Raw genomic sequence first — 72,089 nt, forward strand, 5'->3', positions numbered from 1 at the left:
AATGCCCAAATTAATGGTGTAGTATACCAGACCAGAGTAGCCCAAATGACCCTGTTTGAGTAGCCCAAATGACCCTGTTTGAGTAGCCCAAATGGCCCTGTTTGAGTAGCCCAGAGTAGCCCAAATGGCCCTGTTTGAGTAGCCCAAATGGCCCTGTTTGAGTAGCCCAAATGGCCCTGTTTGAGTAGCCCAAATGGCCCTGTTTGAGTAGCCAAGAGTAGCCCAAATGGCCCTGTTTGAGTATCCCAAATGGCCATGTTTGAGTAGCCCAGAGTAGCCCAAATGGCCATGTTTGAGTAGCCCAGAGTAGCCCAAATGGCCCTGTTTGAGTAGCCCAGAGTAGCCCAAATGGCCCTGTTTGAGTAGCCCAAATGGCCCTGTTTGAGTAGCCCAAATGGCCCTGTTTGAGTAGCCCAAATGGCCCTGTTTGAGTAGCAAGAGTAGCCAAATGGCCCTGTTTGAGTAGCCCAGAGTAGCCCAAATGGCCCTGTTTGAGTAGCCCAGAGTAGCCCAAATGACCCTGTTTGAGTAGCCCAGAGTAGCCAAAATGGCCCTGTTTGAGTAGCCAAGAGTAGCCCAAATGACCCTGTTGGAATCATCTTACAATGCAATACGATCCTTCTTCCCTTCCTTGAAGTAATCCCTGATTTGACATGACTGATGTAAGCAACCATGCATGTCAGATCAGTGATGACTTGGAGGATGTATTTAAAGAGTAGTCTAGCAGGGCCAATGTCTGGTCCCGCTACAGATTATACAGATAATTTGAATTAAATATAACAAAGACAGGAAAACATCAGTTGTCCACTATGTCGGATCATTCAGTAGTATCACAGTACTAGATAGTTGTAAGATATCAACATGAGGGAAAAGCAAGAGATCAACATTGTTTGCGTAGGGAGCGTACTACAAGGGCCATTTGAAATGTTCTAATCCCGTCAAATTCAATTCTGGACCTCGAAGCCAGTTCCACTGCATTTTCTTCATTCTTCACCTCTTATCAGGGACTGATTTAGACCTGGGACACCAGGTTTGTGCAATGAATTATCAGGTGGAACAGAAAAGCATCAGGACCTCGTCGGGTCAGAGTTGACTACACCTGTTCTAACCCTCTGACTCTATGTATTGGTGACTGTATGGGCTGTACTCTATCATGTCAGTCTACAAGTCTGCAGTCACAAGACGATAAAACCAGCGAGGAAAAACTGTGTTTCAGGGAATCCGTTTGACCAGGGCAAAGCACAGAATCATAATTATTTAGGATGCTATTTAGATCAGTGATTCTGGCAGACTGACTGCAATGTTGTGAAACTCAAGCACGCACAACATTATCAAGTGCTGCTCTGATTTCCTGCCTTGGGACTTTAAAAAAAATCTTCCACGGTGCACCCATTGAGTTGCAAAGAGGGCCCACCCACATTTGCTGTTTTACCAACTGGGACAGCAGGGATAGCGCCATTGAGGGCTAACTCCATTTTAAAGTGGTACATTTCTGTCAATTACCACAAACTGGCTTTGTGGCACCAGCCCTCGAGTGTGCCCTCTCCCATCCTATACCCTCTCCTTGAGCCTCTGTCCTGCAATCAACTCGCCCGAAAGACTTCCAATTCTACCATGGAGGTACCACATCTGCAACAGTTTAGTCTGAACCAATTAAGACCAAAGGTTCTGTGACGTGTGAGTTTGTGATCAAGTGTCTCCAAAGCATACAGCCCTATCAGCTGAAGAGGAGCCGCGGACCCAGCTTTAAACACTACAACAAGGATGTAATGTCAGTCAAATAGATTTAGATTTTTGTCTATAAAAGTGTTGACGATAATAAAATAAACAATGCCCATACATGTTGTTTGTTTAGCTGCTTCATGTCAACTAATTGTTCAACTCCAGTCTAGTGACTGACAGACCACATGATGTTGTCAACGTAACCAACAGTCATCTTCTTAGTGTTGTCGGACCATAGTGTCTATTGAACTATGACTCTCAAATCCAGTCTATCAGTTAGTGTGGATCACCTGAAGAGTGATGCAGCACAACTTATCCACACACTAGCAGCACAGTTCACCCAGTATGTAGTAGTAGTAGTGTCACAGTCCATCCTAGTAACACAGTCCATCCAGTAGGTAGTAGTAGTGTCACACTTTAGCAGCACAGTCCATCCAGTAGGTAGTAGTAGTGTCACACTCTAGCAGTCCATCCAGTAGGTAGTAGTAGTGTCACACTCAGTCCATCCAGTAGGTAGTAGTAGTGTCACACTCTAGCAGCACAGTCCATCCAGTAGGTAGTAGTAGTGTCACACTAGCAGCACAGTCCATCCAGTAGGTAGTAGTGCAATGCATTGATTTAGTGCTGATATTGTGGTGTAGAAATGGCTCTTAGGACTCTTCTACAGGTGTTTGTCTCCCCATATCTCTATCCCACTCTGGAGGTATCCTGAAGAGAGTCCTATAGGGTTTATTGTAAGTGCTTGTGCTCGTCTGTCCTGGTGTGTGTTTACCCCTCTGTTCCCCATCATGTCCTGGTGGGTGATTGTTTATTGTAAGTGTTTGTGCTCGTCTGTCCTGGTGTGTGTTTACCCCTCTGTTCCCCCTCATGTCCTTGTGGGTGATTGTTTATTGTAAGTGTTTGTGCTCATCTGTCCTGGTGTGTGTTTACCCCTCTGTTCCCCCTCATGTCCTGGTGGGTGATTGTTTATTGTAAGTGCTTGTGCTCGTCTTACCTGGTGTGTGTTTACCCCTCTGTTCCCCCTCATGTCCTTGTTGGTGATTGTTTATTGTAAGTGTTTGTTGCTCGTCTGTCCTGGTGTGTGTTTACCCCTCTGTTCCCCCTCATGTCCTTGTGGGTGATTGTTTATTGTAGTGTTTGTGACGTCTGTCATGGTGTGTATTTATCCCTCTGTTCCCCCTCATGTCCTTGTGGGTGATTGTTTATTGTAAGTGTTTGTTGCTCGTCTGTCCTGGTGTGTGTTTACCCCTCTGTTCCCCCTCATGTCCTTGTGGGTGATTGTTTATTGTAAGTGTTTGTTGCTCGTCTGTCCTGGTGTGTGTTTACCCCTCTGTTCCCCCTCATGTCCTTGTGGGTGATTGTTTATTGTAAGTGTTTGTGCTCGTCTGTCCTGGTGTGTGTTTACCCCTCTGTTCCCCCTCATGTCCTTGTGGGTGATTGTTTATTGTAAGTGTTTGTGCTCGTCTGTCCTGGTGTGTGTTTACCCCTCTGTTCCCCCTCATGTCCTGGTGGGTGATTGTTTATTGTAAGTGCTTGTGCTCATCTGTCCTGGTGTGTATTTACCCCTCTGTTACAAACGAAGCGTGTGTTTAGTGAGTCCTCCAGATCAGAGGCAGTAGAGATGACCAGGGATGTTGTCTTGATAGGTGTGTGAGTTGGACCATTTTCATGACCTGCTAAGCATTCAAAATGTAACGAGTACTTTTCAGTGTCAGGGAAAATGTCAAAAGTACATTATTTTATTTAGGAATGTAGTGAAGTAAAAGTGAACGTTGTCAAAAATGTAAATAGTAAAGAACAAATAACCCCAAAAATCCCTTAAGTAGTACTTTAAAGTATTTTTACTGAAGTACTTTACACCACTGATCTGCAAGCTCGGTTTAAAGTGTCACCGGAGGCACATCTGTCCCACACGTTCTAGAAGCTCACACTAATGAGTCCAGTTGATTGTGTTTTTAAGGACAGTGGATTTCCAATATATTTTGACAGATTTAACAACTCAGAGGCTTTGTGGTTAGTGTCCGCCCTGAGATTGGAAGGTTGGGGGTTTGATTTTATACTCAGCATTAAGGTGATGAATTGCGGATAAGGCCCTGAGACAGACGAGCATCCTGGGGGTTGTACATCAAGCTGCATCAACCTACAGAAACAGTTAACAGGCTGCTGCACTAGGGCCATTCTGGCTCAGAGAAGGCTTACAACCTACAGAAACAGGCAACAGGCTGCTGCACTAGGGCCATTCTGGCTCAGAGAAGGCTTACAACCTACAGAAACAGGCAACAGGCTGCTGCACTAGGGCCATTCTGGCTCAGAGAAGGTTTACAACCTACAGAAACAGGCAACAGGCTGCTGCACTAGGGCCATTCTCTCAGAGAAGGTTTACAACCTACAGAAACAGAAGGCTTACAGGGCCATTCCTCAGAGAAGGCTTACAACCTACAGAAACAGGCAACAGGCTGCTGCACTAGGGCCATTCTGGCTCAGAGAAGGCTTACAACCTACAGAAACAGTTAACAGGCTGCTGCACTAGGGCCATTCTGGCTCAGAGAAGGCTTACAACCTACAGAAACAGTTAACAGGCTGCTGCACTAGGGACATTCTGTCTCAGAGAAGGTTTACAACCTACAGAAACAGGCAACAGGCTGCTGCACTAGGGACATTCTGGCTCAGAGAAGGTTTACAACCTACAGAAACAGGCAACAGGCTGCTGCACTAGGGACATTCTGGCTCAGAGAAGGCTTACAACCTACAGAAACAGTTAACAGGCTGCTGCACTAGGGACATTCTGTCTCAGAGAAGGCTTACTTCTTTCTCCTTAGACAGATTTGATTTACATGGGGATATAGATGAGAATGGAAGACACAGTAGAAAAAGGTAGACAGGGATTGAACCCCGGTTCATTTTGTGTCAAGAGTGTTATAATTTGACATGACACTGCACCAGTTGATTGTTAATGTAGGTTGAATTGGCTGTACTCTCTTAGAGAAAAAGGTGGAACCTAAAAGGGTTATTTGGCTGTCCCCATAGGACACTCAAACTCAACTCTGGACCTCAAAGCCAGTTCCACTGCATTTTCCTTATTGTTGCCCTCTAATCAGGGACTGATTTACACCTGGGACAACAGGTGGGTGCAATTAATTACCAGGTAGAACAGAAAACCTGCAGGCTCTGGACCTCAAATACCCCTGCCATAGGATAGGAGAACCCTTTGAAGAACCCTTTTTGGTTCCAAGTAGAACCCTTTGAGTTCCACGTAGAACCCTTTACATAGAGTGGTCTACATGGAACCCAAAATAGTTTTATCTGGAACCAAAGGGGGTTCTACCTAGAACCAAAAAGGGTTGTCCTATGGGGACAGCCGAAGAACCTCTTTGGAATCCTTTATTCTAAGAGTGTACTAGTTCATCAAACAAGGCTGTACTGGTACATCTACACTGCTGCAACACAACTGACCACTGTAGGAGCTACTGAAGTTTCTTCATCCATGACGTGTTGACCAATTGAAATCAACAGGGACTTGTAGTAACACTTGATGTTAAAGCCTAAAGGGTATAATGCATTGTAAGACTTGATGTTAAAGCCTAAAGGGTATAATGCATTGTAAGACTTGATGTTAAGGGGTATAATGCATTGTAAGTGTCAGGCATATGTGTATAGGTGGCAGGGAAGTCAGCCGCAGGAGAGTCAAACGGAGTGTAAAATGGAGTCTTTTAATAAAGTCCAAGTAACATGCTCCATAACACTAAATAGACAAATTAATAATAAAATAAATATGGGTACGAAGACCCGTCGCGCACCTATACAAAAACACTACACTGACGATAAACAATCTCTGACAAAGACATGAGGGGAAACAGAGGGTTAGATACACAACAGGTAATGAATGGGATTGAAAACAGGTGTGTGGGAAGACAAGACAAAACCAATGGAAAATGAAAAATGGATCAATGATAGCTAGAAGACCGTGACGCGAACGCCGAGCACCGCCCGAACAAGGAGAGGCAACGACTTCGGCAGAAGTCGTGACAGTAAGACTTGATGTTAAAGGCTATAATGCATTGTAAGACTTGCCATGGGCACATATGATCCCCTTACAATCATCTCATAATAAATCCTGACTGAATACCTTCCATTTTGAGTCGATTGACACATAGGAAGACAAAGGGTAATTATAAGCCTTGTCATAATGCTCATTCATCTTTATATCACGTCATAAAGCACTATATCTGCAGGCTATATTTATATTGTTACCAGACTTGCTACTCTTATTTAGTTATTTGGTTGAGGTTTGTCTTTGAGAGTCACACACCATGTAATTCCTTTTTGATCATGGCCCTGAGCTCTACAATCTCCATGAAACAGAATGTTTCTGCAGATTAGGGTTTGGACCACGCTTCTGTGAACATCAAATGGAACACATTTTGACGCTGAACGTTAATTAAAAAGTGTAAGTGAAACATCCTATTGACCTTCTTATTCTTTATGTAGTTCTTTAGTATCTATCAATCAAATGTACAGTTGAAGTCGGCAGTTTACATACACCTTAGCCAAATACATTTAAACTCAATTCCTGCCATTTAATCCTAGTAAAGATCTCTGTTTTAGGTCAGTTAGAATCACCACTTCATTTTAAGAATGTGAAATGTCAGAATAATACTTTTCACACCAAAGTACGTTCATCTCTAGGAGACAGAACGCGTCTCCTTCCTGAGCGGTATGACGGCTGCGTGGTCCCATGGTGTTTATACTTGCGTACTATTGTTTGTACAGATGAATGTGGTACCTTCAGGCGTTTGGAAATGGCTCCCAAGGATAAACCAGACTTGTGGAGGTCTACAATTTTATTTCTGATTTCTTTTGATTTTCCCATGACGTCAAGCAAAGAGGCACTGAGTTTGAATGTAGGCCTTGAAATACATCCACAGGTACACCTCCAATTGACTCAAATGATGTCAATTAGCCCATCAGAAGTTTCTGAAGCCATGACATAATTTTCTGGAATTTTTCAAGCTGTTTAAAGGCACAGTCAACTTAGTGTATGTAAACTTCTGACCACTGGAATTGTGATACAGTGAATTATAAGTGAAATAATCAGTCTGTAAACAATTGTTGGTAAAATTACTTGTGTCATGCACAAAGTAGATGTCCTAACCCACTTGCCAAAACTATAGTTTGATAATAACAAGTAATTTGTGGAGTGGTTGAAAACCAATATTAATGACTCCAACCTAAGTGTTTGTAAACTTCCGACTTCAACTGTATTTATAAAGCCCTTTTTACATCATCAGATGTCACAAAGTGCTTATACAGAAACCCAGCCTAAAACCCCACATCTGGGTGGTAGCCTGACTAGGAAACAGGTTGTCGGCTCCCTAATCTAGTGCATAGGCTTTTGCTCAGTGGGCTACAGCCTTGATATGCACAAGAGCCTCATGCAACCCAGGGATCACTCCATGTCAATTGGGGACAAGAGGACATGAGAGGGTGATGCATACAATTGAATCCAATACAATAATTGTGTACCCAGCTAGTTATAGAAGTAGCCTACTACTAATACCACATTCCCCATTCCAGGTAACCTGATTGATTTATTGACTGGCCATTCTAAGAAATGGTCACCATATCATTAAGAGGTCCCGAAATATAGCTCGTCATCCATTGAGTGTTTGGTGTAACGGATCAGCTGTTCCAAAACAGGTCCGCTACTGAAATGCAACATTTATTAGCAGTGCCACTGCGCATGAAAAACGTTCTAAGAGAATTGAGTAGGACTGGGCTGCAGCGTGGTAGCCAGTGCAACAAGTACCCTCTCGGTTAGGTGTAACCCATTGCTTCAATTGAGTACATATTAAGCTAATAGTTTACTATATTAATTTGAGCAAGTAGTACTGCACCTTCCATTATTCTATTGGGTTTCCCATTGACAGTCCCGCCCTCTGATTGACAGCTCTCAGATGAGAACCTTATGTTCAACCTGCTTGAGATAGAGAAAATAAGTGCGTTTTGAGTCCTTATCAGCATCTGGAAATAAAGTTTCCATTTTGAGTTTGAAGCTAGAAAAGTTTCTCAAAATAAAGTGTTTATCTATGGTGATTTATCTTCATATTACTACTAAAGCCGGCTTTTTTCTATAAAATGTATTCCTGGTGTCCTGCTCATTTACCTTATAGGACCTAATGTTTACTCTCACTACTCCTACGAACTAGCGTTGGTGTACTTACCCAGGAGTGAGGAGTGGGTTACATAAGGACCCTCTCAGTAGTGTCTAATTATACATCGGTCGGCTACTCTCTCTCCCGTTATTTACTATTTCAAAGCGCAGTTGTCTTTTATTATTCGTTCCATTATATTAGACAATATCAAAACAGACCCTCTTGACCAGATGTTGCCAAGAATAATTTGACAAGTCAGCACTGGACGGCGGGGAGAAGAATAAAGACCATGTTGGAGAGCTTTGCGCATTTCTCCATCTCGGGTGCCCGGTCCAGAACGTTATGTGATACGGATTTCTTTGTGACCATGACGTTGATTTGAATCGCTCACGGTTTTGTTTTTAACGAAGTTTAATTGACAATGAAGTACGGAATGGTTGTTATCACGGCTGGCTTTTCAGGTTTACTCAGCTTCAGCTTTCTTGCTGTGGCAATTGGCAGCGACTATTGGTACATCATCGATGTGAACAAGGCAAACCAGTCGGACTTGGAGGACCTGAGTTCGCATTCCGGTCTCTGGAGGATCCGTGAAGGTATGTCCACGTATTTATTTAAGCACCCCAAATTAAATGCCATAGCCTAGCACACTTTGATATTGCGGTTCAATATTGCGCTGTGTTTTCTGGTAGCTTGTCATATAACTTGAAATACACATGCCAAATTTAAACAACGGAGTCTACCTGTTCCACCACCCATGTCAGCCTGCTTACACGACCCACTGGCCACAGACGTCCGTTCAACGTCTAATTTTAATGTATATTTGGTTGAGTTGTCAACTAACGTGAATTAAACGTGACATCAACCAAAAATGTCCTTTAGGTTAAAAGTTGGATGGAAAAAAATAAGAAATTCCGTAAATTAATGCCTTTTTGCAAATCCAATCACTTTTCAATGTTTATTCAACCTCATCACATTTTTGTTTTCCTCACTTTATTTTAGATTACATTTATTTAAATTCAACATCAAAAACTGAATCGAGTTTCACTTTCAAAATGCTACCCCATTCAGAATGGACCCAATGCTGGTCCATAGCCATCTCTGTTGTATGCCAGCTAATCTCTTCCCCACCCGAGACGCATTTGCATGCACAGGACATTGCAATAAACAGGTGCACTTTCGAAGCATTTTTTTCCACATATGTTTTATTGTACTCCTGCTCATTTACAATTTGCATATACATTATTGTTAATCATATTATTATGATTGCTATTAATATTATCATTATTATTGTTGTTATTTTTCGTTTTATTATTATTACTGTTATTATTATTAATCTGATTGTTATTGATTATTATTATTATTAATAATATTCATTGTATTATTATTATTCACATAGCTCACCTGTATCTTTCCGGCTGTTTTTTCAACTGCATCTCAGTCAGGCTAGAGGATATTTCATGTTCCAGACAGTGTGTGCGTCCCAAATCACACCCTATTCTCATAGAGCTCTGGTCAAAAGTAGTGCACTACATAGGAAATAAGGTGCTATTTGGGATGCAAACATAGGGGAGTGACACATTACGTAGGGAGCGCCTGCAGTGTCTGTTAGTGTATCAAGTCAAGTGTTACACCACACTACTGCAGTACAGTGTGTCAACAGTATAAATCCTTGCTATAGATTTGTTGATTCATGGCCTGTAAAGAGTTCTGTCAGAGCTCAGCGGTGAAGCAGCTGTCGATGTTAGGCACACACTTAGTAATCGGATATTAGCAACCATATGGGTGTGACACAGCCATAGGTGTGTTGTGTCATAGGCCTACCTTTTGACTGGTACTTTAACATTGTCATGTATGTCTACCAGTCTGAGCGGTCCAACATATTATGCAATATCTGCCATTTAGCAGAAGCTTTTATCCGAAGCGACGTACAGTCATGCATGCCATTTTACTTATCGTCTACCGGTCTGAAAGGTCAGCACATATCTTCTGTTTGCTCTTTTTACAGGGAGAAATGCCACCTCTTGGCCAATTCAGTCCTTCTTTGTGGATACCTCCAACAAAACTGACATAGAGAAGCACCTTATCAGTGAGTATGTGGCCTCTGCTATGTGGCCTCCGACGCCTTTGACATGAAGACTATATTTGGGTCCCAAATGGCACCCTATTCCCTACATAGTGCATAACATTTAACCCATGAGCCCTGGTAAAAAGTAGCAGTGGTGGAAAAAGTAACCAATTGTCATACTTGAGTAAAAGTAAAGATACCTTAATAGAAAATAATATGATAGTATAATATAATAGTATGAATTATAAAAAATTCCTTGTTTTAAGCAAACCAGACGGCACCATGTTCTTGTTATTTTTTTAATTTACAGATAGCCAGGGGCACACACCAACACTCAGACATCATTTACAGATAGCCAGGGGCACACACCAACACTCAGACATCATTTACAGATAGCCAGGGGCACACACCAACACTCAGACATCATTTACAGATAGCCAGGGGCACATACCAACACTCAGACATCATTTACAGATAGCCAGGGGCACACACCAACACTCAGACATCATTTACAGATAGCCAGGGGCACACACCAACACTCAGACATCATTTACAGATAGCCAGGGGCACACACCAACACTCAGACATCATTTACAGATAGCCAGGGGCACACACCAACACTCAGACATCATTTACAGATAGCCAGGGGCACACACCAACACTCAGACATCATTTACAGACAGCCAGGGGCACACACCAACACTCAGACATCATTTACAGATAGCCAGGGGCACACACCAACACTCAGACATCATTTACAGATAGCCAGGGGCACACACCAACACTCAGACATCATTTACAGATAGCCAGGGGCACACACCAACACTCAGACATCATTTACAGATAGCCAGGGGCACACACCAACACTCAGACATCATTTACAGATAGCCAGGGGCACACACCAACACTCAGACATCATTTACAGATAGCCAGGGGCACACACCAACACTCAGACATCATTTACAGATAAAGCATGCGTGTTTAGTAAGTCTTTCAGATCAGAGGCAGTAGAGATGACTCTTGATAAGTGTGGGAATTTGACCATTTTGCTGTCCTGCTAAGTATTCAAAATGTAACGAGTACTTTTGGTTGTCTGGGAAAAAGCATGGAGTAAAAAGTACATTATTTTCTTTAGGAATGTAGTGGAGTAAAAGTAAAAGTAGTCAAAAATATAAATAGTAAAGTACAGATACCCCAAAAAACGACTTAAGTAGTAATTCAAGTATTTTTACTTCAGTTCTTTACACCATTTAGGGCACAGCTGTTAGTTCTATCTCTGTCACATCCACACAAAACAGCACAGATTGTTGAGTCTGTACGATGGGCTCAATGTTTGCAAAGTGAATCAACATTATTGCACTCCACTTTAACAATACAATATAGACCCCATAAAATTATAAAGTTCATTACTAAGCACATACAGTTGAAGTTGGAAGTTTACATTAGCCAAATACATTTAAACTCAGTTTTTCACAATTCCTGACATTTAATCCTAGTACAAATTTTACATACACTCAATTTGTATTTGATAGCATTGACTTTAAATTGTTTAACTTGGGTCAAAAGTTTTGGGTTGCCTTCCACAAGCTTCCCACAATAAGTTGGGTGAATTTCGGCCCATTCTTTCTGACAAAGCTGGTGTAACTGAGTCAGGTTTGTAGGCCTCCTTGTTCGCACATGCTTTTTCAATTCTGCCCGCAAATGTTCTATGGGATTGAGGTCAGGGCTTTGTGATGGCCACTCCAACACCTTGACTTTGTTGTCCTTAAGCCATTTTGCCACAACTTTGGAAGTATGCTTGGGGTCATTGTCCATTTGGAAGACCCATTTGCGACCAAGCTTGAACTTCCTGACTGATGTCTCGAGATGTTGCTTCAATATATCCACATAATTTTTCCTCCAAACATAACGATGGACATTATGGCCAAACAGTTCTATTATTGTTTCATCAGACCAGAGGACATTTATCCAAAAAGTACGATCTTTGTCCCCATGAGCAATTGCAAACTGTAGTCTGGCTTTTTCATGGAGGTTTTGGAGCAGTGGTGCCTTCTTTGCTGAGCGGCCTTTCAGGTTACGTCGATATAGAACTAGTTTTTACTGTGGATATAGATACTTTTGTACCTGTTTCCTCCAGCATCTTCACAAGGTCCTTTGCTGTTGTTCTGTGATTGATTTGCACTTTTCGCACCAAAGTACGTTAATCTCTAGGAGACGGAACGCGCCTCCTTCCTGAGCGGTATCACGGCTGTGTGGTTCCATGATGTTTATACTTGTGTACTATTGTTTGTACAGATTAACGTGGTACCTTCAGGTGTTTGGAAATTGCTCCTAAGGATGAACCAGACTTGTGAAGGTCTACAAAAGCATTTCTGGATCTTGGCTGATTTCTTTTGATTTTCTCATGATGTCAAGTAAAGAGGCACTGAGTTTGAAGGTAGGCCTTGAAATACATCCACAGGTACACCTCCATTTGGCTCAAATGATGTCAATTAGCCAATCAGAAGCTTCTAAAGCCATGGCATCATTTTCTGGAATTTTTCAAGCTGTTTAAAAGCACAGTTATCTTAGTGTATGTAAACTTCTGACCCACTGGAATTGTGATACAGTGAATTATAAGTGAAATAATCTGTCTGTAAACTATTTTTGGAAAAATTATTTGTGTCATGCACAAAGTAGATATCCTAACCGACTTGCCAAAACTATAGTTTGTTAACAAGAAATTTGTGGTGTGGTTGAAAAACAAGTTTTAATGACTCCAACCTAAGTGTATGTAAACTTTAGACTTCAAATGTAGTTGGGCTTTTGTTGGCCTATAGTGGATACTTGTCTTGAGGACAAATAGTATTTCAGGACGACGGTGGTAAAACAGACCAAGCTGACAAACAAAGGGTTTCTTTTTTGTTGTTGATCTTTTGGATATACAGTGTATTCGGAAAGTACTCAGGACTTTGTTGAAGCACCTTTGGCAGCAATTACAGCCTCGAGTCTTCTTGGGTATGACACTACAAGCTTGTCACACCTGTATTTGGGGAGTTTCTCCCATTATTCTCTGCAGATCCTCAAGCTCTGTCAGGATGGATGGGGAGCGTTGCTGCACGGCTATTTTCTGGTCTCTCTAAAGATGTTCGGTAGGGTTCAAGTCTGGGTTCTGGCTGGGCCACTCAATGACATTCCGAGACTTGTCCCGAAGCCACTCCTGTGTTGTCTTAGCTGTGTGCTTAGGGTCGTTGTCCTGTTGGAAGGTGAACCTTCATCCCAGTTTGAGGTCCTGAGCGCTCTGGAGCATTTTTTCATCAAGGATCTCTCTGTACTTTGTGTCGTTCATCTTTCCCTCGATCCTGACTACTCTCCCAGTCACTGCAGCTGAAAAACGTAATGGTGCTACCACCACCATGCTTCACCATACGGATGGTGCCAGGTTTCTTCCAGATATCACTATTGGTATTCAGGCCAATGGGTTCAATCTTGGTTTCATCATACCAGAGCATCTTGTTTCTCATGGTCTGAGAGTCCTTAAGGTTCCTTTTGGCAAACTCCAAGCATGCTGTCATGAGCCTTTTACTGAGGAGTGGCCTCTGTCTGGCCACTCTACCATAAAGGCCTGATTGGTGGAGTGCTGCAGAGATGGTTGTCCTTCTGGGAGGTTCTCCCATCTCCACAGAGGAACTCTGGAGTTCTGTCAGAGTGACCATCGGGTTCTTGGCCACCTCCTTGACCAAGGCCCCTCTCCCCGATTGCTCAGTTTGGCCAGGTTGCAGGCTCTAGGAAGAGTCTTGGTGGTTCCAAACGTCTTTCATTTAAGAATGATGGAGGCCACTGTGTTCTTGTGGACCTTCAATGCCGCAGAAATGTTTAGGTACCCTTCTCCAGATCTGTGCCTCGACACAATCCTGTCTCAAAGCTCTACAGACAATTCCTTGACCGCATGGCTTGGTTTTTGCTCTGACATGCACTGTCAACTGTGGGACCTTATATAGACTTGTGTGTGCCTTTCCAAATCCTGTCCAATCAATTTAATTTAACACAGGTGGACTCCAATCAAGTTGTAGAAACATCTCTAAGATGATTCATGGAAACAGAGTGCACCTGAGCTCAATTTTGAGTCTCATAGCAAAGGGTCTGAATACTTATGTAAATAAGGTAAATTTGCAAACATTTCTGAAAACCTGTTTTCTCTTGTCATTATGGGGTATTGTGTGTAGATTGATGATGGGAAACAAATAATTTAATCTATTTTAAAATAAGACTGTAACGTAACAAAATGTGGAAAAAGTCAAGGGGTCTGAATGCCCCCCCACACACACCCTCAAGCACACAGTGATGTTTCTAGGCATAAGCAACATAAGTGGCAACTAGGGGGCCCACAACCCGATTTAGTAAGTCAGCCTGGGTCTCAACGTAATGTTGAGAGTTAGAATTGTAGAATACAATTTTGAAGTTTGTTAGTGCATCTGCAGTTTTCCTCTTGTTATGTCAATCATTGACAGTCACTTAATTAGCCCATGCGAAATAATATTTCTCTATGCAAAATGGGTAGAATTGCAAGACATTAACTTCAAAGCTGCAAATCATTCTCTCGGCCACCAAGAGGGGGGGCATTACCTTTTTTTTGCCCGTGAGGTGGGGGGGCATTACTGTGAGGTGGGGGGCATTACCTTGAGGTGGGGGGGCATTACCGTGAGGTGGGGAGGCATTACCGTGAGGTGGTGGGTCCCCCCCAACCAAATATCGCTTATGGTCCCCGAAACGCTAGAAACGGACCTGCTCACACACACACACCATGCAGAAATGTTTTTTGTGAGAGGACAATGTACAGTGTATTTCTCCAGCTCACAGTAACCCTGCTTTGCATTCTGGGTCTCTCTGCAGACTCCCACAAGGTTATAGTCACCCTGCTGCCTCTCAGTCTGTTGCTGGTGGTGTTGGGAGGGATCTGTGGTCTGGTCAGCTCTCTGGCCAGGAATCCCAGCCTGCTGGTCGGCTCCGCATCCTACTTCCTCTTCTGCAGTAAGTGACTTTCTGGAGCATCCCCTGGTGTTCAGGCCTGGGTTGTGTTCATTAGGCACTAATTGGAAGAGAACGGACTGAAACGGGGACTACATGGACTTGTCCAATGAGAAACACTCTTATTTTATTTTTTTTATAGATTTTTTCAAATTCTGTTGTGTGCCCTAATGAACACAACCCTGGTTTTCAGACAAGGGTTAAAATAGTATTTGTGTTTGCTTGAGCTTTCCCAGCACAATGGATACAATAGAATAGTCCAAAAGTGCTGCCCACCTGGCACTCAAGGTGAACCTTTTGAAAGAAAACAATATGAACCCATGTTTTTATGTTATTCTGGAGCTTGTGGCAGTGAAATTGTTATTTTAGATTGATTCTATGTTGTACTGATATGAATGTCTTGTTCAACTGCTTTCGGCTGAAATTGTTCAGTGCATGATGCTGAAAGGTTAAAGACCAGTGGGCATTTTCTAGCTGTCAGTGTGTGTGGATGTGTGGGAGGATTTGAGTACACACATTCTCATACTGTTGTCTTTATTCAATTGAAGGTTGCTTTCAGCTTTAAAATCAACTCAGTTTTCTCTCCGGAACAGGCTTAAATAACCTCATTCAAGGATTTTTAGAGATGACAGCAAATATGTCGAGATATTGCAGGGGCTTCTCGGGGCCGAATGCAGGGGCTTCTCGGGGCTGAATGCCCAAGCCCGTAGATCCAGCCACAGGAGTGTAAAATACACCAGAGAGCATCATTTAGCTGCAGAAGATGAACAGCCCCCCCCCCTCAAAACAACAACAACTGTGGATTAAAGAGCGACTGCCTTTTAAGAGGCAACTAATCCTTTTGAGGCATCAATATGAGTCAGAAACAATTATTCTAGTGTCATAATTGACTACAAAGTGTAAATAGAATAGTTTTGGTCGTAAAGTCAGTTTTGTCTACAACAGAGTTTGTAACATCTGTGCATCACACTGGGCAAATGAAGGTTGGGTTTTGATTTGACAATGTCCATTTGCCTATTAACATGGGCTGAACAGCTGTGGAGATTGCTGTCTATCCAATAGCATTGACAGTTAGACAGGCCTGCCCAGAAGCTCCGACTTTTTACACAAGACATCACATTGTGCATTTTATCACTTGAGAAATACTGCACCAAATACCTTAGTTAGATGTAAAATGTCTTGAGTTATTTTAGATTCATTCTTGGGACTTTGAGGAAGGGAAATAGGCTTCCACGTCAACAGTGTCTCATGGGGAACAAACATCAAGAACCAAATGTGAAATCGGCCAGAAAACTGAAATCTTGTTTATCGAATGAGCAACAAAAAAAAACATGTACCAATCTGCGTGTTCAGTGGCTCTTTAAGTTTTATCACAAACACATAAAGGTAACTGCTAAAATAAAGGAAACACCAACATAAAGTGTTTTAATAGGGTGTTGCTCCCAAAAGAGCTTCAATGTGCCTTGGCACAGATTCTACAAGTGGACCTAAACCAGCACCCCAGGGGCACTGCAGCAAGACACTGAACCACTAACCTGCCCCAGGGGCACTGCAGCAAGACACTGAACCCCTAACCTGCCCCAGGGGCACTGCAACAAGACACTGAACCCCTAATCTGCCCCAGGGGAAACACAGCAAGACACTGAACCCCTAACCTGCCTCAGCGGCTCTGTAACAAGACACTGAACCACTAACCTGCCCCAGCGGCTCTGCTCTGCAGCAAAACACTGAACCTCTAACCTGCCCCAGGGGCACTGCAACAAGACACTGAACCCCTAACCTGCCCCAGGGGAAACACAGCAAGACACTGAACCCCTAACCTGCCCCAGCGGCTCTGTAACAAGACACTGAACCACTAACCTGCCCCAGCGGCTCTGCTCTGCAGCAAAACACTGAACCACTAACCTGCCCCAGCCGCTCTGCTCTGCAGCAAGACTAACTGAAGCCACTGAAACTAACCTGCCCCAGCGGCTCTGCAGCAAGACACTGCAGCAAAACCTGAACTAACCTGCCCCAGCCGCTCTGCTCTGCAGCAAGACACTGAACCACTAACCTGCCCCAGCGGCTCTGCAGCAAGACACTGAACAAGACACCTAACCTGCCCCAGCGCCCCAGCCTGAACCACTAACCTGCTCTGCAGCAAGACACTGAACCACTAACCTGCCCCAGCAGCAAGACACTGAACACTAACCTGCCCCAGCGGTCTGCTCTGCAGCAAGACACTGAACCACTAACCTGCCTCTGCAGCAAGACACTGAACCACTAACCTGCCCCAGCGGCTCTGCAGCAAGACACTGAACCACTAAACCTGCCCCAGCACTGCTAACCTGCTCTGCAGCAAGACACTGAACCACTAACCTGCCCCAGCGGCTCTGCAGCAAGACACTGAACCACTAACCTGCCCCAGGCGGCTCTGCAGCAAAACACTGAACCTGCCCCAGCGGCTCTGCAAGACACTGAACCACTAACCTGCCCCAGCGGCTCTGCTCTGCAGCAAGACACTGAACCACTAACCAGCGGCTCTGCTCTGTAACAAGACACTGAACCACTAACCTGCCCCAGCGGCTCTGCTCTGCAGCAAGACACTGAACCCCTAACCTGCCCCAGCGGCTCTGCTCTGCAGCAAGACACTGAACCACTAACCTGCCCCAGCAAAACACTGCTCAGCGGCTCTGCAGCAAGAAGAACCACTAACACTGAACCACTAACCTGCCCCAGCACGCTCTGCTCTGCAGCAAGACACTGAACCCTAACCTGCCCCAGGCGCTCTGCTCTGCAGCAAGACACTGAACCACTAACCTGCCCCAGCGCTCTCCTCTCTGCACAAGACACTGAACCACTAACCTGCCCCAGCCGCTCTGCTCTGCAGCAAGACACTGAACCACTAACCTGCCCCAGCGCTCTGCTCTGCAGCAAGACACTGAACCACTAAACCTGCAGCAAGACACTGAACCCTAACCTGCCCCCGACACTGAAATCCTCTGCAGCACACTGAACTAACTGCCAACCTCTAACCTGCTCCAAGACACTGAACCACTAACCTGCCCCAGCGGCTCTGCTCTGCAGCAAGACACTGAACCACTAACCTGCCCCAGCGGCTCTGCAGCAAGACACTGAACCCCTAACCTGCCCCAGCGGCTCTGCTCTGCAGCAAGACACTGAACCACTAACCTGCCCCAGCCGCTCTGCTCTGCAGCAAGACACTGAACCCCTAACCTGCCCCAGCCGCTCTGCTCTGCAGCAAGACACTGAACCACTAACCTGCCCCAGGGGCTCTGCTCTGCAGCAAGACACTGAACCCCTAACCTGCCCCAGGGACACTGCTCTGCAGCAAGACACTGAACCCCTAACCTGCCCCAGCCGCTCTGCTCTGCAGCAAGACACTGAACCCCTAACAGCCGCTCTGCTCTGCAGCAAGACACTGCCCCAGCCGCTCTGCTCTGCAGCAAGACACTGAACCACTAACCTGCCCCAGCCGCTCTGCTCTGCAGCAAGACACTGAACCACTAACCTGCCCCAGCCGCTCTGCTCTGCAGCAAGACACTGAACCACTAACCTGCCCCAGCCGCTCTGCTCTGTAACAAGACACTGAACCCCTAACCTGCCCCAGCCGCTCTGCTCTGCAGCAAGACACTGAACCACTAACCTGCCCCAGCCGCTCTGCTCTGTAACAAGACACTGAACCCCTAACCTGCCCCAGGGACACTGCTCTGCAGCTGAACCTTTGCTACTTCCAGCTTCTAGGACAGGGCTGTTCAACTACGTCCCGGAGGTCCAAAACACTTCCGTTTCTTGTTTCTAGTTATTAATTGCACTAACCTGGTTTCCCAGGTCTGAACCAGACCCTGATTAACAGGAGAGGATGAAAAACAGGAGTATTTTGTCCCTCCAGGACCAACATTGAACATCCCTGCTCTAGGGGAATAGAACAGCCTTGAACAGCCCTGCTGTAGGGGAATAAAACAGTTATGAACAGCCCTGCTGTAGGGGAATAGAACAGCCTTGAACAGCCCTGCTCTAGGGGAATAAAACAGTTATGAACAGCCCTGCTCTAGGGGAATAAAACAGTTATGAACAGTCCTGCTCTAGGGGAATAAAACAGCCCTGCTCTAGGGGAATAAAACAGCGATGAACAGCCCTGCTCTAGGGGAATATAACAGCCTTGAACAGCCCTGCTGTAGGGGAATAAAACAGTGATGAACAGCCCTGCTCTAGGGGAATAGAACAGCCTTGAACAGCCCTGCTGTAGGGGAATAAAACAGTGATGAACAGCCCTGCTCTAGGGGAATAAAACAGCCTTGAACAGCCCTGCCTAGGGGAATAAAACAGTGATTAACAGCCCTGCTCTAGGGGAATAAAACAGAAACAGCTCTGCTCTAGGGGAATAAAACATCGATGAACAGCCCTGCTCTAGGGGAATAAAACAGCCTTCCTGCTCTGGGGGAATAAAACAGCTATGAACAGCCCTGCTCTAGGGGAATAAAACAGCCTTGAACAGCCCAGCTCTAGGGAATAAAACAGTGATGAACAGTCCTGCTCTAGGGGAATAAAACAGCCTTGAACAGCTCTGCTCTAGGGGAATAAAAACAGTGATGAACAGTCCTGCTCTAGGGGAATAAAACAGTTGAACAGCCCAGCTCTAGGGGAATAAAACAGTGATGAACAATCCTGCTCTAGGGGAATAAAACATGATGAACAGTAGTGGAATAAAACAGCCTTGAACAGCCCTGCTCTAGGGGAATAAAACAGTTATAGGGGAATAAAACAGCCTTGAACAGCCCTGCTCTAGGGGAATCTGAACAGTCCTGCTGTAGGGGAATAAAACAGACTTGAACAGCCCTGCTCTAGGGGAATAAAACAGTGATTAACAGTCCTGCTCTAGGGGAATAAAACAGTGATGAACAGCTCTGCTCTAGGGGAATAAAACAGCCTATGAACAGCCTGCTCTAGGGGAATAAAACATGAACAGCTCTGCTTTAGGGGAATAAAACAGTGATGAACAGCTCTGCTCTAGGGGAATAAAACAGTGATGAACAGTCCTGCTCTAGGGAATAAAACAGCCTTGAACAGCTCTGCTCTAGGGGAATAAAACAGTTTGAACAGCTCTGCTCTAGGGGAATAAAACAGTTATGAACAGTCCTGCTCTAGGGGAATAAAACAGCCTTGAACAGCCCTGCTCTAGGGGAATAAAACAGCCTTGAACAGCCCTGCTCTAGGGGAATAAAACAGCCTTGAACAGTCCTGCTCTAGGGGAATAAAACAGCCTTGAACAGCCCTGCTCTAGGGAATAAAACAGCCTTGAACAGCTCTGCTGTAGGGGAAATGAACAGCAGCCCTGCTCTAGGGGAATAAAACAGTGATGAACAGCCCTGCTCTAGGGGAATAAAACAGCCTTGAACAGCCCTGCTCTAGGGGAATAAAACAGTGATGAACAGCCCTGCTCTAGGGGAATAAAACAGCCTTGAACAGCCCTGCTGTAGGGGAATAAAACAGCCTTGAACAGCCCTGCCTATGGGAATAAACAGTGATGAACAGCCCTGCTGTAGGGGAATAAAACAGTGATGAACAGCCCTGCTGTAGGGGAATAAAACAGCCTTGAACAGCCCTGCTCTAGGGGAATAAAACAGCCTTGAACAGCCCTGCTGTAGGGGAATAAAACATGAACAGTCCTGCTGTAGGGGAATAAAACAGACTTGAACAGCTCTAGGGGAATAAAACAGTGATGAACAGTCCTGCTCTAGGGGAATAAAACAGTGATGAACAGTCCTGCTGTAGGGGAATAAAACAGCCTTGAACAGCCCTGCTCTAGGGGAATAAAACAGCCTGATGAACCCTGCTGTAGGGGAATAAAACAGCCTTGAACAGCCCTGCTCTAGGGGGGAATAAAACAGCCTTGAACAGTCCTGCTGTAGGGGGAATAAAACAGACTTGAACAGCCCTGCTCTAGGGGAATAAAACAGTGATGAACAGTCCTGCTCTAGGGGAATAAAACAGTGATGAACAGCTCTGCTCTAGGGGAATAAAAACAGCCTGAACAGCTCTGAACAAAACAGCCTTGAACAGCCTGCTTTAGGGGAATAAAACAGTGATGAACAGCTCTGCTCTAGGGGAATAAAACAGTGATGAACAGTCCTGCTCTAGGGAATAAACAGCCTTGAACAGCCTGCTCTAGGGGAATAAAACAGCCTTGAACAGCTCTGCTCTAGGGGAATAAAACAGCGTATGAACAGTCCTGCTCTAGGGGAATAAAACAGCCTTGAACAGCCCTGCTCTAGGGGAATAAAACAGCCTTGAACAGCCTGCTCTAGGGGAATAAAACAGCCTTGAACAGTCCTGCTGTAGGGGAATAAAACAGTGAACATGAAATAAAACAGTCCTGCTGTAGGGGAATAAAACAGCGATGAACAGCCCTGCTGTAGGGGAATAAAATAGTGATGAACAGCCCTGCTCTAGGGGAATAAAACAGCCTTGAACAGCCCTGCTGTAGGGGAATAAAACAGTGATGAACAGCCCTGCTGTAGGGGAATAAAAACTTGAACAGCCCTGCTCTAGGGGAATAAAACAGCCTTGAACAGCCCTGCTGTAGGGAATAAAAACAGTGATGAACAGCCCTGCTGTAGGGGAATAAAACAGCCTTGAACAGTCCTGCTGTAGGGGAATAAAACAGCCTTGAACAGCCCTGCTCTAGGGGGAATAAAAAAACAGCCCTGCTGTAGGGAATAAAACAGCCTTGAACAGTCCTGCTCTAGGGGAATAAAACAGACTTGAACAGCCCTGCTCTAGGGGAATAAAACAGTCCTGCTCTAGGGGAATAAAACAGTGAGAACAGCCTGCTCTAGGGGAATAAACAGCCTGCTCTGCTGTAGGGGAATAAAACAGCCTTGAACAGCCTTTAGGGGAATAAAACAGTGATGAACAGCTCTGCTCTAGGGGAATAAAACAGTGATGAACAGTCCTGCTCTAGGGGAATAAAACAGCCTTGAACAGCTCTGCTCTAGGGGAATAAAACAGCCTTGAACAGCTCTGCTCTAGGGGAATAAAACAGCGATGAACAGTCCTGCTCTAGGGGAATAAAACAGTGCATGAACAGCCCTGCTCTAGGGGAATAAAAACTTGAACAGCTCTGCTGTAGGGGAATAAAACAGCCTTGAACAGCTCTGCTGCTCTAGGGGAATAAAACAGTGATGAACAGTCCTGCTCTAGGGGAATAAAACAAACTAGGGGAATAAAACAGCCTTGAACAGCTCTGCTCTAGGGGGAATAAAACAGCGATGAACAGTCCTGCTCTAGGGGAATTAAACAGCCTTGAACAGCCCTGCTCTAGGGGAATAAAACAGCCTTGAACAGCCCTGCTCTAGGGGAATAAAACAGCCTTGAACAGTCCTGCTGTAGGGGAATAAAACAGCATTGAACAGCCCTGCTCTAGGGGAATAAAACTTGAACAGCTCTGCTGTAGGGGAATAAAACAGCGATGAACAGCCCTGCTGTAGAGGAATAAAATAGTGATGAACAGCCCTGGGGGAATAAAACAGCCTTGAACAGTGCTGCAGGGGAATAAAACAGTGATGAACAGCCCTGCTGTAGGGGAATAAAACAGCCTTGAACAGCCCTGCTCTAGGGAATAAAACAGCCTTGAACAGCCCTGCTGTAGAACAAAACAGTGATGAACAGCCCTGCTGTAGGGGAATAAAACAGCCTTGAACAGCCCTGCAGGGGAATAAAACAGCCTTGAACAGCCCTGCTGTAGGGGAATAAAACAGCCTTGAACAGCCCTGCTGTAGGGGAATAAAACAGCCTTGAACAGTCCTGCTGTAGGGGAATAAAACAGACTTGAACAGCCCTGCTCTAGGGGAATAAAACAGTGATTAACAGTCCTGCTCTAGGGGAATAAACAGTGATGAACAGCTCTGCTCTAGGGGAATAAAACAGCCTCGAACAGCTCTGCAGGGGAATAAAATCTTGAACAGCTCTGCTTTAGGGGAATAAAACAGTGATGATCTGCTCTAGGGGAATAAAACAGTGATGAACAGTCCTGCTCTAGGGGAATAAAACAGCCTTGAACAGCTCTGCTCTAGGGGAATAAAACAGCCTTGAACAGCCTGCTCTAGGGGAATGATGAACAGTCCTGCTCTAGGGGAATAAAACAGCCTTGAACAGCCCTGCTCTAGGGGAATAAAACAGCCTTGAACAGCCCTGCTCTAGGGGAATAAAACAGCCTTGAACAGTCCTGCTGTAGGGAATAAAACAGCCTTGAACAGCCCCACTCGAAGCCTTGAACAGCTCTGCTGTAGGGGAATAAAACAGCGATGAACAGCCCTGCTCTAGGGGAATAAAACAGCCTTGAACAGCTCTGCTGTAGGGGCAACAGCCCTGCTCTAGGGGAATCTTGAACAGCCCTGCTGTAGGGGAATAAAACAGAACAGCCTGCTCTAGGGGAATAAACAGCCTTGAACAGTCCTGCTGTAGGGGAATAAAACAGAAAGTCCTGCTGTAGGGGAATAAAACACTTGAACAGCCCTGAGATAAAACAGTGATTAACAGTCCTGCTCTAGGGGTTGAACAGCTCTGCTCTAGGGGAATAAAACAGTGATTAACAGCTCTGCTGTAGGGGAATAAACAGCCTTAAACAGCTCTGCTTTAGGGGAATAAAACAGTGATGAACAGCTCTGCTCTAGGGGAATAAAACAGTGATGAACAGTCCTGCTCTAGGGGAATAAAACAGCCTTGAACAGCTCTGCTCTAGGGAGCCATGAACAGCCCTGCTCTAGGGGAATAAAACAGCCTTGAACAGTCCTATAAAACAGTGATCATGAACAGCTCTGCTGTAGGGGAATAAAACAGTGATGAACAGCCCTGCTCACAGCCTTGAACAGCTCTGCTGTAGGGGGAATAAAACAGCGATGAACAGCCCTGCTGTGAATAAAACAGCCTTGAACAGCTCTGCTGTAGGGGAATAAAACAGCCTTGAACAGCCCTGCTCCTAGGGGAATAAAACAGCCTTGAACAGCCCTGCTGTAGGAATAAAACAGCCTTGAACAGTCCTGCTGTATTTCTAGACTTATTAGGGAATAGTGATTAACAGTCCTGCTTAGGGGAATAAAACAGTGATGAACAGCTCTGCTCTAGGGAATAAAACAGCCCGAACAGCTCTTGTAGGGGAATAAAACAGCCTTGAACAGCTCTGCTTTAGGGGAATAAAACAGTGATTACTAGGGGAATAAAACAGTGATGAACAGTCCTGCTGTAGGGGAATAAAACAGCCTTGAACAGCTCTGCTCTAGGGGAATAAAACAGTTGAACAGCTCTTAGGGGAATGTTCCTGCTCTAGGGGAATAAAACAGCCTTGAACAGTCCTGCTCTAGGGGGAATAAAACAGCCTTGATTCTAGGGGAATAAAACAGCCTTGAACAGTCCTGCTGTAGGGAATAAAACAGCCTTGAACAGCCCTGCTCTAGGGAAAGCCCAACAGCTCTGCATAAAACAGCGATGAACAGCCCTGCTCTAGGGGAATAAAACAGCCTTGAACAGCATTTCTGCTGTAGAATAGATATAGGGGAATAAAATAGTGATGAACAGCCCTGCTCTAGGGGAATAAAACAGCCTTGAACAGCCCTGCTGTAGGGGAATAAAACAACCTTGAACAGCCCTGCTCTAGGGGAATAAAACAGCCTTGAACAGCCCTGCTCTAGGGGAATAAAACAGCCTTGAACAGCCCTGCTCTAGGGGGAATAAAACAGTGATGAACAGCCCTGCTCTGAATAAAACAGCCTTGAACAGCCCTGCTCTAGGGGAATAAAACAGCCTTGAACAGCCCTGCTCTAGGGAATAAAACAGCCTTGAACAGCCCTGCTCTAGAGGAATAAAACAGCCTTGAACAGCCCTGCTCTAGGGGAATAAAACACCTGAACAGCCCTGCTCTAGGGGAATAAAACAGTGATGAACATCTAGGGAATAAAACAGTGAACAGCCCTGCTCTAGGGAATAAAACAGCCTTGAACAGCCCTGCTCTAGAGGAATAAAACAGCCTTGAACAGCCCTGCTCTAGGGGAATAAAACAGCCTTGAACAGCCCTGCTCCAGTGATGAACAGCCCTGCTCTAGGGGAATAAAACAGCCTGGAACAGCCCTGCTCATCAGTAGAACACTAGAGGGAATAAAACAGCCTTGAACAGCCCTGCTCTAGGGAATAAAACAGCCTTGAACACTAGAGGAATAAAACAGCCTGAACAGTCCTGTCATCACTAGGGGAATAAAACAGCCTTGAACACTAGAGGAATAAAACACCTGAACAGCCCTGCTCATCACCTTGAACACCCTGCTCTGTCATCAGCCTTTCTGGAAATCTAGATTCCTCTGCTGGGGAAGGCATGAGTTCCTGTCTAGCCTCTGAAAAAGAGCAGGTTCACAATCTCACACAAAGAAGACATCTTTCATTCATCACCAGCACACCTCTGTCATCACCATATGTATCCCTCCCAAAAACAGCTCCTGGTCTCTAATGTAGGAACACCTTACGTGATGCCCACACACCTCTGCACTCAGCATCAGAATCAAATGAGATCTAACACTGAGACTCTGTGATGAATAAGCAAAACACACACACATTTCAGTGAAATAAAATAAAACCATGACTATTTCTGCAACACTTTCTGTCATCTGTATATAAACCGTAAGCACTTTACCTAAAAAAGATGATTTTTCTTTTGGGGAAAGAAGGAGCCATGTTATTTATGTTCCTCACCACAGGTTTGATTCATCTTCAGCCAAGAATGTCATAAAGACCGCATGTCATTTCTAGATTATTATCATCACCAACTTACCTATAGAGTCTTGACATCCCCAATACCAGTTCACCTCTTGTGATCACCTGTTGGCCCAGAAAGCCCACACTCATCTGTCATCACCACACAGCCTCTGTCATCACCACACACCTCTGCCATCACCACACACCTCTGTCATCACCACACACCTCTGTCATCACCTCTGTCACACACCTCTGTCATCACCACACACCACACCTCTGTCATCACCCACACACCTCTGTCATCACCACACACCTCTGCCATCACCACACACCTCTGTCATCTGTCATCACCACACACCTCTGTCATCACCTCTGTCATCACCGCACACCTCTGTCATCACCACACCTCTGCCATCACCACACACCTCTGCCATCACCACACACCTCTGTCATCACCACACACCTCTGTCATCTCCGCACACCTCTGTCATCACCACACACCTCTGTCATCACCTCTGTCATCACCACACCTCTGTCATCACCACACCTCTGTCATCACCACACACCTCTGTCATCACCACACACCTCTGTCATCACCACACACCTCTGACATCACCACACACCTCTCTCATCACCACACACCTCTGTCATCACCACACACCTCTGTCATCACCACACACCTTTCTCATCACCACACACCTCTGTCATCACCACACACCTCTGTCATCACCACACACCTCTGTCATCACCACACACCTCTGCCATCACCACACACCTCTGTCATCACCACACACCTCTGCCATCTCCACTGTTTCCACTTTTTGACTTCTCAACTCAACACCTGGCATTTCAAACTCAAAACAACTAACCAACTGACTGCCAGCTTTGCAGTCTTTAAGCGCCATTGTGGGTTAAGATAATTAAGATCAACGTTATATTAATTATTAAAACAATATGTTTATACTCTATATATACTACATAAATATATTTACACATTTACAGAGAGAGAGAGAGAGAGAGAGAGAGAGAGAGAGAGAGAGAGAGAGAGAGAGAGAGAGAGAGAGACAAAGAGCGAGACAAAGAGAGAGAGAGAGAGAGAGACAAAGAGCGAGACAAAGAGAGAGAGAACAGCCTAGACTTCTAGATATTAAGATGAGAGTTAATTTGCAATTGCCAACTTGTTATGAGAAACACTCACATAGAGCAGTCAACTGTGGCAGCTGTCAAGAACAGATGAATCTTACTGAAAAAAACACGTCTTTCCTCCCACTGACACCACAACAGATCATTCTCTTTCTGAATCCACATTCTGATCAAATCTCATTGTGTTACACAGCTGCTATCACTGCTGGTATACAGCTACATTGTCTTGGTTCTGACCAGGAGGAGTGCTAAACAGCAAAACCGTCCATTTAAATGGATCATTTCAATATGGAGCATTGATCAGAGGTGGTGGGGGGGAAATACCCTGTGGTCATGGCAAGGAATCAGACTGGCTTGGCATGATTGAACCAGGATATCATAGTCTTCTGGGCTGTTTTGACCTGATTGAACCAGGATATCATAGTCTTCTGGGCTGTTTTGACCTGATTGAACCAGGTTATCAGAGTCTTCTGGGCTGTTTTGACCTGATTGAACCAGGTTATCAGAGTCTTCTGGGCTGTTTTGACCTGATTGAACCAGTCTACTTTTCCAAACAGTTGATAAGCAACCTTGTTGCTTGTCCGACATTTGTTTCCCTGTGCTATTACTTCTGGGCTGGGCTGGGCTGGTATTTGAAGTCTGGGCCTGTTTGAACAGGCCTTCAGAGTTCTACTGGGCTATGGGTATTACTAAGTTGGGCCTGTTTGAACAGGTCTTCTGGGAGTTCTATACGGTATTACTTAGTCTGGGCCTGTTTGAACTAGACCTTCAGAGTTCTACTGGGCTATGGTATTCTTATTTATCCAGGCCTTCACTGTTTTGGGGCTATGGTATTCACTTAGTCTGGGCCTGTTTGAACAGGTTATCAGGTCTACTGGGATGGTATTACTTAGTCTGGGCCTGTTGAAGCAACCTTGAACATTTGCTAGTATTACTAAGTCTGGGCCTGTTTGAACAGAGTTCTACTTAGTCTGGGCCTTTTGAACAGGCCTTCAGAGTTCTACTGGGCTATGGTATTACTTAGTCTGGGCCTGTTTGAACAGGCCTTCAGAGTTCTACTGGGCTATGGTATTACTTAGTCTGGGCCTGTTTGAACAGGCCTTCAGAGTTCTACAGGGCTATGGTATTACTTAGTCTGGGCCTGTTTGAACTAGACCTTCAGAGTTCTACTTATTTTTCACTTTGGTCTTCAGGCAGCAGGCTGGTTTGAATGAATGTTGTGATGAAAACACAAAGCACTATATTTTCCAGTATTTTTCTCCTACCTGTCCAATATTACAGACATTACAGAGATCCATCTGTTCTGTCTTTGTACTGGATGTGCAGAACATTGTACTTGAGACAAAGATAGACTCACTCAAACAAAACACACACAAACTCACACAGACACACACCTCATACACACACAGACTCCTGTACTCACACACATGCGTACTCCCATACTCACAAACACACGCACATACACACACTCACAGACACACACACTCACAGACACACACACTCACAGACACACACACACACACACAGACACACACACTCACAAACACACACACAGACACAGACACACACACACACACAGACAAGGCTGCTGTCCCATGTACTGCTACACGGTTTATTAATATACTGGATTCTCAACAGAGCTCACTGCAATATATCTGTTGCTGCAGATATCATTATTCATATATATTTTTGGTGTATATACTCATAGATTACGTTTGGATTAAGGATAGTGTTATTTGGGTTGTTAACTAGATTAGTCCTAACATTCATAATTTAACTAGATTAGTCCTAACATTCATGATTTAACTAGATTAGTCCTAACATTTATACATTAGCTAGATTAGTTCTAACATTCATGATTTAACTAGATTAGTCCTAACATTTATAAATTAGCTAGATTAGTTCTAACATTCATAATTAAACTAGATTAGTTCTAACATTCATGATTAAACTAGATTAGTCCTAACATTTATAAATGAACTAGATGAGTCCTAACATTCATGATTTAACTAGTTTAGTCCTAACATTCATGATTTAACTAACATTCATCATTTAGTTTAGTCCTAACATTCATCATTTAACTTAGTCCTAACATTCATGATTTAACTAGTTTAGTCCTAACATTCATCAGTTTAGTCCTAACATTCATCATTTAACTAGTTTATTTGTCATCATTTAACATTCTTCATTTAACTTGTTTAGTCCTAACATTCATCATTTAAATAGTTTAGTCCTAACATTCATCATTTAACTAGTTTAGTCCTAACATTCATCATTTAACTTGTTTAGTCCTAACATTCATCATTTAAATAGTTTAGTCCTAACATTCATCATTTAACTTGTTTAGTCCTAACATTCATGATTTAACTTGTTTTTAACATTCATCATTTAACTAGTTTAGTCCTAACATTCATCATTTAACTTGTTTAGTCCTAACATCATCATTTCATTTAACATTTAACTAGTTTAGTCCTAACATTCATCATTTAACTAGTTTAGTCCTAACATTCATCATTTCATTTAAGTCCTAACATTCATCATTTGTTTAACTAGTTTCCTAACATTCATCATTTAACTAGTTTAGTCCTAACATTCATCATTTAACTAGTTTAGTCCTAACATTCATCATTTAACTAGTTTAGTCCTAACATTCATCATTTAATCATTTGTTTAGTCCTAACATTCATCATTTAACTTAGTTTAACTAGTTTAGTCCTAACATTCATCATTTAACTAGTTTAGTCCTAACATTCATCATTTAACTTGTTTAGTCCTAACATTCATCATTTAACTAGTTTAGTCCTAACATTCATCATTTAACTAGTTTAGTCCTAACATTCATCATTTAACTAGTTTAGTCCTAACATTCATCATTTAACTAGTTTAACATTCATCATTTAACCTAACATTCATCATTTAACTAGTTTAGTCCTAACATTCATCATTTAACTAGTTTAGTCCTAACATTCATCATTTAACTTGTTTCGTCCTAACATTCATCATTTAACTAGTTTAGTCCTAACATTCATCATTTAACTAGTTTAGTCCTAACATTCATCATTTAACTAGTTTAGTCCTAACATTCATCATTTAACTAGTTTAGTCCTAACATTCATCATTTTAGTTTAGTCCTAACATTCATCATTTAACTAGTTTAGTCCTAACATTCATCATTTAACTAGTTTAGTCCTAACATTCATCATTTAACTAGTTTAGTCCTAACATTCATCATTTAACTAGTTTAGTCGTAACATTCATCATTTAACTTGTTTCGTCCTAACATTCATCATTTAAATAGTTTAGTCCTAACATTCATCATTTAACTTGTTTAGTCCTAACATTCATCATTTAACTAGTTTAGTCCTAACATTCATCATTTAACTTGTTTCGTCCTAACATTCATCATTTAACTTGTTTAGTCCTAACATTCATCATTTAACTTGTCCTAACATTCATCATTTAGTCATCTAACATTCATCATTTAACTCCTAACATTCATCATTTAACTTGTTTCGTCCTAACATTCATCATTTAACTAGTTTAGTCCTAACATTCATCATTTAACTTGTTTAGTCCTAACATTCATCATTTAACTTGTTTAGTCCTAACATTCATCATTTAACATTCATCATTTAACTAGTTTAGTCCTAACATTCATCATTTAACTAGTTTAGTCCTAACATTCATCATTTAACTTGTTTAGTCCTAACATTCATCATTTAACATTTAACTAGTTTGTCCTAACATTCATCATTTAACTAGTTTAGTCCTAACATTCATCATTTAACTAGTTTAGTCCTAACATTCATCATTTAACTAGTTTAGTCCTAACATTCATCATTTAACTAGTTTAGTCTAACATTCATCATTTAACTAGTTTACTAACATTCATCATTTAACTAGTTTAGTCCTAACATTCATCATTTAACTAGTTTAGTCCTAACATTCATCATTTAACTAGTTTAGTCCATCATTTAACATTCATCATTTAACTAGTTTAGTCCTAACATTCATCATTTAACTAGTTTAGTCCTAACATTCATCATTTAACTAGTTTTCCTAACATTCATCATTTAACTAGTTTAGTCCTAACATTCATCATTTAACTAGTTTAGTCCTAACATTCATCATTTAACTAGTTTAGTCCTAACATTCATCATTTAACTAGTTTAGTCCTAACATTCATCATTTAACTAGTTTAGTCCTAACATTCATCATTTAACTAGTTTCATTCCTAACATTCATCATTTAACTAGTTTAGTCCTAACATTCATCATTTAACTAGTTTAGTCCTAACATTCATCATTTAACTAGTTTAGTCCTAACATTCATCATTTAACTAGTTTAGTCCTAACATTCATCATTTAACTTGTTTAGTCCTAACATTCATCATTTAACTAGTTTAGTCCTAACATTCATCATTTAACTGTTTAGTCCTAACATTCATCATTTAACTAGTTTAGTCCTAACATTCATCATTTAACTAGTTTAGTCCTAACATTCATCATTTAACTAGTTTAGTCCTAACATTCATCATTTAACTTGTTTAGTCCTAACATTCATCATTTAACTAGTTTAGTCCTAACATTCATCATTTAACTAGTTTAGTCCTAACATTCATCATTTAACTAGTTTAGTCCTAACATTCATCATTTAACTAGTTTAGTCCTAACATTCATCATTTAACTAGTTTAGTCCTAACATTCATCATTTAACTAGTTTAGTCCTAACATTCATCATTTAACTAGTTTTTAACATTCATTCATCATTTAAACATTCATCATTTAACTTGTTAACATTCATCATTTAAACATTCATCATTTAACTAGTTTAGTCCTAACATTCATCATTTAACTAGTTTAGTCCTAACATTCATCATTTAACTAGTTTAGTCCTAACATTCATCATTTAACTTGTTTAGTCCTAACATTCATCATTTAACTTGTTTAGTTTAACTAGTTTAGTCCTAACATTCATCATTTAACTTGTTTAGTCCTAACATTCATCATTTAACTTGTTTCGTCCTAACATTCATCATTTAACTAGTTTAGTCCTAACATTCATCATTTAACTAGTTTAGTCCTAACATTCATCATTTAACTTGTTTAGTCCTAACATTCATCATTTAACTAGTTTAGTCCTAACATTCATCATTTAACTAGTTTAGTCCTAACATTCATCATTTAACTAGTTTAGTCCTAACATTCATCATTTAACTTGTTTAGTCCTAACATTCATCATTTAACATTTCATTTAACTAGTTTAGTCCTAGTTTAGTCCTAACATTCATCATTTAACTTGTTTAGTCCTAACATTCATCATTTAACTAGTTTAGTCCTAACATTCATCATCATTTAACTAGTTTAGTCCTAACATTCATCATTTAACTAGTTTAGTTTAACTAGTTTAGTCCTAACATTCATCATTTAACTAGTTTAGTCCTAACATTCATCATTTAACTAGTTTAGTCTAACATTCATCATTTAACTTGTTTTCATCATTCATCAACTAGTTTAGTCCTAACATTCATCATTTAACTAGTTTAGTCCTAACATTCATCATTTAACTAGTTTAGTCCTAACATTCATCATTTAACTAGTTTAGTCCTAACATTCATCATTTAACTAGTTTAGTCCTAACATTCATCATTTAAGTCCTAACATTCATCATTTAACTAGTTTAGTCCTAACATTCATCATTTAACTAGTTTAGTCCTAACATTCATCATTTAACTAGTTTAGTCCTAACATTCATCATTTAACTAGTTTAGTCCTAACATTCATCATTTAACTAGTTTAGTCCTAACATTCATCATTTAACTAGTTTAGTCCTAACATTCATCATTTAACTAGTTTAGTCCTAACATTCATCATTTAACTAGTTTAGTCCTAACATTCATCATTTAACTAGTTTAGTCCTAACATTCATCATTTAACTAGTTTAGTCCTAACATTCATCATTTAACTTGTTTAGTCCTAACATTCATCATTTAACTAGTTTAGTCCTAACATTCATCATTTAACTAGTTTAGTCCTAACATTCATCATTTAACTAGTTTAGTCCTAACATTCATCATTTAACTAGTTTAACATTCATCCTAACATTCATCATTTAACTAGTTTAGTCCTAACATTCATCATTTAACTAGTTTAGTCCTAACATTCATCATTTAACTTGTTTAGTCCTAACATTCATCATTTAACTAGTTTAGTCCTAACATTCATCATTTAACTAGTTTAGTCCTAACATTCATCATTTAACTTGTTTAGTCCTAACATTCATCATTTAACTAGTTTTTAGTCCTAACATTCATCATTTAACTGTTTAGTCCTAACATTCATCATTTAACTAGTTTAGTCCTAACATTCATCATTTAACTAGTTTAGTCCTAACATTCATCATTTAACTAGTTTAGTCCTAACATTCATCATTTAACTAGTTTAGTCCTAACATTCATCATTTAACTAGTTTAGTCCTAACATTCATCATTTAACTAGTTTAGTCCTAACATTCATCATTTAACTAGTTTAGTCCTAACATTCATCATTTAACTAGTTTCGTCCTAACATTCATCATTTAACTTGTTTCGTCCTAACATTCATCATTTAACTAGTTTCGTCCTAACATTCATCATTTAACTAGTTTAGTCCTAACATTCATCATTTAACTAGTTTAGTCCTAACATTCATCATTTAACTAGTTTAGTCCTAACATTCATCATTTAACTAGTTTAGTCCTAACATTCATCATTTAACTAGTTTAGTCCTAACATTCATCATTTAACTTGTTTAGTCCTAACATTCATCATTTAACTAGTTTAGTCCTAACATTCATCATTTAACTAGTTTAGTCCTAACATTCATCATTTAACTAGTTTAGTCCTAACATTCATCATTTAACTAGTTTAGTCCTAACATTCATCATTTAACTAGTTTAGTCCTAACATTCATCATTTAACTAGTTTAGTCCTAACATTCATCATTTAACTAGTTTAGTCCTAACATTCATCATTTAACTAGTTTAGTCCTAACATTCATCATTTAACTAGTTTAGTCCTAACATTCATCATTTAACTAGTTTAGTCCTAACATTCATCATTTAACTAGTTTAGTCCTAAACATTTAACTATCATTTAATCATTTTAGTTTAGTCCTAACATTCATCATTTAACTTAGTTTAGTCCTAACATTCATCATTTAACTAGTTTAGTCCTAACATTCATCATTTAACTTGTTTAGTCATCCTAACATTCATCATTTAACTTGTTTAGTCCTAACATTCATCATTTAACTAGTTTAGTCCTAACATTCATCATTTAACTAGTTTAGTCCTAACATTCATCATTTAACTAGTTTAGTCCTAACATTCATCATTTAACTTGTTTAGTCCTAACATTCATCATTTAACTTGTTTAGTTTACTTGTCCTAACATTCATCATTTAACTTGTTTGTTTCCTAACATTCATCATTTAACTAGTTTAGTCCTAACATTCATCATTTAACTTGTTTAGTCCTAACATTCATCATTTAACTAGTTTAGTCCTAACATTCATCATTTAACTTAACATTCATCATTTAACTAGTTTAGTCCTAACATTCATCATTTAACTAGTTTAGTCCTAACATTCATCATTTAACTAGTTTAGTCCTAACATTCATCATTTAACTAGTTTAGTCCTAACATTCATCATTTAACTAGTTTAGTCCTAACATTCATCATTTAACTAGATTTGTCCTAACATTCATCATTTAACTAGTTTAGTCCTAACATTCATCATTTAACTTGTTTAGTCCTAACATTCATCATTTAACTAGTTTAGTCCTAACATTCATCATTTAACTAGTTTAGTCCTAACATTCATCATTTAACTAGTTTAGTCCTAACATTCATCATTTAACTAGTTTAGTCCTAACATTCATCATTTAACTAGTTTAGTCCTAACATTCATCATTTAACTAGTTTAGTCCTAACATTCATCATTTAACTAGTTTAGTCCTAACATTCATCATTTTAGTTTAGTCCTAACATTCATCATTTAACTAGTTTAGTCCTAACATTCATCATTTAACTAAAGTCCTAACATTCATCATTTAACTAGTTTAGTCCTAACATTCATCATTTAACTTGTTTAGTCCTAACATTCATCATTTAACTAGTTTAGTTTAACTAGTTTAGTCCTAACATTCATCATTTAACTTGTTTAGTCCTAACATTCATCATTTAACTAGTTTAGTTTCCTAACATTCATCATTTAACTAGTTTAGTCCTAACATTCATCATTTAACTTGTTTAGTCCTAACATTCATCATTTAACTTGTTTAGTCCTAACATTCATCATTTAACTAGTTTAGTCCTAACATTCATCATTTAACTAGTTTCGTCCTAACATTCATCATTTAACTTGTTTCGTCCTAACATTCATCATTTAACTAGTTTAGTCCTAACATTCATCATTTAACTAGTTTAGTCCTAACATTCATCATTTAACTTGTTTAGTCCTAACATTCATCATTTAACTAGTTTCGTCCTAACATTCATCATTTAACTAGTTTAGTCCTAACATTCATCATTTAACTAGTTTGTCCTAACATTCATCATTTAACTAGTTTAGTCCTAACATTCATCATTTAACTAGTTTAGTCCTAACATTCATCATTTAACTTGTTTAGTCCTAACATTCATCATTTAACTTGTTTAGTCCTAACATTCATCATTTAACTTGTTTCGTCCTAACATTCATCATTTAACTAGTTTAGTCCTAACATTCATCATTTAACTTGTTTCGTCCTAACATTCATCATTTAACTAGTTTAGTTAACATTCATCATTTAACTAGTTTAGTCCTAACATTCATCATTTAACTTGTTTAGTCCTAACATTCATCATTTAACTAGTTTGTCCTAACATTCATCATTTCGTCCTAACATTGTCCTAACATTCATCATTTAACTTGTTTGGTCCTAACATTCATCATTTAACTTGTTTCGTCCTAACATTCATCATTTAACTTGTTTAGTCCTAACATTCATCATTTAACTAACATTCATCATTTAACTAGTTTGTTCTAACATTCATCATTTCTTGTTCCCAGTTTTTTATTATTATTTTTGTACTTTTTAGTTTTTTTGTTCCTCTGTTATGAGCCAGTAACACAAGGATTTCATTACAACCACTAGAACATCTGATAAAGTGTGGACTACACCAATTGATTTGATCCTAGAATATAACATTAGATAGGCCTACATTGGTGTCACAAACATAACGATGCTGACTGTTGTCAATCCAAAATACAATGCATGACACCATACCTTGCCAAGGCATGTTTTTTGTCCTGCTTAATTCAATGGTATCAACAAGCTAAATTAGAAGGGCTTATTCTATCTACAGGGACTGCGATAGTTTGAACTACTGACATTTTGAACTACTGAGAAGGTTTGAACTACTGAGATAGTTTGAACTACTGAGAAGGTTTGAACTACTGAGAAAGTTTGAACTACTGAGAAGTTTGAACTACTGAGATAGTTTGAACTACTGAGAAGTTTGAACTACTGAGAAGTTTGAACTACTGAGAAAGTTTGAACTACTGAGATAGTTTGAACTACTGACATAGTTTGAACTACTGACATAGTTTGAACTACTGAGATAGTTTGAACTACTGACATAGTTTGGGCATAGTTTGAACTAGACATAGTTTTCATAAAAATGCTGCAAGCAAAGACACACAAGCTCATGGACAATGCCACACACCCACTCTACAGCAGGGTATGAAAGCGCAGGAGCAGCTTCAGTAGCAGGTTCATCCTGCCCAGAAGCTCCACAGAGTTTGATCATTCTTACCCACAGCCATGAGGCTTTTCATGATTTCTTACCCTTATAAACAGAGGATGAGGCTTTTATTGCTACAAGGTGATTAACTGATTTGATCATATGTTTGATGTTTCTTCTGATAAATTTGTTGTTTTGTCTACTCCCAACTGAGGAGTTTGGTCTGACAACAGCTGTAAGAATTGGATTGGTTTATTGCTACTAAGTGCAGGTGCCTTCATATCTGACAATGTGTGATTTGGGAGTTTGGTCTGATTGATGATGTTGACTGAATTTCCCAAGTGGGAGTTTGGTCTGACAAGCACAAGTGATGGAGTTGGTCTGACAACTGAGGGAGTTTGGTCTGACAAGTGAGGGAGTTTGGTCTGACAAGTGAGGGAGTTTGGTCTGACAAGTGAGGGAGTTTGGTCTGACAAGTGAGGGAGTTTGGTCTGACAAGTGAGGGAGTTTGGTCTGACAACTGAGGGAGTTTGGTCTGACAAGTGAGGGAGTTTGGTCTGACAACTGAGGGAGTTTGGTCTGACAAGTGACAAGTGGGAGGAGTTTGGTCTGACAAGTGAGGGAGTTTGGTCTGACAAGTGAGGGAGTTTGGTCTGACAAGTGGGGCAGTTTGGTCTGACAACTGAGGTATAACAACTGAGGCAGTTTGGTCTGAACAACTGAGGGAGTTTGATCTAACAACTGGGGGAGTTTGGTCTGACTACTGAGGGAGTTTGGTCTAACAACTGGGGGAGTTTGGTCTAACAACTGGGGGAGTTTGGTCAGACAACTTAGGGAGTTTGGACAGACAACTGAGGGAGTTTGGTCTAACAACTGAGGGAGTTTGGTCAGACAACTGGGGGAGTTTGGTCAGACAACTGAGGGAGTTTGGTATAACAACTGAGGGAGTTTGGACAGACAACTGAGGGAGTTTGGACAGACAACTGGGGGAGTTTGGTCAGACAATTGAGGGAGTTTGGTCAGACAACTGAGGTAGTTTGGGGGAGTTTGGTCAGACAACTGAGGGAGTTTGGTCAGACAACTGACAATGTCCTAATATAGATGCCATGTATGGGCTGGATGTTAATGTCTTCTACGTGGTAGGGGGTATAGCTCTATTCAGTCAGATCTACTTTAGCATTAAGACAAATCCCATGGAGCCTTGTTTACAAGTTCGAACACTGGAATGTGAGTTGTAATCTACACCTCAGTTAGGATGAGAAAAATCCTCATTATTTTGTTGATTTGAACATTACTTCTATATAGCCTACACTTTCGCCTTCTGAACTTTTAATGTGAGTGAAGTGGGTGTGGCTTCAATTATTTCAAGAGCAGCTGATCACGGATTTGACAGCTCCAATGCAGTTCTATCTCTGACACCACTCTATAAGGAACATAGACCATTGACAAATGTCCCTCACCTCACTCTGAGGAACAGTTTCCTTGAGAAGTCTGGCAGGTTGCGTGATTATTGCTGGAGGCTAGCTTGTCCAGAGTTCAGCTGGAGAGCAGCCTGCTGGAGGAAACCAGTCAACACAACATCCATAACATCATTTATAAGATTAGCTGAATGCCACAAACCCAACAGAATATCATTTAATCCTGGTTCAAGTGGAAAATCCTACTTGTGGATGAAGCATGCAAACTAAAAAGGAAGATGTTTACTCTGGGATGGTGAGAACTTTTGAAATCCTCTTCCTTATATTGGGATGATCATTTCCTCTAAAGCACCCATTCCAACCACAGCTTTATAAAGTGAAGTCTAAATCTGTGTATCTAGGTAAGTCTTGGATCACACCTGGACATTATTACAGGTAGCTGAGGTCTGTTAATAGGACCCTGAAAAGCCCTACCAGACTACCATTAAATGGAGGTATGGAGCTGCGTAATGGGATGAAAGGAACGCTGCATCACCACCACCACAGTAGCTAATGGCTCTGCCTAAGTAACAGAGTTTGAAATGTGGTGGTTGGAGCCATCCATTTGGTATCCTTTGGGTGGCTCAAACCGTTGGAACGAATCAAGGGGAAGTGGTACTCTCTATGAAAGCAATGTGACATCCGTAACACCTGCACTGGGCCTATTTTAAGGCTGTCCTTGTGGAGAAGGTGAATGAAGGGTATCCATGCAAAAGGAAATAGAGTAAATAGGTTTAATTGAGCTTGAGGACCGAGCTTTCTGAAAATTCCTACATTTGGCTTTAGAGTGGGAAGTAATGACAAGCTAGAGAAAGGCAAGGTCCTAATATAATATTTAATATATTAATATAATAATATAACAATATATGCCATTTAGCAGAGGCTTTTATCCAAAGCGACTTACAGTCATGTGAGGAGACATTTTACGTACAGTATGGTAAATGTGTCCCAATTTGAAGCAGGTACTGTATTCCAAGACTATAAAACACAGAGGCTGTTCACTCATAGTGTACCTCTCTCCTTCTGTTTGTTCCTCTGAGATTCGGTAGCTGTTTATATTTTTTTATCAATAAAACAATTGTAATCCTCTTTGAAACCAGTAAACATTCCACAGCCGAAATAGAATCTACAGAGGCACTTCATTTGACACATTAGTCTTCATTTGCAGGCATAACGTGTTGTTCTGGTCCATGCAGGAGTCTACCTGCAGGGAAAACTGGTTGCCCATTGTGGATATACATGTGGATTTGTTTTTCAGTGTACTACATCAATCAACATTTGTTTTCCTGCTTGTGGCCCTGGTGTCCACCACAACAACCTCCCGTCCTCCAGAGGGAGAGGCTGTTCAGTATGAGCACCACGTACTGTAGTCATCTCCGTCCTGTTTACCGTAGTAATAGCCCTACCATCTTCTGAGCCCACACCTGTGCTCACATCTGACTTTACTCAAATTCTCAATATGCCAGTCTCTCAATAGACCCTAAAACAGTCTGGCTCAGTGGGAAGCTAGGGTGGATATTAGAACAAAGGACACTGGACATTAGAACTGTTCTAGAGCCAGATATGTCAGTTTTCAGTTCCAGAGCTAGATCTGTTCTAGAGCCAGATGTGTTTTAGTCAGTTCTAGAGCTGGATCTGTTCTAGTCAGATCTGTTCTAGAGTCAGTTCCAGAGCTAGAACTGTTCTAGAGCCAGATATGTTTTAGAGTCAGTTCTAGAGCTGGATCTGTTCTAGTCAGATCTGTTCTAGAGTCAGTTCGAGAGCTAGCTCGGTTCTAGAGTCAGATCTGTCTCTGTTATAATATCCACACTAGCTTCCCACTTAGTATTCATAGTTCATGAACCATGACGCAGTGTATTGGGCATCCATTGTAAGTGTTGTGCTAGTATTGACATGAGAACATCACCCTCAGGACATGGAGTTGTTGCTTTTCTCAGTCACAAGTGATTATTACCATAGGGCCTGGTCATTGGCTAACATGCCCAAACACACACATTACAAGACATTGTTTCCAATCAATCAGATTTTTGGTCTTGTATGGTTTTTGTGTCTGTCCAGTCTCTCATGGGAATGTTTGTGACAAACACCTTTGAGGGGTGCTACAAATACTCTTACCCACAATGAAACTGTGTCTAAAACCCACAAACACTCTTACCCACAAGGAAACAGTGTCTAAAACCCACAAACACTCTTACCCACAAGGAAACAGTGTCTAAAACCCACAAACACTCTTACCCACAAGGAAACAGTGTCTAAAACCCACAAACACTCTTACCCACAAGGAAACAGTGTCTAAAACCGATGTACAAAACCCACAAACACTCCTACCCACAAAGAAATTGTATTCAACAGGGAGCACTGAGAGCAATGTCAGCTTATGTTTCAGCGTTATCAGGGTAACACACAGGCTTATCGTTATTAACACACAGGCTTATGTTTCAGCGTTATCAGGGTAACACACAGGCTTATGTTTCAGCGTTATCAGGGTAACACACAGGCTTATGTTTCAGCGTTATCAGGGTAACACACAGGCTTATGTTTCTGCGTTATCAGGGTAACACACAGGCTTATGTTTCAGCGTTATCAGGGTAACACACAGGCTTATGTTTCTGCGTTATCAGGGTAACACACAGGCTTATGTTTCTGCGGAATAGTTATCAGGGTAACACACAGGCTTATGTTTCAGCGTTATCAGGGTAACACAGGCTTATGTTTCAGCGTTATCAGGGTAACACACAGGCTTATGTTTCTGAGTTATCAGGGTAACACACAGGCTTATGTTTCTGCGTTATCAGGGTAACACACAGGCTTATGTTTGTTTCAGGGTCATGTTTCGTTATCAGGGTAACACACAGGCTTATGTTTCACGTTATCAGGGTAACACACAGGCTTATGTTTCAGCGTTATCAGGGTAACACACAGGCTTATGTTTCTGTGTTATCAGGGCTTATGTTTCTGCATTATCAGGGTAACACACAGCTTATGCTGTGTTATCAGGGTAACACACGGGAATATCACGGTTTCAGGGTAACACACAGGCTTATGTTTCTGTGTTATCAGGGTAACACACAGGCTTATGTTTCTGCGTTATCAGGGTAACACACAGGCTTATGTTTCTGCGTTATCAGGGTAACACACAGGCTTATGCGTTATCAGGGTAACACACAGGCTTATGTTTCTGCGTTATCAGGGTAACACACAGGCTTATGTTTCAGCGTTATCAGGGTAACACACAGGCTTATGTTTCAGCCTTATCAGGGTAACACACAGGCTTATGTTTCAGCGTTATCAGGGTAACACACAGGCTTATGTTTCTGCGTTATCAGGGTAACACACAGGCTTATGTTTCTGCGTTATCAGGGTAACACACGGGAATATGGCTTATCAGGGTGTTTATCAGGGTAACACACAGGCTTATGTTTCAGCGTTATCAGGGTAACACACAGGCTTACGTTATCAGGGTAACACACTTATGTTTCTGCGTTATCAGGGTAACACACAGGTTTATGTTTCAGCGTTATCAGGGTAATCCCTGAGCGGTTTCCTTCCTCTCTGGCAACTGAGTTAGGATTGAAGCCTGTATCTTTGTAGTGATTGAGTGCATTTTTTAAAATCCATCTACCAATAGGTGTCCTTATTTGCTTGGGATTGGAAATCTCTGTGGTCTTTGTAGTTGAATCTGTGTTTGAAATTCATGTTAAACACTATTATTGCACACAGAGTGAGTCCATTTCATTTATTATGTGACTTCTGAAGAACATGTTTTACTTCAGAACGTATTTAGGCTTGCCATAACAAAGGGGTTTAGTACTTATTGACTCAATACATTTAAGCTTTTCATTTATAATGTAGAAAAACATATTTCCATTTTGAAATGATGGGGTATTGTGTGTAGGCCAGTGAGCAGAAATCTCAATATAATCCATTTTAAATTCAGGCTGCAACACAACAACATGTGGAAGCAGTAAAAGGGTGTGAATACTTGCTGAAGGCTGTAAATATACATTTAACATTAACCCCCAGTGTTACGGATACAGTTATCCTGTGTGTGTGTGTATCCTGTGTGTGTTTCTTTTCTCTCCTTCTCCCCTCACAGGTGAAAATCATCACTCCCCAATCAGTCAACAATCAATCATCAATCAGAAGACACACCTCCTCATATTTCCTAAACCTATCACAGTTCCTTCCCCATGGTTTAAAAACCCCATCATTTGTTTGTTCTGGAGCCCAGCTGAGCTGAGCTCAGCTCAATCTCTCTGTAAATGCCATGTCTGTAGGTCTCTGTGTTTCACTCTCGCTTTGTGTAGTAACCTCTCTTTTGTTTAAGCACCTCATAGCACTTTGTCATCACCTGTGAGTATTGTTTTTGGTTATGGTGTTTGTTTGTTGCTGGTGGAAAAGGGGGAAACCAAGACAAGTCGCCCATGGGCATACACTACCCGTAGGTGAACTTTGTTAAATACACTAGTTAGAACTGGGCGGACCACCCACTGTATTTTTGGTTAGTTAGTTAGCTGTTGTTAAAGTAGGCTAGTCTAGCTTAGGGGTGTTTTTGAATACTTATTGTTTCTTTCCTTGGTCCAGCCCAGCCCCTTTTCCTGCCCCCCCATTACCGTGTGTTTATAAATAAACCTAGAGTTTGACGGTAGATTTCAGTTGTCGTGCTTATTTCGTTCACACTTTTCCTTTGTCACAATAATAATTTGCATGAGTTATGTTACGAGTCTCATTACCATCCCCCTAGACTGTCGGGCCAAAAGGGATTCGTAACACCCAGGACAGGACACTTCACATAATGACTTTCCCAGAATCAAAGAAAAAGAAACACTCGGATGTCTGCAATGACCCTTGAGGTTTATTACGGATAAAGAGACAGGCTAACATGTATTAGGGACACACAGGCAAGCTCATGTTCTCCCCCAGGGCCATGACACTCTCTTGTGACTGACAAGTATATCTATTTGCATCATTGTATTTCAGACCAATGTTTTTCATAATCGGAAGAGTTTAGAATCTTGAGAAGTGTCATGACCAAATCTAAGAAGGCTACATAACCTAAGTATGCTTCAATAAGATTCATGTTGCAACAACATATTTGAGTTTTGTACAGAGGAAGTGGTCCATCAAAATGTAGAATCTCTTCCAAGGCCACATTGGTAACAAACGCACGTCTACTGCTACCTTGTTAGCAGAACATCAGTGTAATTGGCCCTAATTCACTCTCAAAGGCGCTGCTTGAATTGATTAATGTTAATCATATTTACAAATTAGGTACAGCCTCCACCCCTTGTATTTAAAGGGGGAATCCAGGATTGGTTGTTTGGGTAAACATCTCAGGGATGGGTCTGGAGATATGTAACCACTATCACATTCATAGATGTATGGATGTAATGACTGACCATCCATGAGCTCAAACGTCGAGTTAGAACCATGTTTAGAGGCTATATAGTGGTTGTTTACGTTTACACTATTTACAAACAATGGAGTAAAACAAGCCCATATTTTGGGTTCTGATGGGGTACGACAGTTAAACTAACCTCAGAATCACCTTAATTCGCCAGGCACATTTAGATTCACATGCTCAGAATTGTACTTGGTGATATGGTGCTGCTTGGGATAACATTTAGAGAAAGACAGTTTACACATAGTTTACATATATTATATTCAAGTAGGTTAAATAAAAATAAATAAATAAAAGGTAGAGTGAACATAGACTTTAAGAGAGCAATGGGGCTTCTGTAAGTTATTCAATGTCTATACAGTCTATCAGAAATACAAAAATGTTTTTGTTCCCATGTTGTATTTGAATGTATTTTGTTTGTGTATTATAATTCAACTACTGTTTGCACTGTAACTGTGGAAAAAAACTATACAAATAGTTTTGAAAAAGAAAAAGTCAAAATCATGGATGTACCAATCACGGATTGCCCCTTTAACACCTTGTGACGTGTTCAGGTTATGATCTGTTGTAAAGTTAGATGTTTTCAGAAAACACCTCCCTCTGCTTGATTATTCAGCTCATAGTCCAGGTAATTAGGGCTATGAGCTGAGCGTGAAATAGATCAAGTCTGGAATTTAGATGTGTATTTAAAAAGCCAGGCTATTCTAATAAGGGGCACAGATGTTTGTAAATGGACCATCAGTATAGCTTTTTGTATCCCTTGAATGTCTGTTCTTTGTTCGTGTGTAAATGCCACACAGTTCAAAGATCTAAATATAATCATCTATCATTATTGCTGTTTGTGAATTAATTTCACGTACTATGCAATACATATTTTTTGTCTGTGTGTTAAAGTCATTATGACATTGGACTAGTTGTTTCATGTGTTGCATTTACAATGGACTAGTTGTTTCAATGGACTAGTTGTTTCATGTATTGCATTTACAATGGACTAGTTGTTTCATGTATTGCATTTACAATGGACTAGTTGTTTCATGTATTGCATTTACAATAGACTAGTTGTTTCACGTGTTGCATTTACAATGGACTAGTTGTTTCACGTATTGCATTTACAATGGACTAGTTGTTTCACGTGTTGCATTTACTATAGACTAGTTGTTTCATGTATTGCATTTACAATGGACTAGTTGTTTCATGTATTGCATTTACAGCTGCACCATCGAGAGCATCCTGACCGGTTGCATCACCGCCTGGTATGGCAACTTCTTGGCATTTGACCGTAAGGCGCTACAGAGGGTAGTGCGTACGGCCCAGTACAACACTGGGTCCAAGCTTCCTGCCATCCAGGACCTCTATAATAGGCTGTGTCAGAGGAAGGCCCAAAAAATTGTCTGAGACTCCAGTCACCCAAGTCATAGACTGTTCTCTCTGCTACCGCACGGGAAGCTGTACCGGAGCACCAAGTCTAGGACCAAAAGGCTCCTTAATAGCTTCTACCCACAGCCTTTAGACTGCTGAACAATTAATCACATGGCCACCGGACTATTTACATTTACTCCCCCATCCATTTGTTTTGTACCCTGCTGCTACTCGCTGTTTATTATGTATGTATAGTCACTTCACCCCTACCTACATGTACAAATGACCTCTAACCTGTACCCCCGCACGATGACTCAGTACCGGTACCCCCTATATATAGCCTCGTTATTGTTACTTTTTTAAATTTTTTACTTTAGTATATTTGGTAAATACTTTCTTAACTCTTCTTGAACTGCACTGTTGGTTAAGGGCTTATAAGTCAGCATTTCACAGTGTTAGGTTCTTATTTTCCAGAGTAAATAACTCACAGACACTAGAGAAGCTTTAACCAAGTTTGAATTATTCCCAAAGGTTCTGTACAGCTGTATTCAGTCAACCCAACACTTCTCCCATCCATATATATATATATATATACAGTGCCTTGCGAAAGTATTCCGCCCCTTGAACTTTGCGAACTTTTGCCACATTTCAGGCTTCAAACATAAAGATATAAAACTGTATTTTTTTGTGAAGAATCAACAACAAGTGGGACACAATCATGAAGTGGAACGACATTTATTGGATATTCAAACTTTTTTAACAAATCAAAAACTGAAAAATTGGGCGTGCAAAATTATTCAGCCCCTTTACTTTCAAGTGCAGCAAATTCTCTCCAGAAGTTCAGTGAGGATCTCTGAATGATCCAATGTTGACCTAAATGACTAATGATGATAAATACAATCCACCTGTGTGTAATCAAGTCTCCGTATAAATGCACCTGCACTGTGATAGTCTCAGAGGTCCGTTAAAAGCGCAGAGAGCATCATGAAGAACAACATACCAGCCTCTGCAGTCCCAAATTGACACAGCCTCTGCGTCCCAAATTGACACAGCCTCTGGGTCCCAAATTGATGAGGGGTTATGTGTTCACACCTCCACCTGCACCAACCAACCTCCTCCTCCCCAGACCTCAGCAACCTTTGCGCATAGGAAGCAATATTTAAGAGGAAAGAAAACAAGACCAGGAGGGAACAGACAGGAAAGATAGAAGATGACAACCCCAACCAATGGTCAGTCACGTAAACATTCAGTAACATGGCACAAAAGACCACAACAGCTACAAACTCCAACAAAAAGAACATCAGGGTCCTTAATTTTTACAACTCCCAACGATTCATAGTCACTTCCAACGATTCATAGTCACTTCCAACGATTCATAGTCACTTCCAACGATTCATAGTCACTTCCAACGATTCATAGTCACCTCCAACGATTCATAGTCACTTCCAACAATTCATAGTCACTTCCAACGATTCATAGTCACTTCCAACGAAACAGAATTTAACTAATTTCAATCATTTAACCTTGTAGTGTTCAGCCATCTTCAACAGCTGTTCTTTAGTACATAATTCTAACAGGTCCTCTGATGGAAAGCAAATGAACTTGTGTACATGAGACACCATAGTCATAAGTAAAGTAAATAATCTTGCTCAACCCCTCTGCTGAGCACATCAGACCACAACCAGAGAAATGACAATCACCCCGAGCACCACAGAAGAGAGATGAGATATGGAGCTTCCCCAAAACCTACAATAACTCAACCCTAGTCTTCGTGCAGATTTGCGGTGGGAATTTAGGCACTGTAGCCCGCTGGCAAGGAAAAACTCCCCAGCATGCTGGCAAATTCCACCAAGCCACGGATGTGCCCCCGAGACAACTGCTCAGTCCACAGACACCACACAAAAATAACAAATATTTAACCATGCCAAACATGTCCAAAAATGAAACACGTCGCTAAGCCTATCAGGGGTAAAAGGCTATAGCTCCAGGTAGCAAGTTCCACTACCCCACACAAATCTCCTACCAAGGTACACAGCCGATTTACTCACCTCCTCAGACTGACTTCCCAACAGAAAGCAGAACAAGAGTTCAGGCTAGGCAGGGCCTGGAAACTAACCATTATCTCTCTCCAATGCAGCACACAAACCAAGCAACAAAAGCAACCAATACTGGGCCTATCAAACTCAAACACAATATGCAAACCAAACACGTACCTCCACGGTCTCCCAAACCAATAGTTCAAAGATCCCGGACGAGATTAGGTCAATAGGTTGAATTCCATGGATAGTAGTAGTGGGTTTCTGTGGACAACAAGCTGGAACAAGCTAGCTCTATGATGATACTACTGACCTCGGTGGTCTCCATGGGAAAATGAGAGGAAACAGTGAACAAAGCCTGCGGTTGTAATATTGCCTGTTGGTCTTTTGTTTATGGGAAAACAACTAGACTGTGGGTATACTGTGGAATTGAGTGTTGAGATGTCTGAGATATTAGCTCAGCGGTCGAGAGATGGTCTCATGAATCATTTATTTTTGCCCTCATAGCTATAACAGGACTTATACTGTAGAAACAGATGGGGATTTGTAACCTCACTCCCCAGCTTGAAGTGCCTCTAGCCACACTGCTGAATTTATAGCTATTCACTAGTGCAGTTGGCTAAGACGTGATCAAGGATGGTGGTCAGGTGTGTTTGTGAGGCAGTGGTCCAGGGTTCTAGTCTTGGGGTGAGCTTGTTAGGGATGAAGTGGTTAAGCTAAGCAAGCACAGTGATGTCTGTCACACTTACTATGACTGTGGCATGTGTTTTTCTTGCCAACCTTAGATGAATGCACTGACCAGAAGGTCAGAATACTGATAATTACAACTCTGAGGTCAAGACCCACTAGATAACCTTGTACATTGTGTTGCATGATAGCTGTGTGCTAATACCTCTAGCGGATCTCCAATGTCTTTTCCCACAATCCTCTCACCTCACCTCCTCTTGAAACCCATTGGAAGAGATGGTCCGAGGGGAGGGACCTCAGATCTTCTCCAATGCTTTTTATGCATCCAACAGAATCATGATCAATTATAAATAGATATCAACGCCGGACACTCCCAAGAGTCAATCTATAATTAGAACATTTACATTTAAGTCATTTAGCAGACGCTCTTATCCAGAGCGACTTACAAATTGGTGAATTCACCTTCTGACATCCAGTGGAACAGCCACTTTACAATAGTGCATCTAAATCATTAAGGGGGGGGGGGGTGGTGAGAAGGATTACTTATCCTATCCTAGGTATTCCTTGAAGAGGTGGAACAATGAAGGAAATTCTTGATCACTCACTGTATTTGAGTAACTTGGATTCAATCCAATGCACGTTCCAGAACAGCGAACGAGACAGCTTTTGGTGGAGATCGCATTCATGGTAAATACTGCAGACGATGGCAAGAGCGTAAATTAACTAAGTGTATTGTCAGCTGTCTAGTGTGCTGCTCTATAATGTGCCTTTGATTGAATCCCGGCCAAACTTTGACTATCTGTCTGTATCCACCCAGGTCTCTTCACCCTCTCCGGGTTGAGCGTTTACGTCAGCTACTGCCAACGGGCTCGGGGACTGTTGGAACCTGAGATTCTGGCCAGCGTCCATGTGTCCTATGGCTGGTCGTTGGGTATGGCCTGTCTCTCCTTCAGCCTGGAGGTGACCGCAGGCCTGCTGCTGATGCTGGCTGCACGTAAGGCCCATCTCATGGGACGTGACCATGGAGTCACCATTATCGCCATGGCCTGAAGAGGGAAAGAGAACGGACTGAAACTGGAAGGGACTTCTGGAAGGGTCCATTCAGAATCAGTCATTTTCATTCTCTGTTGCCAAACATTTTAAAATGTTTTCTGTTGCGTGCCCTAATGAACACAACCCCTGACTGTGACCACTGATCAAACTCCCCAGTTCATTGCGACTCCAAAGGACTGACTTGTATGTTACATGTTCTAGCTTTCTCCTCTGAGCTCCTGGTCCATATTAGGACAGTCTCAGGGGCAAAATAACTTGGCTCCACAATTCATCCCTCTCTGGACACATGGTCTCATTATTGGGGACAGCAGCTCTATTTTGCTAATTGAAAGAAATTTGCAAGGATCCAGTCATACACAAAGCCACACAAAAATACACTCTTTCTGGCAATATTACATAGCAATTCACTAGATTCGAATGCTACAAAGGAGCAATGCTTTTGCATCCTCAATGGCTGGAGGGCAACAGTAGTTAATAAGGCTTTGATGACTTAGCTCCTCTATTTCCTCTTTGGTTTACTCAGGGTTCACAGCCCAGAAGCTACTTTCAGCACATTCCATACATTGTCACAATCTACTAATTTATTAATGTTGTGGCTCTTTGCTAATCAATGAGTTGTTGTGAGATGAAGAAAGACACAACATTAATCACTAGGACATTATTGCTGTAGGGAAGTTTGGTTTTGGTTTCTCAGTCCACTTGTCTCTGTAATTGTGTATCGTAATGATAATAGGCATTGTAGAATTTAATTTGGAAAAAAGGAAATGATCCAAGTTTCAAAATGCTTTAAGCTAATAATTGTCTAGTAGACAGATGCCTGCCTTGTACTTGCATTATGGCAGTCTTGTGTGTGTTTGTGTTATGTTCCAACTCCTTTCAAACCTTGCTACAGTAACATTAAATCATACGGACTATGAGGGCTAACAAAGGGAATTGGTTTGTTGTGTATGCTGCAGCACATCCTAATGACCCTAACATACACAACTCCTCACCCTCACAATGTAGAACAATGATCATTAGTCTGAAATACTGTCTCAGTGGGCTATTTTAGTCCCACACACAGTAGCTGCCCTCACTCACAAGTTCCCCTTGGGGTTTCCACCTGCAATTAGTGCCAAAGGTCAATTGCATACCAGTAGTAACAAAGGACCCAAAAAAGGTTCATAAACCCAACTAATCTGCAGAGAGAGATCAGCTGCTGTACTTACCAGAAACAATAACCCTTCCTAAAGAGAGATCAGCTACTGTATGTACCAGAAACAAAAACCCTTCCTACAGAGAGATCAGCTACTGTATGTACCAGAAACAAAACCCTTCCTAAAAGGGAGATCAGCTACTGTACTTACCAGAAACAAAACCCTTCCTAAAGAGAAAGATCAGCTACTGTATGTACCAGAAACAAAACCCTTCCTAAAGAGAGAGATCAGCTACTGTATGTACCAGAAACACAAACCTTCCTACAGAGAGAGATCAGCTACTGTATGTACCAGAAACAATAACCCTTCCTAAAGAGAGAGATCAGCTACTGTATGTACCAGAAACAAAACCCTTCCTAAAGAGAGAGATCAGCTACTGTATGTACCAGAAACAAAACCCTTCCTAAAGAGGGAGATCAGCTACTGTACTTACCAGAAACAAAACCCTTCCTAAAGAGAGAGATCAGCTACTGTATGTACCAGAAACAAAACCCTTCCTAAACAGAGAGATCAGCTACTGTATGTACCAGAAACAAAACCTTCCTGAACAGAGAGATCAGCTACTGTATGTACCAGAAACAAACCCCTTCCTAAACAGAGAGATCAGCTACTGTATGTACCAGAAACAAAACCCTTCCTAAACAGAGAGATCAGCTACTGTATGTACCAGAAACACAACCCTTCCTAAACAGAGATCAGCTACTGTATGTACCAGAAACAAAACCCTTCCTAAACAGAGAGATCAGCTACTGTATGTACCAGAAACAAAACCCTTCCTAAACAGAGAGATCAGCTACTGTATGTACCAGAAACACACCCCTTCCTATAGAGAGAGATCAGCTACTGTATGTACCAGAAACAATAGCCCTTCCTAAACAGAGAGATCAGCTACTGTATGTACCAGAAACACAACCCTTCCTATAGAGAGAGATCAGCTACTGTATGTACCAGAAACAAAACCCTTCCTAAAGAGAGAGATCAGCTACTGTATGTACCAGAAACAATAACCCTTCCTAAACAGAGAGATCAGCTACTGTATGTACCAGAAACAAAACCCTTCCTAAACAGAGAGATCAGCTACTGTATGTACCAGAAACACAACCCTTCCTAAAGAGAGAGATCAGCTACTGTATGTACCAGAAACAAAACCCTTCCTAAACAGAGAGATCAGCTACTGTATGTACCAGAAACAAAAACCTTCCTAGAGATCAAAGAGAGATCAGCTACTGTATGTACCAGAAACACAAATCCTTCCAAAACAGAGAGCGATCAGCTACTGTATGTACCAGAAACAAAACCCTTCCTAAACAGAGAGAGATCAGCTACTGTACGTACCAGAAACACAAACCTTCCTAAAAGAGAGATCAGCTACTGTATGTACCAGAAAACAAAACCTTCCTACAGAGAGCGATCAGCTACTGTATGTACCAGAAACACAAACCTTCCTAAAGAGAGAGATCAGCTACTGTATGTACCAGAAACACAAACCTTCCTAAACAGACAAGATCAGCTACTGTATGTACCAGAAGTTATAAACCTTCCTACAGAGAGATCAGCTACTGTATGTATGAAACAAAACCTTCCTAAACAGAGTTTATCAGCTACTGTATGTACCAGAAACAAAACCTTCTAAACAGAGAGATCAGCTACTGTATGTACCAGAAACACAAACCTTCCTAAGAGAGAGATCAGCTACTGTATGTACCAGAAACACAAACCTTCACAGAGAGAAACAAAACCCTTCCTAAACAGAGATCAGCTACTGTATGTACCAGAAACACAAACCTTCCTAGAGAGAGAGATCAGACTGTAGTACCAGAAACACAAAGAGACAGAGAGCTACTGTATGTACCAGAAACACAAACCTTCCCACAGAGAGCGATTACTGTAAGAAACACAAACCTTCCTACAGAGAGAGAGAGATCTTCAGACAAGCTCTCTGTGCTAGGTGAGTTATAAACCCTGAGAATGAGGTAACTGAATGAAAGGTGTGTGTCCATGTGGGTGTTTTTCAGTCTTTTCCTCTGTTCTCATCAACAGATCAACCTTCTCAACAGGGACGGAGTAGATTTGGAATCCAGTTTGTACTTCATCTGGGAGAGGTGAAATCCTGGGATGAGAACAGACAGGACTGTCTGAGGAGAGAGGCAGACCTGGTGACCATAAACAGCTGAGAGGAGAGAGAGAGAGGAGAGAGAGAGAGAGAGAGAGAGAGAGAGAGAGGCAGGCAGTAGAGCTGGAGTAGGTATGTTTGGGAGAGAGAGAGAGAAAGAGAGAGCGATAGAGAGAGAGAGGCAGGCAGTAGAGCTGGAATATGTATGGTTGGGAGAGAGAGAGCGATAGAGAGAGAGAGAGAGAGAGAGAGAGGCAGGCAGTAGAGCTGGAATATGTATGGTTGGGAGAGAGAGAGCGATAGAGAGAGAGAGAGAGAGAGAGAGAGAGAGAGAGAGAGAGAGAGAGAGAACAATAAGGGAGTCTGTTTAAAAATGACAGACGGATTAAAACCATTTCAGAGAGAGAGCTGAAGCATCATACCTGAGTGGGCAGAGTAGAAAGTCAGTGAATTATGTTCATGATTTTTCTCTGCTATTATTAGGTATTTATCCATGCATTACACAGGCATGAATTCTAGCTTTCCAAAAATGACCCGGTTATCTAGAAATCCCGGTTAGAACATGGCTGGAATCATGGGGTAATTAGGGAATTGTTGTAAAGTTAGCGTATTTTTGCAACACTATACCGATGTTAGCTGATTGATTCCAGCGTGTTCCAGGTCCAGGAGTGAAGAACAGTGTTTTCACCTAAATAAAGCATTGATCATTAAATGCCACTGGACATTGGAGGTTCTCTGTATTGTTACAAGGGGAGCGGACAGTCTAATAACTATCATGGCAGGGAGGACTGTGCTGAACGATGGTCATATTCTTCTAGCCCAGAGGAAAGCTGGAGCGATACACTGTGCAGTGAATCGCACTTCTGGATCTGTGAGAAGGTATCCATCACTAAAACTCAATCCCACACAGTTCAAATGAAGTTCAACCGAAGTGAACGACTCCCTTATAGAAAATGACATCTGTGTCATCTTACCTGACCCTCATGTTGCTAACATTAAATTTTTATTGAAAATGCTCACAAACAATCACACCTTTCAGACACCTTGTGGAATCATGTTGCTAACATTAAATTGTGTTGACTCAAATGTTTATCACATGGGGGTCTGAAAATGGTTTCTCATACTAATCAATCACACCTTACTACGTATCATCTTGTGGAATGGCAATATGTGTGAGACTATACTATATATGTAGTCAGTGTGCATAGAAGTGACATGATAAGTGAAAACACGTTGTGGAGTATGTCTGAATCAAATGTTTATCACATGGTACACCTATAGCTATGTAGTCAGTGTGACTCATAAACCAACATAGCTTTAGACCTACCATACACTGTATGTAGTCAGTGTGACTCATAGATCTACTGTACCATATATGTAGTCAGTGTGACTCATAAACCTATATATGTAGTCAGTGTGACTCATAGACATACTATACCATATATGTAGTCAGAGTGACTCATAAACCTATATATGTAGTCAGTGTGACTCATAGATCTACTGTACCATATACAGGTATGTTGTCAGTGTGACTCATAGACCTACTGTACCATATACAGGTATGTTGTCAGTGTGACTCATAGACCTACTGTACCATATATGTAGTCAGTGTGACTCATAGACCTACTGTACCATATACAGGTATGTTGTCAGTGTGACTCATAGACCTATTGTACCATATATGTAGTCAGTGTGACTCATAGACCTACTGTACCATATACAGGTATGTAGTCAGTGTGACTCATAGACCTATTGTACCATATATGTAGTCAGTGTGACTCATAGACCTATGTGTAGTCAGTGTGACTCATAGACCTACTGTACCATAGACCTATATGTAGTCAGTGTGAGTATGTGGCTAATAAATATGCTACAGCTGCAGCATTTGGCCCTGAAATTCTGTGTTAATCGAATAATATGAATAAAAGTGTTTACATCCCACCAGGCAAAAATACATTGAAGCAACAGTCTGTGAATGTCATCTGTCAACTCACTGACATTGAACATAAATTTGGTTAAAAACACACAAAGTGGTCAACGTACACTAATTCTCACCGATTTTTAACAATAGGATTTTAAGAGTTAGTTTATTTCAAGTATTATTCATGTTTCTTGCCAACACAATTAAATATCAACCAAATGTTGAGGTTGATTATTCTGATTCTCTTTGTGTATGATAGTTGGTGGTGAATCAATTCATTTCCTTTAGTTAGGCTGTTCAGATGTATCACTCTCTCGTCTAACAAGTCCTGCACAGGTTGCATCGTGTGTGGAAGCAGAAGACACACACTGAGAGGCTTTCAGGAATGGGTCATAGTTGGTAATAGCTCCAACCGTTCAAAATGTAGAGCCAAATTGGTAGAAAACTATTTCAAGATGTGCCAGAAGTGCTAGAAACAGTTTTTACCACTCCGTTAGGAGGTATCCAAGGTTACTCACGTAACCAGGGTTTAATGGACTAAACTGCACCTTCAGCTGATTGAGAAAAACACAGTATGTGCAGGAGATAAATTGGCGTTGTTCACTGTAAGATGGACAATAAAGTTGTATTGTATTGTAGTACACAGTATGTAGTTTTAGTAAGTAGTAGCAAGACAAAAAAATACCGGGACCTTTGCTAGCCTATTTCTAGACAATATTTCTGTTCATTTAGGGGATCCCTTTTTGCCTCATGACCACCATTAACATACAATGTTGGGGTCTCTCAGCTTCTGTTGTTGTTTGCTGCAATGTCATGTCAGTGTAAATGCTGTCAATAGTCATGTATGTATCAATATTGCTCAGTGTCCATGGGTTAACCTAATTGTAGCATCAATGTATTCTTCTTTGAGCAGACAATCTGCCAATTGGGCAATTTTCTAATAGGGTTTGTGTCTTTGTAAATAGCAGGTGCAAACTTGGCAGAGGGAAATGTTCCTCAAACAAACAAGAGCTATCAGGAAAAACAACGTTTTTTCCCCCTCTGAGCCTGGGATTCAAACAAACATCACAGAGCTGGTAGAACACCTCAGTTGACAATTAATAAAGGCAGTTTTCTGTGGAGTTATTGGCTCCATTCAATTGTAAATTATGCCGGGTTCACGTGCTAGTCGGAACTAGGAAACTGGAAAATGTCAACCTTGCTAACTGGTAGTAGTTATACATGTGCAGCATTCAACCGGTAAGCAAGTCAGACATTTCTGAGTTTCCTAGTTCTGTCTAACACCTGAACGTGGCATATTCTAATGTGCAGTGTCATGTCTGCACATTGTGGTTTGTTTGAATCCCGGTCTTAGTTTTTACATCTGTAAAATACACTGACATTAAACCCACAGTATCGCATTGGAATAATCTTGTAACCTCTCTTTTAGAATGTTGTGAGAAGTCAGTGTAGGTTAGTATTGCGCATAAAATGCAAATACAGTATACTATTAAGTGCAAACTGGTTCTAAAGTTTGATAAATTTGACCATATAATTATGTTCAAAATGATGTACAATTACCACAATATAAAAAGCCTAAGCTCTTGTCCTTACGAGGTGGCTGGCACAAAGACAGACTAATGACACTGTAAGTTTCAACTGTTTTAAGCCTTCTTTGGTTCTGCTCACTGGGCAAATTAAGTTTTATGCAAATGAACAATGCCTTACAACATCACAACCACAGCTTTTAAAACCCCAATTTGTTCCAAGGTCACTTAAATTAGAAAATGAAGCTTTTTGCAAAATACAATGCCTTATAAACAACACAACAGTATCTGTGCATTGTGCTGGTGAAACCAGATGAAGCTTATGTAATGCAATGTTTCTCCAGCCATTCCTATGGAGACACTCCTATGGTGGGCACATTTTTGGTTTAATGGAGCACCAACACATCAGATTTTACTAATGAAGGGCTAGTGGGCTAGTGCTGGGCTGTTAAGTGCTGGGCTGTTAGTGCTGAGTGCTGTTAGTGTTGGGCTGTTAGTGCTGGGATAGATCAAGAATATGCAATATCTAAGTCCCCCAGGAATGGATTTAGAAACAGGGAACCTAGGTCTTTTCACACGAGTGAGCAAAACCAAGATGAGCCAAACCAAGATGAGCCAAACCAAGCTGAGCCAAACCAAGCTGAGCCAAACCAACCTGGTCTATGCTCAGCGGTCTGGTTACACATCCACCACAGTTGCTGGAACTGTGTGTGAAAGGACCAATGTGAAAAGAAAATAACCAACCCAGCAAGGTTTGGTTTGGGTCGGCGTGGTAGTGTGAAAAGGGTACAAGTGAGTCACCAGGCAGTGGGGTCTGCAGGACTGTCACCAGACAGTGGGGTCTGCAGGACTGTCAGGGGGACTGTCACCAGACAGTCACCAGGTGGGGTCTGCAGGACTGTCAGGGGAGTCAGTGGGGTCTGCAGGACTGTCAGGGGAGGCAGTGGGGTCTGCAGGACTGTCAGTGGGGTCTGGGACTGTCACCAGGCAGTGGGGTCTACAGGACTGTCAGGGGAGGACTGGCAGTGAGGTCTGCAGGACTGTCAGGGGAGTCACCAGACAGTGGGGACTGTCACCAGGCACAGGACTGTCAGGGGGAGTCACCATCAGTGGGGTCTGCAGGACTGTGGGGAGTCACCAGGCAGGACTGTCACCAGACAGTGGGGTCTGCAGGACTGTCAGGGGAATCAACAGGCAGTGGGGTCTGCAGGACTGTCAGGTGAGAACAGTTACAGGTTGTGTTTGGTCATATCTCTGAATGTCATTGTTTGACAGATCAGCGTTTGACAGATGATTTCCCATCCAATTGTTTGATCATCATCAGCTCTACCTGTATGATTGGTGGGGCTTCAGGACAGATGATTTCCCATCCAATTGTTTGATCATCATGCTGTGTATGAGCGGGGCTTCAGGAGGGCAGTAGCCGCCACCTCAAACCTTCACATGGAATTCCAACAGGAACTAAGCCCTCATGATCCCCATGGACACCGTTTGTTTGTTTGCAGCAATGGTATTGGTACAAGATCCTGAGGACTTGAACTCGAAGGTATGGCCTACACACTAGTGTGATTCTAAGCCATTCATTATGCAGAGGACGAGGTCTAGCTATTGCTGTGAAAAAACAATTGATATAATAGGGCTCCATGGGACATAAAGCATTCATAGGAGATTCTGCAATAATGGCTTCACCACTGGTGTGAACATTTACGGTTACTTGCAAAATACTGCACATGTACAGCGAGTCAGAATCCTCCAATTTATGAAGCTCCAATTCAATGTCCAGTCAGCTCTTTGGCTGCAGGCACCTGCAGTCTTCCTCGTGTTAAAGGGCCAAATCAGCTGCTGCTACATCTGTTTTTGGACTTACAAATGAGGAATATGTACCCATTGATTCTTGAATAATAGAACTTATAAATGAGTTATATGTACCCATTGATTCTTGAAGAATATAACTTATAAATGAGTTATATGTACCCATTGATTCTTGAAGAATATAACTTATAAATGAGTTATATGTACCCATTGATTATTGAAGAATATAACTTATAAATGAGTTATATGTACCCATTAATTATTGAATAATATAACTTATAAATGAGTTATATGTACCCATTGATTCTTGAAGAATATAACTTATAAATGAGTTATATGTACCCATTGATTATTGAAGAATATAACTTATAAATGAGTTATATGTACCCATTGATTCTTGAAGAATATAACTTATAAATTAGTTATATGTACCCATTGATTATTGAAGAATATAACTTATAAATGAGTTATATGTACCCATTGATTATTGAAGAATATAACTTATAAATGAGTTATATTTACCCATTGATTATTGAATAATATAACTTATAAATGAGTTATATGTACCCATTGATTCTTGAAGAATAGAACTTATAAATGAGTTATATGTACCCATTGATTCTTGAAGAATATAACTTATAAATGAGATATATGTACCCATTGATTCTTGAAGAATATAACTTATAAATGAGTTATATGTACCCATTGATTCTTGAAGAATATAACTTATAAATGAGTTATATGTACCCATTGATTCTTGAAGAATATAACTTATAAATGAGTTATATGTACCCATTGATTCTTGAAGAATATAACTTATAAATGAGTTATATGTACCCATTGATTCTTGAAGAATATAACTTATAAATGAGTTATATGTACCCATTGATTCTTGAAGAATATAACTTATAAATGAGTTATATGTACCCATTGATTCTTGAAGAATATAACTTATAAATGCCTCAGGAGCTTAATTCAACTGTCGTACCCCATCAGAACCCAAAACATAAGCTTGTTTTATTCCAATGTTTGTAAACAATATATATGTATAGAAATGTTGTATAGACACATACTGTATCAACGATGGTCAGTACTTGCATCCATAGTTCTGTCTATGAATTTGAGTGTTGACATTTCTCCAGCCCTATCCCTCAGCTTTTTACTGAACCAGGGGCGGGGAGGACCACTTTGTTATTGTTTCTACTGCTGATTGCCGCTTTAAGGTTTCCTGTGTTGACTCGAGTGGTTGCTGTGAATGAATGACCAGAGCATGGTGATGGGGTTCTGGCAGCCATGCAACGATATATGAGGATAGTCCAAATCACATTCAACTTGTGGATGGAGCCAGCGTAGTATTTCAGCCCTCTCTCGCCGCATAATACTACCAAGGCTGACAGGGAGACATCGCTCTCTTTTGGCAGCGGCACTCACAGACTTTTGACAGAGTGATGCTCTTTTAACTTAGGTATCTGCCGTTCTACTATCTGTGGGAAACAAAATTGCCTTACAAACTTGTGTTGCGGATACACACACCTGTGTTGCGGATAGTCACTGACCACTCTCCACAGGCCTGTTGCCGGGTAGGAACACATGACCTCCAGGGCTGTATCTAACCACGCTCCACAGGCCTGTTGCCGGGTAGGAACACATGACCTCCAGGGCTGTATCTAACCACGCTCCACAGGCCTGTTGAAGGGTAGGAACACATGACCTCCAGGGCTGTATCTAACCACGCTCCACAGGCCTGTTGAAGGGTAGGAACACATGACCTCCAGGGCTGTATCTAACCACGCTCCACAGGCCTGTTGAAGGGTAGGAACACATGACCTCCAGGGCTGTATCTAACCACGCTCCACAGGCCTGTTGAAGGGTAGGAACACATGACCTCCAGGGCTGTATCTAACCACGCTCCACAGGCCTGTTGCCGGGTAGGAACACATGACCTCCAGGGCTGTATCTAACCACGCTCCACAGGCCTGTTGAAGGGTAGGAACACATGACCTCCAGGGCTGTATCTAACCACGCTCCACAGGCCTGTTGAAGGGTAGGAACACATGACCTCCAGGGCTGTATCTAACCACGCTCCACAGGCCTGTTGCCAGGTAGGAACACATGACCTCCAGGGCTCTATCTAACCACGCTCCACAGGCCTGTTGCCGGGTAGGAACACATGACCTCCAGGGCTCCATCTAACCACGCTCCACAGGCCTGTTGAAGGGTAGGAACACATGACCTCCAGGGCTGTATCTAACCACGCTCCACAGGCCTGTTGAAGGGTAGGAACACATGACCTCCAGGGCTGTATCTAACCATGCTCCACAGGCCTGTTGAAGGGTAGGAACACATGATCTCCAGGGCTCCATCTAACCACGCTCCACAGGCCTGTTGCCGGGTAGGAACACATGACCTGCAGGGCTGTATCTAACCACGCTCCACAGGCCTGTTGCCGGGTTGGAACACATGACCTCCAGGGCTGTATCTAACCATGCTCCACAGGCCTGTTGAAGGGTAGGAACACATGACCTCCAGGGCTGTATCTAACCATGCTCCACAGGCCTGTTGAAGGGTAGGAACACATGACCTCCAGAGCTGTATCTAACCACGCTCCACAGGCCTGTTGAAGGGTAGGAACACATGACCTCCAGGGCTGTATCTAACCACGCTCCACAGGCCTGTTGCCGGGTAGGAACACATGACCTCCAGGGCTCCATCTAACCACGCTCCACAGGCAGGTTGAAGGGTAGGAACACATGACCTCCAGGGCTGTATCTAACCACGCTCCACAGGCCTGTTGCCGGGTAGGAACACATGACCTCCAGGGCTCCATCTAACCACGCTCCACAGGCCTGTTGAAGGGTAGGAACACATGACCTCCAGGGCTGTATCTAACCACGCTCCACAGGCCTGTTGCCGGGTAGGAACACATGACCTCCAGGGCTCCATCTAACCACGCTCCACAGGCCTGTTGAAGGGTAGGAACCCATGACCTCCAGGGCTGTATCTAACCACGCTCCACAGGCCTGTTGCCAGGTAGGAACACATGACCTCCAGGGCTCCATCTAACCACGCTCCACAGGCCTGTTGAAGGGTAGGAACACATGACCTCCAGGGCTGTATCTAACCACGCTCCACAGGCCTGTTGAAGGGTAGGAACACATGACCTCCAGGGCTGTATCTAACCACGCTCCACAGGCCTGTTGCCGGGTAGGAACACATGACCTCCAGGGCTGTATCTAACCACGCTCCACAGGCCTGTTGCCAGGTAGGAACACATGACCTCCAGGGCTGTATCTAACCACGCTTCACAGGCCTGTTGTCGGGTAGGAACACATGACCTCCAGGGCTGTATCTAACCACGCTCCACAGGCCTGTTGAAGGGTAGGAACACATGACCTCCAGGGCTGTATCTAACCACGCTCCACAGGCCTGTTGTCGGGTAGGAACACATGACCTCCAGGGCTCCATCTAACCACGCTCCACAGGCCTGTTGCCAGGTAGGAACACATGACCTCCAGGGCTGTATCTTCCTATTGCATGTACTTTCCAGTGCCATTACTGAGCCACTGACCTGATTACCTGTTCCATTACAATACAGAATTGTCTTGAAATTGACTGCTGCAATATTTAGTCTCCCTAACACATCAAATTCAACAGACAGGCATTCAGGGAGACACTGCATGTCTAATACATTTGTCATGTCTTGTTATGTCTGTTCCTGTCCTTTCTCTTCTCTCTGTCTCTCTCTGCTGGTCTTTTTAGGTTACCTTCTCTGTCTCTCATTCTTCAGCTGTTCTACATCTCCCCTAACTAGCTCATTCACTCTTTCCCACCTGTTCTCTCTTCCCCTCTGATTAGGTCTCTATTTCTCTCTCTGTTCCTGCTACTTTCAGTGTCTGATTCTTGTTTGTGTTTTTGATGCCAGAAGCAAGCTGTCGTCTCGTTTGCTTCCACCTTGTCCTATCCTGTCGGAGTCTGCCTGGCAGGTGCATCCTGCACTATACTAACGTTCTTTTGTTCCATTGACAACGTTGCAAGAGGATTTATGCCATTCCTGTTTTTCATTAAAGAACTCTGTTTTCTGTTAAAACCGCTTTTGGGTCTTCACTCAAGTACATAACAGAAGAATCAGACCAAGAATGGACCCAGCGGCTCCGGACCCTTTTCACTCCGCCGTCGAGATCCAGGGAGCGATGCTAGGCAGACACGAGGAGGAATTGTCTGCTGCTCAACATGCCGTTGAGACCCTGGCCGTTCAAGTCTCCGACCTCACAAGACGGGTTCACCAACTCCACCTCGATCCACCGCCCACTTCCAGGGTTTCCGAGTCTCCGGAGCCCAGGATCAACAACCCGCCGTGTTACTCTGGGGAGCCCACTGAGTGCCGCTCATTCCTCACTCAGTGTGACGTGGTGTTCTCTCTCCAGCCCAACACTTACTCCAGGAGCGCAGCCCGCATCGCCTACGTCATTTCTCTCCTTACCGGACGGGCGCGTGAGTGGGGCACGGCAATCTGGGAGGCGAGGGCTGAGTGTATTAACCAGTATCAGGACTTTAAGGAGGAGATGATACGGGTTTTTGACCGTTCTGTTTTTGGGGAGGAGGCTTCCAGGGCCCTGTCTTCCCTATGTCAGGGGAATCGATCCATAACGGATTATTCTATTGAGTTTCGCACTCTCGCTGCCTCTAGTGACTGGAACGAGCCGGCTTTGCTCGCTCGTTTTCTGGAGGGTCTCCTCGTCGAGGTTAAGGATGAGATCCTCTCCCGGGAGGTTCCTTCCAGTCTGGACTCCTTAATAGCTCTCGCTATTCGCATAGAGCGACGGTTTGATCTTCGTCGCCGAGCACGTGGAAAGGAGTTCGCGTTCTCCGTTGCTCCCCTCTCCACATCACTGCCACCTGCCGCATCACTGCCACCCTCCTCCGCCGGCTCGGATGCTGAGCCTATGCAGCTGGGGGGTATCCGCATCTCGACCAAGGAGAAGGAACGGAGAATCACCAATCGCCTCTGTCTCTACTGCGGCTCCGCTGGTCATTTTGTCACCTCATGTCCAGTAAAAGCCAGAGCTCATCAGTAAGAGGAGGGCTACTGGTGAGCGCAACTACTCAGGCCTCTCCTTCTGGATCACGCACTACCTTTCCGGTCCATCTCCGCTGGCCCGGTTCATCTGCTTCCTGCAGTGCCTTGATAGACTCTGGGGCGGAGGGCTGTTTTATGGACGAGACCTGGGCTCGGGAACATGACATTCCTCTCAGACAGTTAGGGGAGCCCACGGCCTTGTTTGCTTTAGATGGTAGTTCTCTCCCCAAGATTCAGCGTGAGACGCTGCCTTTAACCCTCACTGTCTCTGGTAATCATAGCGAAACCATTTCTTTTTTAATTTTTCGTTCACCTTTTACACCTGTTGTTTTGGGTCATCCCTGGCTAGTGCGCCATAACCCTTCTATTAATTGGTCTAGTAATACTATCCTATCCTGGAATGTTTCTTGTCATGTGACCTGTTTAATGTCTGCTATCCCTCCTGTTTCCTCTGTCCCTTCTTCACAGGAGGAGCCTGGCGATTTGACAGGGGTGCCGGAGGAGTATCACGATCTGCGCACGGTGTTCAGTCGTTCCAAGGCCACTTCTCTCCCTCCACACCGGTCGTATGACTGTAGTATTGATCTCCTTCCGGGAACTACTCCCCCGGGGTAGATTATACTCTCTGTCGGCTCCCGAACGTAAGGCTCTCGAGGATTATTTGTCTGTTTCGCTCGACGCTGGTACCATAGTCTCCTCCTCCTCTCCCACCGGAGCGGGGTTTTTTTGTTCAGAAGAAGGACGGGTCCCTGCGCCCATGCGTGGATTATCGAGGGCTGAATGACATAACAGTTAAGAATCGTTATCCGCTTCCTCTTATGTCTTCAGCCTTCGAGATCCTGCAGGGAGCCAGGTTTTTCACCAAATTGGACCTTCGTAACGCCTACCATCTCGTGCGCATCAGGGAGGGGGACGAGTGGAAGACGGCGTTTAACACTCCGTTAGGGCACTTTGAATACCGGGTTCTTCCTTTCGGCCTCGTTAACGCTCCAGCTGTCTTTCAGGCACTAGTTAACGACGTCCTGAGAGACATGCTGAACATTTTTGTTTTCGTTTACATGGACGATATCCTGATTTTTTTCACCGTCTCTCCCGATTCATGTTCAGCACGTGCGACGCGTCCTCCAGCGCCTTTTGGAGAACTGTCTTTATGTGAAGGCTGAGAAGTGCACTTTTCATGCCGCCTCTGTCCCTTTTCTCGGTTCCGTTATTTCCGCTGAGGGCATTAAGATGGATCCCGCTAAGGTCCAGGCTGTCATTGATTGGCCCGTTCCTAAGTCACGCGTCGAGCTGCAGCGCTTTCTGGGCTTCGCTAATTTCTATCGTCGTTTCATCCGTAATTTCGGTCAGGTGGCAGCTCCCCTCACAGCCCTTACATACATAAGGGAACATTTCGACAATCACCGTATAGTTAGTGAGAAAGTCCCTATTGGAACTGTACGGTCCCTTACTAGACGTCCGAAAACATTTTAGAAATTCGGGGACGGCGTCGGGCCGAGCGGTAGGGCCAGACCTACCGGGAAGTCATCAAATGAACTTTGTCGGACATTCGGTTTTCGTTTAATAAAATAAACAAATTTTAGCCCATTTTTGCGCAATGCCGAAATATCCCACAAGAGGGCATAAGCAATCATATTGCTATTGGACAAAACATCACGAATCACGACGTGCCATATCTCGGAAACCGAAAATATTTCGAAGCCGAAACTTGGTGAGCGTAGGTTTGGCATTATGGGAAGATGGCCCCGAACAAGATGGCGTCTAGGCCTCAACGGTTTTTGAGTTATGGCCATATTTCTGGGATTAAAGGTCCAAAATGAAAATAGAGAAAAGATTTTTTCACTTCACGTCAAAGTCAAGGAGCCTCCGGTGTCAATAAAAAAAAAATCGGCCATTTATCTATCGTCATTTACGAGAAATCGTACGTTGACCAGATCGTGATGTTCAGATATAGGTGTTTTTTTTTTCAACGGTTACAGATCCAGTTGCAGGGTGTTCATACGAGTATTTTTAAAATGTGCTGCGGAGCTCTGCGACATTTCTGTGATTTTCTATGATTTTCTGAAATAACACACACTCACTAAACCCTCCGTAAATAACTCAGTTCTTAACGTAAAGACTTAAAACTCAGGATTCTGTAAAGGCATACCCCAATGAGGATATGAGTTTATTTATAGCTTCCTGTGCCAACCGGAAGTGCCATAATTGGTGTCTCAGGGGCTGTTTGGAAGGGTTAAAAAAATCAGATCTGTCCAAAACTTCATATGTGTGATTAGACAACCCCCATGAACTGTAAATCAGTCATTTTTCCCAACAGATGTCAAAGAAAAGCTCTCACACACACACACACAGCAAGGATGGAGTGACAAAGCGTGGTGTTTAAAGACACAGAGAGCAGGCAATGGCATAAACATAATCCCAAGGCAGGGCCGAGTCCAACGAGGTGCCCCGCTTGACCGTAGCTCACTCGGTCTGAGCGCAGCGACCATGAGAAAAATAGGCCCACAATGAAGCCTGCACCACAATGTCATTTGATTTTGGGTGACAGCGGCGGAACCGTTAGGTTTAGAAGGACAATTCAAACACAGGACTGTTCCTAAGGTCCTCCCGATCTGTGCAAGCCTAACCTTGACTGTGTGGCATTAACCTGTCACAGTTAAAAGAAGGTGTTTACAAAAAAACAGTGTGCATTGACTTCTCTCCCCATAGGAATACATTGCCTGCTCCCCTAAATACAACCTGGGGTCTTTATGGGTTATGAATGCTGTATGAACCTGTCTTCTATGACATTCCATCAGACCACTATGAGGTCTACCTGTGTCGATTCTAAGCTTCCTGGAGCAACCGGAAGTGGTTAGATTGACCCAAAAGGTATTTGGATGTACATCACCTCGAAAGGTGCCGAGGCCTCTGCATTATTCAACCCTGTGTAGATCAGTCAATTCTCAACTTAAAGGCTTAAAACTCAGGATTCCCTAGGTTTCTATGTCAGTCAAGACATGTGTGTATTTATAGCTTCCTGTGCCAACCGGAAGTGCCATAATTGGTGACTCAGGGGCTGTTTGGAAGGGTTAAAAAAATCAGATCTGTCCAAAACTTCATCTGTGTGATTAGACAACCCCCATGAACTGTAAATCAGTCATTTTTCCCAACAGATGTCAAAGAAAAGCTCTCACACACACACACAGCAAGGATGGAGTGACAAAGCGTGGTGTTTAAAGACACAGAGAGCAGGCAATGGCATAAACATAATCCCAAGGCCGTGCCGAGTCCAACGAGGTGCCCCTCTTGACCGTAGCTCGCTCGGTCTGAGCGCAGCGACCATGAGAAAAATAGGCCCACAATGATGCCTGCACCACAATGTCATTGGATTTTGGGTGACAGCGGCGGAACCGTTAGGTTTAGAAGGACAATTCAAACACAGGACTGTTCCTAAGGTCCTCCCGATCTGTGCAAGCCTAACCTTGACTGTGTGGCATTAACCTTTCACAGTTAAAAGAAGGTGTTTACAAAAAACAGTGTGCATTGACTTCTCTCCCCATAGGAATACATTGCCTGCTCCCCTAAATACAACCTGGAGTCTATATGGGTTATGAATGCTGTATGAACCTGTCTTCTATGACATTCCATCAGACCACTATGAGGTCTACCTGTGTCGATTCTAAGCTTCCTGGAGCAACCGGAAGTGGTTAGATTGACCCAAAAGGTATTTGGATGTACATCACCTCGAAAGGTGCCGAGGCCTCTGCATTATTCAACCCTGTGTAGATCAGTCAATTCTCAACTTAAAGACTTAAAACTCAGGATTCCCTAGGTTTCTATGTCAGTCAAGACATGTGTGTATTTATAGCTTCCTGTGCCAACCGGAAGTGCCATAATTGGTGACTCAGGGGCTGTTTGGAAGGGTTAAAAAAATCAGATCTGTCCAAAACTTCATATGTGTGATTAGACAACCCCCATGAACTGTAAATCAGTCATTTTTCCCAACAGATGTCAAAGAAAAGCTCTCACACACACACACAGCAAGGATGGAGTGACAAAGCGTGGTGTTTAAAGACACAGAGAGCAGGCAATGGCATAAACATAATCCCAAGGCAGGGCCGAGTCCAACGAGGTGCCCCGCTTGACCGTAGCTCACTCGGTCTGAGCGCAGCGACCATGAGAAAAATAGGCCCACAATGAAGCCTGCACCACAATGTCATTTGATTTTGGGTGACAGCGGCGGAACCGTTAGGTTTAGAAGGACAATTCAAACACAGGACTGTTCCTAAGGTCCTCCCGATCTGTGCAAGCCTAACCTTGACTGTGTGGCATTAACCTTTCACAGTTAAAAGAAGGTGTTTACAAAAAAACAGTGTGCATTGACTTCTCTCCCCATAGGAATACATTGCCTGCTCCCCTAAATACAACCTGGGGTCTTTATGGGTTATGAATGCTGTATGAACCTGTCTTCTATGACATTCCATCAGACCACTATGAGGTCTACCTGTGTCGATTCTAAGCTTCCTGGAGCAAACGGAAGTGGTTAAATTGACCCAAAAGGTATTTGGATGTACATCACCTCGAAAGGTGCCGAGGCCTCTGCATTATTCAACCCTGTGTAGATCAGTCAATTCTCAACTTAAAGACTTAAAACTCAGGATTCCCTAGGTTTCTATGTCAGTCAAGACATGTGTGTATTTATAGCTTCCTGTGCCAACCGGAAGTGCCATAATTGGTGTCTCAGGGGCTGTTTGGAAGGGTTAAAAAAATCAGATCTGTCCAAAACTTCATATGTGTGATTAGACAACCCCCATGAACTGTAAATCAGTCATTTTTCCCAACAGATGTCAAAGAAAAGCTCTCACACACACACACAGCAAGGATGGAGTGACAAAGCGTGGTGTTTAAAGACACAGAGAGCAGGCAATGGCATAAACATAATCCCAAGGCAGGGCCGAGTCCAACGAGGTGCCCCGCTTGACCGTAGCTCACTCGGTCTGAGCGCAGCGACCATGAGAAAAATAGGCCCACAATGAAGCCTGCACCACAATGTCATTTGATTTTGGGTGACAGCGGCGGAACCGTTAGGTTTAGAAGGACAATTCAAACACAGGACTGTTCCTAAGGTCCTCCCAATCTGTGCAAGCCTAACCTTGACTGTGTGGCATTAACCTTTCACAGTTAAAAGAAGGTGTTTACAAAAAAACAGTGTGCATTGACTTCTCTCCCCATAGGAATACATTGCCTGCTCCCCTAAATACAACCTGGGGTCTTTATGGGTTATGAATGCTGTATGAACCTGTCTTCTATGACATTCCATCAGACCACTATGAGGTCTACCTGTGTCGATTCTAAGCTTCCTGGAGCAACCGGAAGTGGTTAAATTGACCCAAAAGGTATTTGGATGTACATCACCTCGAAAGGTGCCGAGGCCTCTGCATTTTTCAACCCTGTGTAGATCAGTCAATTCTCAACTTAAAGACTTAAAACTCAGGATTCCCTAGGTTTCTATGTCAGTCAAGACATGTGTGTATTTATAGCTTCCTGTGCCAACCGGAAGTGCCATAATTGGTGTCTCAGGGGCTGTTTGGAAGGGTTAAAAAAATCAGATCTGTCCAAAACTTCATATGTGTGATTAGACAACACCCATGAACTGTAAATCAGTCATTTTTCCCAACAGATGTCAAAGAAAAGCTCTCACACACACACACAGCAAGGATGGAGTGACAAAGCGTGGTGTTTAAAGACACAGAGAGCAGGCAATGGCATAAACATAATCCCAAGGCAGGGCCGAGTCCAACGAGGTGCCCCGCTTGACCGTAGCTCACTCGGTCTGAGCGCAGCGACCATGAGAAAAATAGGCCCACAATGAAGCCTGCACCACAATGTCATTTGATTTTGGGTGACAGCGGAACCGTTAGGTTTAGAAGGACAATTCAAACACAGGACTGTTCCTAAGGTCCTCCCAATCTGTGCAAGCCTAACCTTGACTGTGTGGCATTAACCTTTCACAGTTAAAAGAAGGTGTTTACAAAAAAACAGTGTGCATTGACTTCTCTCCCCATAGGAATACATTGCCTGCTCCCCTAAATACAACCTGGGGTCTTTATGGGTTATGAATGCTGTATGAACCTGTCTTCTATGACATTCCATCAGACCACTATGAGGTCTACCTGTGTCGATTCTAAGCTTCCTGGAGCAACCGGAAGTGGTTAAACTGACCCAAAAGGTATTTGGATGTACATCACCTCGAAAGGTGCCGAGGCCTCTGCATTATTCAACCCTGTGTAGATCAGTCAATTCTCAACTTAAAGACTTAAAACTCAGGATTCCCTAGGTTTCTATGTCAGTCAAGACATGTGTGTATTTATAGCTTCCTGTGCCAACCGGAAGTGCCATAATTGGTGTCTCAGTGGCTGTTTGGAAGGGTTAAAAAAATCAGATCTGTCCAAAACTTCATATGTGTGATTAGACAACCCCCATGAACTGTAAATCAGTCATTTTTCCCATGAAAATTCAAAGGAAAAATAAATCACACAGATACACAACTTGGATGGAGGGACGTATTGGGGTGTGTAGAGACTGACAGTGCCTCCAATAGTTAGCTTTGTTCGAGCTAAAAAAGAACCGTCAGACCTAGAGTTCCGAAACTTTAGAATCCTGTTCTAGACCTCAGGTAGATAGTGCGTGGTGAGTTACGGCGCTCTAGGAGGTTCTCGGACCGAGAAACAGCGTCGAACATTTGCAATGACTTCAATTCATTTTGACCATTACGAAAATGGCGACATTTAGAAATGTCCCAGAGACACAAGACTAGGTGCATTGTGACCGTCTCGGCCCATAGAGACAGAACCCAACATCTCGGTCCGATAGCTCATTCAAGGACCCCGTAGCAAGGCATTGAAAAAAGTGGATTTTCAGCACCAATTAGGCTTTTACTCGGACACCAAATGACCTATCGGGCCGAAACTCGGGATTCGGGGTCGCCTCACATAGGACTACACATAATGTCCGAACTGGCCCCGCAGCTAGAAAGTAACTATGTGTTTTATGGTTTTTTAATGTTTTGTACCGAAGGCCTTGTGAATTTTGGGCCAGCTCTGAAGTATGTTATACTTGGCTCCTAAATGAGTTGGGAAAAGTGGGTTTGGTGTCAGTTTGTATCCGTTTGGTGTCAGAATGATATCAAATTGACTGATGGACGGTGACTTGCAGGTGACTCTTGTCCATTAGCAATATGTTTAAGCGGTGAGGTACCATCACCAAAAGCGACATTCTGAAATCAACCCTAACGAATGATGGAGAGGTACCAGAATCACTGCCAAGCCATCCCGAGTTCATCGGGCCAGTCAATTTGGCATTCCTGCACAAATTTTCAGTGACTTTGCAAAAGTAAGGAACATTTGCAATATGTTTTAACAGTGAGGTACCATCACCAAAAGCGACATTCTGAAATCAACCCAAACGAGCCATGGAGAGGTACCAGTATCACTGCCCAGCCATCCCGAGGTCATCGGGCCAGTCAATTTGGCATTCCTGCAAAAATTTTCAGTGACTTTGAAAAAGTAAGGAACATTTGCAATATGTTTTAACAGTGAGGTACCATCACCAAAAGCGACATTCTGAAATCAACCCAAACGAGCCATGGAGAGGTACCAGTATCACTGCCCAGCCATCCCGAGGTCATCGGGCCAGTCAATTTGGCATTCCTGCATGATTTTTATGGCATGACAAATTGGTGATGGTGACTGCCCAGTTAACCATATGGCAAATGCACAGTGACTTTGCAAAAGTGAGAAAACATGACCAAATGGACATTCTGAAATCAACACAAACGAGTGATGGAGAGGTACCAGAATCACTGCCAAGCCATCCCGAGGTCATCGGGCCAGTCAATTTGGCATTCCTGCAAAAATTTTCAGTGACTTTGCAAAAGTAAGGAACATTTGCAATATGTTTTAACAGTGAGGTACCATCACCAAAAGCGACATTCTGAAATCAACCCAAACGAGCCATGGAGAGGTACCAGTATCACTGCCCAGCCATCCCGAGGTCATCGGGCCAGTCAATTTGGCATTCCTGCAAAAATTTTCAGTGACTTTGCAAAAGTAAGGAACATTTGCAATATGTTTTAACAGTGAGGTACCATCACCAAAAGCGACATTCTGAAATCAACCCAAACGAGCCATGGAGAGGTACCAGTATCACTGCCCAGCCATCCCGAGGTCATCGGGCCAGTCAATTTGGCATTCCTGCAAAAATTTTCAGTGACTTTGCAAAAGTAAGGAACATTTGCAATATGTTTTAACAGTGAGGTACCATCACCAAAAGCGACATTCTGAAATCAACCCAAACGAGCGATGGAGAGGTACCAAAATCACTGCCCAGCCATCCTGAGGTCATCGGGCCAGTCAATTTGGCATTCCTGCATGATTTTTATGGCATGACAAATTGGTGATGGTGACTGCCCAGTTAACCATATGGCAAATGCACAGTGACTTTGCAAAAGTGAGAAAAATCACCAAATGGACATTCTGGAATCGACCCTAACGAGTGATGGAGAGGTACCAGAATCACTGCCAAGCCATCCCGAGTTCATCGGGCCAGTCGATTTGGCATTCCTGCACAAATTTTCAGTGACTTTGCAAAAGTAAGGAACATTTGCAATATGTTTTAACAGTGAGGTACCATCACCAAAAGCGACATTCTGAAATCAACCCAAATGAGCGATGGAGAGGTACCAGTATCACTGCCCAGCCATCCTGAGGTCATCGGGCCAGTCAATTTGGCATTCCTGCATGATTTTTATAGCATGACAAATTGGTGATGGTGACTGCCCAGTTAACCATATGGCAAATGCACAGTGACTTTGAAAGAGTGAGAAAAATCACCAAATGGACATTCTGAAATCAGCCCAAACGAGCGATGGAGAGGTACCAGTATCACTGCCCAGCCATCCCGAGGTCATCGGGCCAGTCAATTTGGCATTCCTGCAAGAATTTTTTGTGACTTTGCAAAAGTAAGGAACATTTGCAATATGTTTAAGCGGTGAGGTACCATCACCAAAAGCGACATTCTGAAATCAACCCAAACGAGCGATGGAGAGGTACCAGTATCACTGCCCAGCCATCCTGAGGTCATCGGGCCAGTCAATTTGGCATTCCTGCAAAAATTTTCAGTGACTTTGCAAAAGTAAGGAACATTTGCAATATGTTTTAACAGTGAGGTACCATCACCAAAAGCGACATTCTGAAATCAACCCAAACGAGCCATGGAGAGGTACCAGTATCACTGCCCAGCCATCCCGAGGTCATCGGGCCAGTCAATTTGGCATTCCTGCAAAAATTTTCAGTGACTTTGCAAAAGTAAGGAACATTTGCAATATGTTTTAACAGTGAGGTACCATCACCAAAAGCGACATTCTGAAATCAACCCAAACGAGCGATGGAGAGGTACCAAAATCACTGCCCAGCCATCCTGAGGTCATCGGGCCAGTCAATTTGGCATTCCTGCATGATTTTTATGGCATGACAAATTGGTGATGGTGACTGCCCAGTTAACCATATGGCAAATGCACAGTGACTTTGCAAAAGTGAGAAAAATCACCAAATGGACATTCTGGAATCGACCCTAACGAGTGATGGAGAGGTACCAGAATCACTGCCAAGCCATCCCGAGTTCATCGGGCCAGTCAATTTGGCATTCCTGCACAAATTTTCAGTGACTTTGCAAAAGTAAGGAACATTTGCAATATGTTTTAACAGTGAGGTACCATCACCAAAAGCGACATTCTGAAATCAACCCAAACGAGCCATGGAGAGGTACCAGAATCACTGCCCAGCCATCCCGAGTTCATCGGGCCAGTCAATTT

General features: G+C 42.5%; 1 protein-coding gene across 1 annotated transcript; it reads left to right on the forward strand.

Annotated features, from left to right (window-relative positions):
* Window positions 1-8,295: 8,295 nt before the first annotated feature.
* On the forward strand, window positions 8,296-48,597 carry LOC135539198 (transmembrane protein 235-like). Its single transcript, XM_064965023.1, has 4 exons — window positions 8,296-8,467; window positions 9,880-9,960; window positions 14,812-14,949; window positions 48,356-48,597. Exons 1-4 carry the CDS (start codon window positions 8,296-8,298, stop codon window positions 48,586-48,588), a joined length of 624 nt encoding a protein of 207 aa, XP_064821095.1. The 3' UTR covers window positions 48,589-48,597.
* The last annotated feature ends 23,492 nt before the right edge of the window (window positions 48,598-72,089 follow it).

This window comes from Oncorhynchus masou, unplaced genomic scaffold (genome assembly GCF_036934945.1).
Source record: "Oncorhynchus masou masou isolate Uvic2021 unplaced genomic scaffold, UVic_Omas_1.1 unplaced_scaffold_1624, whole genome shotgun sequence".
NCBI classification, from domain to species: Eukaryota; Metazoa; Chordata; class Actinopteri; order Salmoniformes; family Salmonidae; genus Oncorhynchus; species Oncorhynchus masou.

Bases quoted from the DNA above. Each gene is read 5' to 3' on its own strand.
- LOC135539198 (XM_064965023.1), top strand. From the start codon at position 8,296: ATGAAGTACGGAATGGTTGTTATCACGGCTGGCTTTTCAGGTTTACTC. The intron at 8,468-9,879 runs GTATGTCCACGT...CTCTTTTTACAG, and splicing joins TCTCTGGAGGATCCGTGAAG to GGAGAAATGCCACCTCTTGG. The intron at 9,961-14,811 runs GTGAGTATGTGG...GTCTCTCTGCAG, and splicing joins CATAGAGAAGCACCTTATCA to ACTCCCACAAGGTTATAGTC.